General features: G+C 57.4%; 1 protein-coding gene across 2 annotated transcripts; it reads right to left on the bottom strand.

The window, feature by feature from the left end:
- Window positions 1-29,351: 29,351 nt before the first annotated feature.
- On the bottom strand, window positions 29,352-52,728 carry CPZ (carboxypeptidase Z). Of its 2 annotated transcripts, XM_055587535.1 has the most exons (11): window positions 52,644-52,728; window positions 47,857-47,889; window positions 46,344-46,718; window positions 43,971-44,183; window positions 41,769-41,965; window positions 41,080-41,241; window positions 40,615-40,773; window positions 36,193-36,328; window positions 34,034-34,173; window positions 30,404-30,503; window positions 29,352-29,744 (listed from the first exon to the last, which is right to left on the bottom strand). In XM_055587535.1, the coding sequence occupies exons 1-11, from the start codon at window positions 52,726-52,728 to the stop codon at window positions 29,410-29,412; spliced, it is 1,935 nt and encodes a 644-aa protein (XP_055443510.1). In that variant the 3' UTR covers window positions 29,352-29,409. The 2 variants fall into 2 exon arrangements, with proteins under 2 accessions (XP_055443510.1, XP_055443511.1); XM_055587536.1 differs by lacking the exon at window positions 47,857-47,889.
- Window positions 52,729-69,942: the final 17,214 nt, after the last annotated feature.

The following is a 69,942-nucleotide window of genomic DNA, read 5'->3' as shown; positions in this document are numbered from 1 at the left end:
CTTTCACTGCACACTGGGCACCCCGTCCAGCGAGGGGACAGACAGAGCCAAGACAGACTCCCAAGTGTGGCTGAGGGCCACCCAGGCTGCAGCTTCCACTTTAATCGGAGGCTGTGGAAGCAGGGAGGTGTGATCCGTGGTTACGCCCCCTCAGGAAGACTCAGCAAGCGGGTCGCAGTGGGCGGTCCTTATCTGAAGGGCGTGAAGACCTGCCAACCTTGGCCTTGTGTAGCTACTGTGTAGTTAGTCCCTCAGCCGTGTCCGACTGTTTGGGACCCCGTGAACTGTAGCCCACCAGGGTCCTCTGTCCATGAGGATTCTCCAGGCAAGAATACTGGAGTGGGTTGCCATGCCCTCCTCCAGGGGATCTTCCCAACCTTCCCAACCTTCGCCTTAGTTGGTGGCTAAGATGACTCTGGGTCACAACTGTGAAATTTACCGATACATCCTGGAAATGATTCCTACTGCTTGCAGCGAGGTCTCCCTGTAGGAAAGCGGTGAGTTGCCATAGGAGTTGATGGAAGACGGGCTGCCGACGCAGTCCACAGCCGTCTGTGCCATTTCAAATTCCAGTCTGGTTCTCGTTAGCCCTCCGAGTGCTTATGGTGATTTACGGACCCTTGTTAAGTGCGGCCATAACTGGATGGGTCTGAAGTCATTACCAACAATTAAGAAGCCGCCATTGATTTCCGCTAACCAGAAAATGGGCAGTTGAAGGCACTTGAGATGGGTCCTCAAGGGGGGGTCATCTCCCTCGTCCCCAGGGACCCTCACGGACCACTGTAACAGGCCACAGCGGACGGCAGTGTGGCAGCAAGGCGGGCGGGCGGAGACAGGCTCCGGGCCAGAGGGATTCAGAGGAATTCAGGTGCACACCTGGAGTGACCTTGAGCACACCCTCGGCCGCCCCATCCTCCCCTTCCCCACAAAGGCGGGTCCCGGCTCCACTGGCGGTTTTGGGTCACACGCGGTAATGTGTGTGCCTGGAACGTGGCGGTCATCTGATCAGCTGTGGCTCTTGCTATATTTAAACAGGTAATGGCTGGGAACTGGGCACTGGAAAGCAAGCTGCAGACACAGGGCTGCAGCTCGACATTACAGGATGGAAATCACGTTACACTGTTATCAGTACACATCCAACCTGCCGCTGGATGAGGCAGCAGAGAGCCAGAGGAACGGGGCTCCTGCTCCTTGGACAAGGCAGCCTGCTCGGCAGCCTGACAGGGAAGACAAAGCCCCACCGGCCTCCGTGCTGGGCCTTGGGGCCCGGCTCCAGGCTTAGTTAAACTGTTTTTATCTCCCATAAATCCTCGTAAGCTACTTTAAGGCTCATCAGACCCTTCAATTGCCATTTAAGTGTTTTCTCTGCGCTAACTGCTTCTTGTTAAATAGTTTGACATTTATGCGTCTAGACTTTGGCTGTTTTGATATTGATTTGGTCCAGAATCGTAATGGAGCAGAGAGGCGGCACTTGCTTCGCTGTCGTTGGCAGCGGCCATATATCTCGGTTAAGTGGATTACGTTTGTATTTCTCCATGTTGGAACCCAAAGCAAAATGCACGCAGGGTCTGGGAGGGGTCACACCCTCCCAAATGGCTCCCCAACTCTTCGGAACAGGGGAGACGGTTCAGCACGGGGACTGGACATGCAGCTCCGGGGGAGGTTTCCTGGTGGGTCCTGGCCCGTTGTCGCTGAGGTCACAGGTGCCAGAGTCTCAGGTGGGATGATGTGGGTACTTCAAGGGAGGGTGAAATTAGCCCAGCTTGTCTGCAGCTTCCTGGGCTTGCCGAGCCCTGTCCTACCTCCCCACCTTTGTCTATGCTATTCCCTCGGACATGAGCACCTTTCTTTCTTCCAGCTTGTAAACTCCTATTCATCCCTCAAGACCCCAAGCAGATGCTCCCTTCTCAGCAGGTCCTCTTCGACTTTCCAATCATGCCTGTGGTCATCTGGCCACCCTTCAGCCTCAGTATTGTTCTTCGAGGTCAGCCAGACCCTCCGTCACCGTGGGTAAGAAGGGGTGTGACCTGCCCAGGCCACTCAGCAAGTCTGAGGGGCAGCTGGGCTCTCAGGCTCCTGGCCTGACCCCTCTCTCACCATGTTCTCTGCACACCTGCCCCGGCTTACCCCAGGTGTGGCAATTCTCATGATCCAAGGGGCTGCTGCAGACACGACCTGAGGAGCTTGTGGCCAGAGAGTGAATCTCTGATCAATACCCAGGAACCACACGGAGCCACCGGCTGGCGGCCAGGGTGAGTCATGCCTGCAGGAGGTAAGGGAAGCCCCTTCCTCTCTCCCCCCTTCCTCTCTCCCCACTCATGCCCCTCATCCTCTGGCATCTCTTTCAAAACAATTTAAAAACACAGAAAAGTGCCGAGGGGAAAAAAAAAAAACCACCCACATTCCCAGCTCCCAGAATCCACAAATATTCACCTCTCATCATTTTTATTTAGATTTATGGCCGTAAAGGAAATCAAAGCCACAGATGCAGTTTGCCTGTCTCCTGCCCGTTCTGCTCCCCTCCTGCCCCTCCTCTGGCGAAGCCATACAGTTCTGGGCCATGGTTTCTCCTGGGGTTCACCTTCTCTTCTACATAGATGGCCGTGTGGAAACGACGGATGGCACAGCACTGCATGTTTAAAAATGTGTGTAGGCTGTTCCAACTTTGTTCCAACTGTGCTGCAGTATTTCATCATATGAGCATATGCTGCTGTGATGTGCTTAGTGGCTCCGTCATGTCCGACTGTTTGCACCCCTTTGGACGGTAGCCCCTTAGGCTCATCTGTACATGGGGTTCTCCAGGCAAGAGTACAGGAGTGGGTTGCCATGCTCTCCTCCAGTGGATCTTCCCCACCCAGGGATCGAATCCAGGTCTTCTGCATCGCAGGCAGATTCTCTACCACTGAGCCACCAGGGAAGCCCCTCATATGAGTACACCTGCATTTTATTCATCCATTTAACATGATGTGAATGTAGGTTATTTTCAGTTTTTGGTTTTTTTTTTTTTGCCATGACCACCGAAGCTGCCCGCAGCTGCCGTGTGTGCCTGCCAAGGGCATGTGTCTCAGCCTCTGAGGGTGGTTCCCGGAAGGAAAGAGGTGGACAGTGACCCTTCTCCCGCGCTTGGGTGCACCAGCCTGACCGATCCTGAACGTCTGTGTGTTCACGAGCTCATTGGACATTCAGGTTTCCTTCCCGTTTGTTTACAGCTGTTGTCTGTTTCCACGAGGTTGTCTGCCTCACTGGCTGACAGGAGGGGTGAATACATCCCAGGTATCAATCTTCCGTCGGGTGAGTCGGCCTCAGCTCTCCTCCGTTGCTTGATGTTTATCTTTGTTTCCCGGTCTTTCATCCTGCAGACCATTTAAACTTTGATGTAATCAAATCGATCACTCTTTCCTTTGTGAGTTATTATCTTTGTCTCTTGACTCAGAATTTTCCCTGAGATTCTGAGCTCATCTTATGCATTTTCTGCTAATAGCTTTGTTTTCCACGTTAAGCTTTTATTTCTATGTTTAAATTATTTATTTATTGCAATGCTGGATCTTTGCTGCTGCACCCAGCCTTCTCACTGTAGTGGCCTCTCTTGTTGCAGAACTCTGGGGCATGTGATTTCAGCAGTTGTGGCACTCAGACTTATTGCCCTGTGGCACGTGGAATCTTCCTGGACTGGGGATAGAACCCACATCCCCTGAATTGGCAGGCGGATCCTCAGCCACTGGACCACAAGGGAAGTCCCACTTTAAGATTTTAGGCTCATCTAGAGCCTGGTAGGCTGCAGTCCACGGGGTCGCTAAGAGTCGGACATGACTGCGCGACTTTACTTTCACTTTTCACTTTCATGCATTGGAGAAGGAAATGGCAACCCACTCCAGTGTTCTTGCCTGGAGAATCCCAGGGATGGGGGAGCCTGGTGGGCTGCCGTCTATGGGGTCGCACAGAGTCGGACACGACTGAAGTGACTTAGCAGTAGCAGCAGAAGTTTTATGGAAGGTATGGATCTAATTTTTGCCGAAACAACTTTATGTTTGTAGCATAAAGCTTGCTTTCTCATCATAATGGGTTTTTAAAATAATCTGTTGGACTGCACTTGCTAATTCTTCATTAGGTTTTATGTCTGTGTGCACATCCGGCCCACGCTCACCTCTTCTTGTACAAACCGTCGGCAGGTCAGGTGCCGGGGTGTATCCTCTCCTCAAGCGAGGCAGCACCGTTCATTTTTCTTCTCTGGGAGTTTGAATGAGGTAGAAATTGCCAGCTGAAGGTGCGTGAAAACTCACCTTTGAAATAGCTGGATTTAGCTCGGTTATCTTCATGGTTGTAGGTGATCTCGTGGACTTGAGCCTGCCAGTCAGGTCTGACTCTTGGCGACCCCATGCTGCAGCCGCCAGGCTCCTCTGTCCATGGAATTTTGCAGGCAAGCATACTGGAGTGGGTTGCCATGTCCTTCTCCAGGGGATCCTCCCAACCCAGGGGTCGAACCCAGGTCTCCTGCACTGCAGGCAGACGCTTTACTGTCTGAGCCACCAGGGAAGCCCAGGGAAGGTTTTCTATTTCTTCTTAAGTAAAATTTGATAACATGGTTTTCTGGGGGGAAAAAATCTATTCCTTCTAATTTTTCAAAATATTTGCATAAAGTTGTTTATAACCATTTCTGAGCAATTTACAACACTCTGCTTGTGGCCATGTCTTCTGATTTCCATATGATTTACTTTTGCCTTGGGCTTCCCTGGTGGCTCAGATGGTAAAGAATCCGCCTGCAACGTAGGAGACCTGGGTTTAATCCCTGGGTCAGAAAGATCCCCTGGAAAAGGGAAAGGCAACCTGCTTCAATATTCTTGCCTGGAAAATCCCATAGACAGAGGAGCCTGGTGGGCTACAACCCATGGGGACGCAAAGAGTTGGACATGATTGAGAGACTTTCACTTTTTCTCTTAAGCAGTCTTGGTAAAGATTTGTTTGTTTAATATTTCAAAGAACCAAATTGTATATTTTGTTGGTATTTATACTACCCTAGGTTTTTTTTTTTTAATGTGCGTATTTATTTCCATGGCTGTGCAGGGTCTCAGCTGCAGCATGCAGGGTCTTCATTGCTTCAGGTGGGGCTTTGCTTGCGGCAGACAGAATGTCTAGCTGTGGTCGCGGACTCAGGAGTTGCTGCTCAAGGGCTTAGTTGCTCTGAGACATGTGAGACTTTAATTCCCTGACCAGGGATTGAACCTGTGCCCCCTGCATTGCAAGGCAGGTTCTTAACCACTGGACCACCAGGGAAGTCCCTACCTTAGGTTTTTAACTGTTTTATTCTTGCTTGTTGAAGGCAGAGCAGGGCAGTGATGGACATCCTGGGTCCTGGACTGAATCTGGCTACCGAGTCAGCTTTGTGACATCAGGCAAGTTACCCCACCTTGCGGGGCCTCGTCTATCAGGTGAAGAGAACAGCACCCACTCTGTGGGTTGTTGCGGAAAAGTTAACAGGGTAATGCACGTAACGAGTCACAAGGATTCTTTCAGCATCTAAAAGCCAACTTGGCCAACCAAGACTGGAAGGGCATTTCCTTGGCCAGTATTGAACACCCAACAAGTCTATGCAGACAGCCTGCTTGAAGGTGAACAATTCAAAACATTTTATATGTCAGGAACCAGGCAACAGAGCCTACCTCAAGTCAAGACCACTAAGAGCGCCCAGCCGGTGCAGCAAGGCGAGACAAAGAAAGAAAAGAACAAGTTTGGGGAAAGAAGCCAAGTTGTCATTATTTTCATATGACATGATTGTTCTCTGCCAAAACCCAGATAATCTATAGACAAATTATCTGAATTACTAAGAGACTAGCAAGGTTTCTGAAAACCATATCAGTATACTTTAAAAAGATGTTACTTTAGAAGAAAAAGTTTTAAAATAAAATATGTTACTTTAGGGACTTCCCTGGTTTTCTAGTGGTTAAGACTCCACACTTCCACTGCAGCGGGCAGGAGCTTGATCCCTGGTCAAGGAACGGAAATCCCATGGGCAGTATGACCAAAAATAAAAAATAAAAAAAGGTAGAGGAAAGAGAGATGCAAGCCCTTCTCCTTAAAAAAAAAAAAAAGTAAATAAAATAAAATATATTGCTTTAGGCTAGCAACAAACATAAAATCTAATTTTTAAAATAGTCACAGCATTTATAGAACCCCTAGCAATAAATCTTTAAAAAAAGGATAGAAAGGAGCTCTGTGGAGAAAGTCATTAAATATTATTGACAGATATTTTAGGAGACCTAATAAATGGAGAAATACATCATATTCAGAGACACAAAGTCTCGTGAATTGCAAGATGTCAGTCCACCCCAAGCCAACCAGATCTACAGATCCAGTACAATCCCAAACGAGTTTCTGTGTGTGTGTGTGTGTGCGCGAGTGTCTTAATGAGCCAATTCTAAAGTGTTTATGGAACATAAACAGCTGCAAAAGTGAAGACCCTCCAGAATACCACCAAGGAGAAAGCTACCCTCCAGATGTTAGAAAATTTCACGAGGTTACAGTTACTCGAATCTTGGTCCCAGAATTCCACTCCAAGGCACAGACCTCAGAGCACGGAACACACGTTAAGTACAAAATGTTGTACATGAATGATCACAGCAACCTTATTTGTAAGAGCCAAAAAGTGGACCCAGTCCCAAAGCTCTCCCACAGATGAATGAATGAACAATGGATGAGCGGCGTGGTTGGTCTGAACGGTGGAGTATTTGACCATCAAAAGGAGAGAAACACCAACTCAGGCCACAACTGGGCCGAACCTTGAAAACGTGTTGCTCAACAAGAGAGGCCAGTCACAGAAGGCCGCGGACTGTAGGGCTTCGTTTATATGACATGTGCTGAAAAGGCAAACCCAGAGAGACAGGAAGTGGACTGGGGAGGCCGAGGGCGAAACAGGGAAGGCTGGGAGTGACTGCCAGTGGGGGTGGGGTTTCTTGGGGGAGGGTGGTTAAGGTGTCCTAAAATTGACTTCGATCATGGGTAGATTTTTGTTGTCGTTCAGATGCTAAGCTGTGTCCAGCTCTTTGATACCCCATGCACTATAGCACATCAGGCTCCTCTGTCCTCCACTGTCTCCTGGAGTTTGCTCAAACTCACGTCCATTGAGTCGGAGATGCCATCCAGCCATCTCATCCTCTGTCACCCGTTTCTCCTCCCACCTTCAATCTTTCCCAGTATCAGGGTCTTTTCCAGTGAGTTGGCTCTTTGCATCAGGTGGACAAAGTATTGGAGTTTCAGCTTCAGCATCAGTCCTTCCAGTGAATATTTAGGCCTGATTTCCTTTAGGATGGACTGGTTGGATCTCCTTGCAGTCCAAGGGACTCTCAAGAGTCTTCTCCAACACCACAGTTCAAAAGCATCAATTCTTCGGTGCTCAGCCTTCTTTATGGTTCAACCCTCATATCCATGCATGACTACTGGAAAAAACATAGCCTTGACTAGATGGACCTTTGTTGGCAAAGTAATGTCTCTGCTTTTTAATATGCTGTCTAGGTTTGTCATAGCTTTTCTTCCAAGGAGCCAGCATCTTTCAATTTCATGGATTCAGTCACCATCCGCAGCGATTTGGGAGCCCAAGGGAAAAAAAATCTTTCACTGCTTCCACTTTTCCCCCTTCTATTTGCCATGAAGTGATGGGACTGGATGCCATGATCTTCATTTTTTTAAATGTTGAGTTTTAAGCCAGGCTTTTCACTCTCTTCTTTCATCCTCATCAAGCACTTCTTTAGTTCCTCTTTGCTTTCTGCCATAAAGGTAGTGTCATCTGCCTATCTTAAGGTTCTTGATATTTCTCCTGGCAATCTTGATTCCAGCCTGTGCTTCATCCAGCCTGGCATTTTGCATGAGGTACTCTGTCTAGAATTGAAATAAGCAAGGTGACAATAGGCAGCCTTGATGTACTCCTTTCCCGCTTTTGAACCAGTCCATTGTTCCATGTCCATTTCTGCGTTGCTTCTTAACCCGCATCCAGGTTTCCCAGGAGGCAGTTTAAGTGGTCTAATATTCCCATTTCTTGAAGAATTTTCCACAGTATGTCGTGATTCATGCAGTCAAAGGCTTTAGCCTAGTCAATGAAGCAGAGGTAGATGTTTTTTCTGGGATTCTCTTGCTTTCTCCATGATCCAACGGATGCTGGAGATTTGATATCTAGTTCCTCTGATTACTCTGTGAATATCCTAAAAACCGCTGGATTGCACACATTTTTGTAGATGAATTTTATGATACGTGAGTTTGAGCTGTACTTTTGGGGAAAGGGCTGCACCCAGTACAGACCCAGGAAAACGGGCTGGAGCGGGCTCAGGAGGGCAGAGGTGTGCTGGCTTGTCCCCAGGCCCAGGCAGAGCACAGTGTCTGAGGCACGCAGACGCGTAGTGAGGGTTTGTTGACTGACTGTGCGTGTCTGGTGCGTGAACAGGTGATTGAGCAAGGCCCGAGCAGTTCAGCGTCTGCCCGGGTCAGCAGCTGGTGGGTGGTGGAAGGGCTGGGAGCTGAGTTCTGGCCATCCTGCCTTCCCCAGTCTGCCCCTCCTGACCCGTGGGAGGAGGGGAGGGCAGCGTGGGAGCTGGGGGTGCAGGGAAAGTCAGGAAGCAGGCTGCCGGCCCTGGGGCTGGAAAGGCAGCGAGGTGGGGTCTGGGGTTTCCTGAACTCCCCACTCTGTGCCAAGCCTGTTTGGGGTGGGTGGCACTGGCTGGGAGGTGCCTGGGAGGGACCCCGGGGGCAACGAGGCTGGGGAGGGTACCAGCGGTCAGCATGATGACCCCAGCAGTGCCCGAGCAGGGCCAGACTTCAGGCTGGGGTCCGGGGGGGACACTGGGGACTAGAAGCGTGAATGCCACCACGTGGAATGACCTGAGGGAGCACGTGGCTGAACGTTTCCTGAGACGGACGTGGGCCAGGCGGGGTGACCTCCCACATGCGCTGTTGGAGGCAAACCGGGGCCCGGGGTTTACTGAAGCCCCGACTCTGCGTCCCCCGCCAGACACCAGAACACATGCATCCAGGGCTCAGTGGCTTCGGGAACAGGAATTCCGACTCCGCATCTCCACTGAGATGGTGTTGGTAAGGCGAGAGTCTGGAGACCCGCGCTGTTGTAAGTGCTCTCCTGAAACCATGCTTCCCTCACTCCCAACCCACCAGGAGCCCCCTCAGCCACGTCCCCTGATTTAGAAACCCTCAAGGTTGGAGAAGGAAATGGTAACCCTTTCCAGTATTCTTGCCTGGGAAACGTCCAGGGACGGAGGAGCCTGGAGGGCTGCAGTCCATGGGGTTCCAGGACTGAGTACGCGTGCATGAAGGTGGAGGGACATGGGTTGGTAGCAATAAACTGGTAGAACTAAATAAAAGAAAAAAACCTCAGGGTAGAGGTCCAGGGCGGTCTCTGGTTTCCCCTGCAGTGGCTGGGAGGGAGGGGCATTCAGGAAGGCCCGAGGACGCGGGCAGGCGGTTGAGGTCTGTGCAGCACTTACTCTCCCCTGAAGACCGGCTATTTCTGGCAGGTGCCAGGAAAGGCGTGGGGAGCCCTGCAGCGTGGTGGGCAGAGAGATCCCCGGGGGGCAGCCGGCCCGGCCCTGCAGCTGGCCCTTGGGGGGCCCCAGGTGGATCTCGTGGTCCCTGTGTCTGGCTTTCCCCCCGTGTTGGATTCATCCCACCCCGACCCCTGCCCAGGGCTTCCTCCGCCTGCCAGGCTCTGTTTGGGGTGTGGGCAGAGTGTGTTCGCGAGCCATTGCCTGGCCAGGCTGGCTTGCTGAGATCCTGCCATGACTCCCGCGTGCGTGTGCAGGAGGCTCGGGGTGTGGCTGAGGTTGGGTTTGGCCCTGGAGTGTCTAATCAAGTCAGGGGTGGCACCTGCCGAGCTCACCCTAGCCAACGCACCAGGACACCCCGGTTGGAGGAATGGCTGCAGGGCGGCTCTCCCGGCCTCTGCAGGTGGGATTCCTCGCCACATTAGAACCACCCTCAGGACAGCTTCCCTGGTGGCCCCAGTGGTAAAGAATCCGCCTGCAGTGCAGGAGACCTGGGTTTGATCCCTGGGTCGGGAAGATCCCCTGGAGGAGGGCACAACAACCCACTCCAGTATTCTTGCCTGGAGAATCCCATGGACAGAGGAGCCTGGTGGGCTACAGTCCATGGGGTTGCAGAGTCAGACACAACTGCAGCGACGAAGCACGGCACTCACGGAACAGCTCTTGGGACTCTCTGGACAAGCCCCCTTGTGTCGGGGCTGGAACCAGGTCTGGTTCTGAGTGGTGCCAGCCTTGGGCCAGCCTTGGGCCCCGTGGGCCTGCACAGCCCCTGCCAGCCGGCTCCTCCCACCCCCACCTCCCCCAGATCCCGGGCCCCCAATTCCTGCATCAGACCTCCCCCCACCCCACAGAGAACCCTCTGTTTCCCAGGGCTGAGTTGACACAGAGGACTGTGGTCTATGCTGGTCATTGGATCATCAATAAATCTTCCCTGAGCCCCCATAAGTCTCTCCTCCAGAAATATTTATCACCACGAGCAGGTCCACTCAGGGGTATCCCTTTGGAGGGATGCCTTCCTCCGATCAGTCACTTCAGCCAGGGTTCATTCAGCAGTCAGACAGCTCATCAAGCAGAAGGTCTATCCCAGGGAGGCAAGAAAACCCAAGATCAGCGGCTTCCTCTGCCTTCTCCTGTGTGTGGGTGTGTGTGGAGAGGCTGCTTTTTGCTTGCAGAGCTGGCCACAGCACCACGAAACGTGCTCTGTATGACGCGTGCGAGCAGTGAGGAAAGAGCTGTCAACTTCACACCGAGAGCCTAGCCAGAGGTGGTGACGCTTCCGTGGGGCTTTGGAGGATGTGTAGGAGTTCATTAGAGGAAGCATATCCTAGGAACAAGAATGGCAGGGAAGCACACTGCCTCTTGTGTTAATTCTCTCCTATAACAAACAATCTGCTGTAACAAACCACCACAAACTTGGTGGCTTACATTTCTTATGACAGTTCTGGAGGTGAGAAGTCTTCCCGGCCTAAAATCAAAGTATCAGCAGGGCTGGTTCCCTCTAGAGACTCCAGGGGCAGAAGTGGTCCTTGTCTCTTCCAGCCTCTAGAGGCTGCTGACCTTCCCCAGCTCCTGGTCACATCCCTGCAACCTCTGCTTCCACCATCAGGTATCCTACCTGTGCACGATAATCAGGCCTCCTTCTTGCTGCTGTTTTTCAGTCAGTCATCATGTCTGACTCTTTGGGAACCCACGAACGTGTCCTTCAGTATCTCCCGGAGCTTGCTCAAACTCACGTCCACTGAGTCGGTGATGCCACCCAACCATCTCATCCTCTGTGTCCCCTCCTCCTCCCACCTTCAATCTTTCACACCATCAGGATTTTTACTAATGAGTCGACTCCTCCCACGTGGTGGCCAAAGTATTGGAATTTCAGCTTCCAGTGACTATTCAGGGTTGATTTCCTTTAGGAGCGACTGGTTTGATCTTCTTGCTGTTCAAGTGACTCTCAAGAGTCTTCTCTGGCCCCTCTTATAGGGACCCCTGTTACTGTTAGATTTAGGATTCACTCGGATAACTTAGGACAGGGGTCCCCAACACCCAGGCCCCAGATTGCTACCCATCCGTGGCCTGCTAGGAGCCAGGCCGCAGAGCAGGAGGCGAGCACTGGGCCACGGAGCAAAGCTCCATCTGCAGTCACAGCCCCTGCCCGTCACCAGTGTGCCGCCTGAGCTCTGCTTCCTGTCTGATCAGCAGCGGCATTAGACTCTCATAGGAGGCGAACCCTCCTGGGAGCTGCACATGCGAGGGACCTGGGTTGCACGCTCCCTTGAGAATCTAACGTCTGCTGGTCTGATTCTGCATGACGGTGAGCTGTATGATTCATTTTATATCACAAGATAATAATAACAAAGCACGCAGTAAAGGCAATGCACTCGAATCACCTCCCAGCCAGTTATGGAAAAATCGTCTGGTTCCTGGCGCAAGAAAGGCTGGAGACCACCGTGCCAGGATCATCTCCAAATCTCAAGGTCCTCGACTCCACCTGGGAAGCCCCCTTCTCCACACGGGGTAACTCAGGTTTCAGGCACTGAGACCCAGCGTCTTTGATGGTCCTTATTCACCCCCCACGCCAGTTCAGGGGAAAGGGTGGGAGGGGCTGGGGTGGGAGAGAAGCCTGGCCGGGATGGGGCTTGGTCCAGGCTAAGCCTGCCCGAGGCTGGTGCTTCCACACGGCAGGGTCACAGCAGCTGCCTCCCCTCCGAGCTGGTGGGGAGGGGGCCAGTTCTTGCTTTACCAAAGCCCCCCAAGGTGATGAGCATCCTGGGACTCTTACCTCTTGTCACGTCCAGACTCTAGGGCTGGGGATCCTTGCTCTGCCTGGGCCGGTGGCCCCAGACCCAGCAAGAAGCCAAGTCAACTTCCAGATACAGAGGAGTCTCACCTACTGCTCCCAGCAGTTCCAACCTGCAAGAGTGAGCGGAGGAGGCTGGTCCTGCAAAAGGGGGACCATCCTACAGGGGCCTCTGCTCCCCTGCCGCCCGGGAGCTGGAGCCAGGGACGAGTCCACCTCTCTGCACCACACTGCCGGCAGGTCCGCCCCAGGCAGCTCTGTCCCTGTGACGTGTATGTTACTCCCAATCAGGATGATGATCCCAAGGGGGAGAAAAGGTCCCCTGGTGCTCACTCTGCACCACTTCCGGCTTGTGTGAGTCACCTCGTCAGTACTCTCGGCACAGGTAAGGTCAGAAGCACAGAGAGGCCGAGCCCCTCTCCTGAGGTCACACAGGACTAACTCTTCTATTTGCCGCGGTGAGGATAATGAGCGCCCAGATGGGGGCTGCAGCAGCCCCTCCGGGGCTCATCTTTCCACTCCAGATTTTTGAGAGCCACTTGTTAAATTGCCGCAATGGCCGTGTTGAGAGCGTTTACTCCATGAAAATCTGCAAGTATTGCCAATCAGAGTTGGCTTGTTTCGGTTTTCCTTTCTGGGGGGGCAGGCAGGTGTTAGGCGTCCCCATCACACCAGTGCACACATGCAGACTGGCCAGCCAGGCTCCCAGGGCCAGGCGCCCTCTTGGGGGCTGGCTTTGCATGTTGAGAATCATTCGTCCTCAAATCAGCACTTCCCAGCGTGTACCCGCATCACCCAGCCCGCTGCACAGAGCGGCTAAGTGACTCTGCGGGCAGTGGACACAGCGGAACCCAGAGCTGTGCCTGGCGGTCAGACTGCGGAGGGCGTGCTCTCAACCACCACCCACCAGCTCTTCAAGGCAGCCTGCGGACCCCTGAGACAGCGGAGACCACAACTGCTTGCTCCAGGGGGGTCTAGCCCACGTCCCGGCCAGCATGGCCTCAGCTCACGTCACTTGAGGTCCAAAGGCAGAGAGGACAGAAGTGAGAGGGTAGGAGGTCTGGCCTGCCTGCAGACATCCCTCGGCAGACAGCCGGCAAGTGGGGTGGTTCTGGAAGGCTAGCTCAGGGGCCTGGATCTCCAGCCCTGAGTCAGTCCTCCAGGGCTGCAGAGAGCATCAGTTCAGATCAGTCTCTCAACTGTGTCCGATTCTCTGAGACCCCATGGACTGCAGCATGCCAGGATCACCAACTCCCGGAGCTTGCTCAGACTCATGTCCATAGAGGCAGTGATACCATCCAACCATCTCATCCTCTGTCGTCCCCTTCTTCTCCCCTCCTCAATCTTTTCCAGCATCAGCATCTTTCCCAGAGAGCATGGTGGGACACAAAGCCCAGGTCCCATCTCTTCCCCAATGCATGACTGGTGGAAAGTGAACTCAGCTCCCTGGCCTTGCCCTCCCTGTCTGCGGGAGCCATATTATCCACCTGAAGGTCAAGTGGAGCCCTGATGCTGCGTGTCTGGCTCCCAGGAAATGCTGCTCGGCTCTGGATGGGGCTGAGACCTCCCAGCTGAGCCGAAGCTTTGGAGTCTACTGCCCCATGGGTCGTGGGAACCTCAGGTCTCCTTGCAGACCAGCATTCTCCCCGCCTGATGCCCCGGAAAGAATTAGGTGCCTCCATCTTCTCTGGGAGGCTGGGTTTTATTTGTCTCCTCTCACCAAGAACTGCCCTTTCGAGTTTTCATCCTGCGGGTCCAGATGTGCAGAGGAAGTCTGCTTTCTATTCTGGCGGTGCAGGAGCGAGCTGGAGGCTGAGGAGCATTCTGGTCAGTGGTCAGGAGGTGTTCGTGCTTGGCCGCTCACAGCCTGGTGGGCAGATGGCTTTGATGTGTGCTGGGCAGGGCCGGGCAGGACAGAGCATCAAGGTGGAGAAAGCTGTGAGTCAGGCTTCCTGGCCTTGACCGTCCACCTCCCTGGGCCTGGCCCCTCTCCTTCCGGCTCCCGACATCAATAGCAGTTAGCCAAGGCCTCAGCCTTTTCATACTGTTCATGGGGTTCTCAAGGCAAGAATGCTGAAGCGGTTTGCCATTCCTTTCTCCTGATGCTGGGAAAGATTGAAGCGGGAGGAGAAGGGGACGACAGAGGAGGAGATGGTTGGATGGCATCACCAACTTGACGGACATGAGTTTGAGCAAGCTCTAGGAGTTGGTGATGGACAGGGAAGCCTGGCGTGCTGCAGTCCATGGGGTCGAAAAGAGTCGGACACAGCTGAGCGACTGAACTGAACGGAAGGTCTCAGCACTTCCCGGGCACTGAGGTCCGGACTCCAGGCTCTGTCCACCCCCTTTAATTCTCTCCATCCCCTGAGAGTCGGTCAAGGAGTGACGGCTGGATGGCTCAGCTGCTGGGCACCCCTGCCAGTATCCAAACCCCAGAGCCAGGCCCCAGCCTCTCCTGTGAGGGAGGCGGTTAGAGGAGCCGCGACTGTGGTTGAGAGTCATGTGATGACCGAGTCCCTGAGGCCGAGCACCCGTGTGTCTGTGCTCCTCATGGCTGGGGTGGTGATGCAGCCAGCCTCGATTTCCTGCGGCTTCCTGGGGGTCGTGTGCAGAAGGGGGCCCTGCTAGGCGAGAGTGAGCTGGTTTCCTTATGCAGGACTTCTCAGAGCCTTGCACGTGATAATGTGCACCAGGAATCTGCAGGTTAAGCCCAGATTTATTGGACTGAGGGTCCCCCTCCCCAGGCCTGGGCTCCGGCTGACACAGTAGGGCCTGCGCTCCACACCTCGGCAACTCCTCCACTTGCCCCCGGAGGAGCTCTGATTGTACCTCTAAGATCGACTCTGGGCCTCTTCCTCTGGGAAGCCCTCCCGGAATAGCCCACCCACCTCAGACACACCGAGGGGGTGCACGCTGGACACAGAGGGGACAGGGCGGGGCAGAAGGGACCAGAAAGCACACAGCACGGAAGGTCCACCGAGGGAACCAGGAGGGGCCACGGTCAAGGTGTAGCTCACGGGCTTTTTCTTGGCAGGAGACCTGGATGCACATTTCTTTGGGAGGATGCTGGAATGAGTATATGACTTAAAAGCCTTTCTGGGACTTCCCTGGTGACCCAGTGGTTAGGACTCCGTGCTTCCACCGCAGGGACTATGGATTTGATCCCCAGGGAAGGAAACTAAGATCCCACATGCCGCACAGCATGGCCAATAAATAAATTAAACTTAAAAAAGAAAAGCCTTCCTTTGTCTTGCCCATTTCCATTCCAAGTTAGCCCACGTCTCTCAGTTCAGCAGGCAGACCTGGGTGCTGACTTTTGTCTGTGGGGTATTTCAAGGCGGTTTTGAGCAAGATTGAAGATGGTTATAAGCAGCTGTTGTTATACTAGTTATCCCCAAGGCTAAGACGCAAAGGTGAGGAACCAGGCTCATTTAAATTTTTATACAAATTGCAGGTTAAAAGGAGAGAATTCCGACGGGGGGCGCGGTCACCTGGCGAGGGGGCTCCCATTCCGCCCCATCTGTGTTCAAGGGCGAGCAAGCAGCGACCCCCTCCCAGGGTAAGTGGCTTGCCCAAGACCTCAGCTATGACACCCCGAGTCCCACCCACGAGGCTCTGACCCCACATGGGAAACGGCCCCCTCAAAGGGGGAGCAGGAAGAATGCAGGGCTGTCACAGGGTACCACCATTCCCCAAAACTCTCTGTGAGGTAGCAAGCTCCCCGTCACGGGCTGGAACTTCCTTCCCGAAGGGCATCCTTCGGGACTTGGCCCCCCAGGACCCCACCTCCCGGCCCCGCCCCCTCCTTTTGGCCCCTCCCCCTCCTTTTGGCCCCTCCCCCTCTTCCTGGCCCCTCCCCTCCTCCTGGCCCCTCCCCTCCTCCTGGCCCCTCCCCCTTCTCCCTGCCCCTGCCCTCTCCTGCTCCACCTCCTGGCCCCGCCCCCTTTCCTGGCCCCGCCCCCTTTCCTGGCCCCGCCCCCTCCCCTGCCCTACCTCCTGGCCCCTCCCCTTCCGCGAAAAGTCTGGGACAGCAGTCGGAGGGGTGAGGGGCTGTGGGCCCCCCCGGGGGGCCAGGCGAGGAGCTGACACTGATGTGCTCGGGCAGCCGAGAGTCGGCCTCCCGGAGTAATGAGTCCACTCCGGCCGCCCTGCCTCCAGCCGCAGCCTGGGAGCCGCCAGCCCGTGGTCAGCCTGTCTGGCTGCACACGTTTGACCCCGGTCCCCCCACAATCTTTTCTCACACCTAAAGAGCAGACCTCTGACCTGGGCCGGCAGAACTTGATCAGCGCCTCCAGGGTCTGTTTATCTTACGTATTAATTCTGGCAACGTGGGCTTGGCCCGGAGACAGCCTGACCCCTAATTCTGGGGGCAGCAAGGGGCGGGGGTGGGGGAGACGGCAGGCCCTGCTCTTTGACCATCACTCAACCCAGGAGCCTCTCTGGTTAAACCGGATGGGTCGGAACCAGCAGTTCTTTTCCTTCTTTCTACGGTTCACCACGAGTCCGAGGGATGCGGCTCTGGGTCAGCCGGTGCTGGCGGCTTGTGGGAGAAATTCTGCATGAGGATGTCGAGGACTGAAGCCTCCAAAACCCAACCGCTCTGTCTCGCACATTCCATTCTTGAGCCAGATCAGAGCGGAGTGTTGGAATCCAGGTCAGGTCTGAGTCCCCTCCAGGATGACTTTTCCGAACTCTTTAGAGTCAGAAGCATTGGCATCAGAGAGAACCGGGAAGCCTCTCCCCTGGGTGGTGGGGGCTGGCGCCTCGTGCAGAACCACCAGTGGGACGGAACCTTTTCCAGTTCTCCCACCTGCCGTGAGGTTTGGCGCAGGAGACACGTCGCCTGTCAGGTAAGACTGGCGATCTCTGCCAGGTAGGATGCTTGCAAGGGTTAGAACAGCGGATGGACGTGAACAGCACATGGGCCACAGGGTCCCTCCCATCCACACACCGTGTCCTGATAGCTCACAGCTTATCCCCAATGCTGGGCACATCAGAGGTCCTCGGTAAACATTTGCCCAATGCAGTCATTAATTACCCACTTTCTCTTTAGCCAGTTTCTCTCAGACCCTGATATGAGGATGCTCTATCTCTCCCCTGAATAATTGACATTTTAAATCTTGTGGGCCCACACTGGGCGGTCATGTTCCTGGGGGCCCAGCACGCTGACAGCAGGCTGTAGTGGCTTGATTTTGAGGGCCCGCTGTGCGTCCTGCTCTGGGTGACTTCAATTCATTGAGTGGACACTATGCCAATTTGATGGGTCAGGAGCCTGAAGCCCAGAGATCTGAGCATCTTCTCCAGGTTACCCCAAAAGGGAGCGGGGGGGTCAGAATCTGAACCAGACTCTCTCTCCTATGCCTGAATTCTCCTCCAGTGTCATCAATGTCTCTGAGGAAGACTGAAACCAGGGTGAGTCCCTAGCTTTGCAGGGGACAGACTGACCCACCATCCCTCTCACAGCTCCCACTCAGAAACAAGCTATTTTCCACATGAACTCAAGATAAACTAGTCATTCCTCCTGATGTGAACTAGAGTACATGTCTACCATAGAGGAAGGCTGAGCGCTAAACAATTGATGCTTTTGAACTCTGGTGCTGCAGAAGACTCTTGAGAGTCCCTTGGACTGCAAGGAGATCCAACCAGTCCATCCTAAAGGAAATCAGTCCTGAATATTCATTGGAAGGACTGATGCTGAAGCTCCCGTACTTTGGCCACCTGATTCAAAGAGCCTACTCATTGGCAAAGACCCTGATGCTGGGAAAGATTGAAGGCAGAGGAGAAGGGGACGACAGAGGATGGGATGGTTGGATGGCATCACTGACTCAGTGGACATGAGTTTGAGCAAACTGTGGGAGTTGGTGATGGACAGGGAAGCCTGGCGTGCTGTAGTCCACAGAGTTGCAAAGAATCACACTACTTAGCAACTGAACAACTGCCATAGAGAACTGGGGAAGTACTGGGAGCAGAGATGCACACGGTGAGCCTCACGCTTCCCAGCAGCCCTGAGAGAAGTGCCAGGGCCACGCCACCGTGGGCCTTCTGACTTCATCTCTGCATTTCACGTGGCCCCTTCATGCTCTGCTGTCTTCCTGCAGAACAAGTGAAGAGGCTCTGCCTCGCATTTCTTCATGTGTTCCTTCTGGAAAACAGAGGAGCCCGCGTTTGATGGGCTCAGTGGCCAGCACGGAGGTGGGGCTGGATCAGAGCCACAAAGAGCCTGCCCCACGCCCACCCCTCCCAGAAGGAGGAGTGCGCTGCACTGACCCGCTCCCTGCCGCTCACTGTCCTTGTCCTCTCTTGTCGACCGCGGCCTCCGGAGGTTTGCAAACCATTTCTGTTCTTTGAGAGCAGTGCCTGGTCCTGCCCCGCGGCAGCGTCCTCTGTATCACCTCCCGCAATGGTGTCTGTCTGCCTGGAGCCCAGAGCCCAGGTCAGGCCAGTGTGTGTGAATGCTCCCGCTGCTCTGGGGCCTTGTCTGTGGCCTCAGCGTGCACACACACACACGGGCTCAGGCCCGGACCAAGGATGCAGCAGCTCAGGAGAGCCTCCCCCCAGCGGGTGCGGGACCCACGGCTCACACCGCCTGCTGCCCCCCAGAGGGCTTACCTTGCGTGGCCTGCCACCGCCCGCCCAGCCAGAGCCCGCCCGACCCATCCTCTAATGAGGCAGCCTCCCCTCAGTGATGGCCCTTGTCTGCGTACAGATCAATTTGTCTCCACTGAGGGGAGAGAATTGCAAAGCAAACCAATTATGCACATTCCACTGCGCTCAGGGCACGCAGACCCAGGGGTCGGAGGGATTTGCTTCCTCCCATCTCAGCGGGATGACTGCTGACCACTGACCGCCCCGGGGAGAAACGTGATGCTCCAGGTCCTGGGGAAGAGCTGCCCAACTCCTCTTCCCTCGGATGGTCAGGTGGCCCCACTCGCAGATGCCGACAGAGGACCAGCCATGGCTCAGAAAGTGTCTGCATCATTTCCTGGGGTGGCCCTAACAGAGCACCGCAAACTGGACAGCAAAGAGGTCAAACCAGTCCATCCTAAAGGAAATCAACCCTGAATATTCATTGGAAGGACTGGTGCTGACGCTGAAGCTCCAATAATTTGGCCATCTGATGCGAAGAACCAGTTCATTGGAAAAGACCCTGATGCCGGGCAAGACTGAAGGCAGGAGGAGAAGGGGATGACAGAAGACGAGATGGCTGGATGGTATCACCGGCTCGTTGGACATGAGTTTGAGCAAGCTCCAAGAGATGGTGACGGACAGGGAGACCTGACATGCTGAGATCCATGGAGTCTCAAAGAGTCGGACACAACTGAGCGACTGAACAATGAACAAAACCGACAGAAACTCCTCTCCCTCGGGCTGGAAGCCAGGAGCCTGAGACCTGGGTGAAGGCAGGTTGGACTATCTCAGAGGCTGTCGGGAGAGGTCCTCCGAGGCTCCTCCAGCTCTGGGGGCCCCCAGGGTCCCTCGGTTCACAGCTACCTCCCTGCCTCTCTGCCTCTGTCGTCGCATGGCCTCTCCCCGTGTGTCTGCGTCTCTCTTCTTAGAAGGACACCAGTCACTGGATTAGGGCCCAGCCAGTCCTGCACGACCCCACCTTAACCTGACTACACATGCAAGGACCCTTTTTCCAGATAAGTACCTGGGCTCGGATGTCCGCTAACTTCTGTGGGCACGCTCTCCCACCACCCACGAGAGCCAGCACCCTGCACCTGTGGACCCTCCAGGGAGGGAGGCCAGGTGAACACTGGGGCCTCTCAGGCATCACCTCCGCTGGGCTCTCCAGGAGGGCCGTGTGACCAGGGGCACAGCCAGGCGGAGCACTCGGGGCCACAGGGGACCCGCACAGCTGACTCCGAGCTCTCGGACGCCTCCAGGCACCTGACGTTGCCCTGCAGTCCCTGCTGCCACTGCTGCATGGGACGGGGGCCCCTCGGGGCCCGGTAGCTGCCCGCAGCACTCAGCTGGGAGCCCGACACATGGGGCTGCTGACAGTAGACGTCGACACCAGAAGACGCGCTGGACACTGAGCCCAACTGGAGCTCAACTGGACACTGCGACTGGAGCCCAGGCCTGTTTCCCCGCACACACAGCCTGAGGGATGGGAAGGACCAGGTCTGAGGCCTCCTGACATCGCCGGCTCGGGGGGCCCCAGGCCTGGGTGGGAGCTCAACCCACCCCCTCACCCCAGCCCTAGGACTCCCGCTGATGAGGGCTCAGGCTGCCTGGTGGCCAGCTCTGCCCAGGTCCTAGTGAAAAAGACGTGCCCCTGACACTCGTGCACGCAGAGGCCATGAGGCCATAGTGGCTTGGGGTGGGGAGTGGGGCTGTCCATGCTTTTCTCCATTTCGTCCCAGAACAGCTCATAAGGTCGGTGTTACCATCACCCTATTTTCTGGATGAGAAGGCGGAGGTGGAGAGTCACTTGAGTCACTTGGCCCGGGGTGCTCGTCAGGGAGGCCATGGAGCTGGCCCGACCCTGGCATCAGAGTCCAACTGGAAGGCTGCAGACGCAAGACTCAGCAGCCTCTTCTGCTGGTCTCGGAGTGTCTCCGTCAGTGGGAAGCTGGGAGCCCTGCGGGCCGCTCCACTCCAACACTGCACCGTGGCCTCAGCCGTGTCCCTGGAGACCCCCCTCCAGGCGTGCTCATCCTCGGAACCTCTCACGGAGCCTCCTTCTGGGGCTGGAGGCAGCTGACAGGAGGCCTCCCTCTGCTGCAGATGCCCAGCACAGAATCAGGCAGGAAGACACCTCTGCCCCCAGCCCCTCTCGGAATGCACATTATTAGATAGGTAATCAGCGGGGAAGGAGAAAGCTGCTCTGGCTAGGGTGGTGGTGAAGCTCCGGAAGGAGGCAGACTCTGCCCCCGGTCAGGGTTTCACAGGCTGCCCGCCCCCACCACAGCCCCATTTCTGTCGACTGCTCTTCAGAAGTCCTGATTGGGCGCAAACGTAGCCTCAGACATCTCCTGGTCCTTGTCTACATCGCCCTCCTCCCCGAATCCTCCACCTGAGGGAAACCAGAGCGTGTTGTAAGCACCAGCTTTGGAGACTGAGCTTCAGACTCCCAACCTCCCATCCTTCACGCCTGCGGTTCGGTTCATCACCGCCAACCAGGTGGCGGAGCGGGGTCACAGGTCTCGGTGGTGCTCATGGCCCACACCGTCCCGTGGGCTGGACGGAGCCTGGCCATCCCGACACAGGTGCCATCTTGGTAAGACGTCATGGTTCTGGCTCAGCTGGCAGAGATGCAGACTGGCTGAGACAGACTTTGATTCTCTTTATTGAATTGGGCGCTATTGGATTTATAAAACTCAACTTTCCGATGACAAAAAATATTATCTGTGTGTCCCACGGAGCTCAGAGCTTGCTGCAAAGGCAATTTCAGCCACTCATCCAGCTCAGGGGCTGTTATCGCCCCCGGGGATGGTGTCATCTGCAGGGTTGGGATATAAAGTGCCCTTTGGATTTTTCTTAAGCTCGCATTAGAAAATTGTGGATAAATTTAATCTCAGCTAAAAGGTAAAGATAGTCCACAGCCAAAGGGCAAGGCTGGAATCACACGGCAATTGCTGTGCTTTATGTCCAATCAGACGCAAACTAAGAGAGGAAAAGAGGGTTCTCCAGACTAATCAATTACATTTGAGTAATTGATCGTATATTATTATTGATGAAAGCCCGTAATATGTGAGTTAGAAGAAAGTAAGTTCTCGAAAGATTAGATTTGTATACGAAAATGGAAGGGAAAAAAATGACTCTCATAAAACCATTTGAGAGTGGTTTATGGTTTAATACAGAGTGGGGCGTGGAGACTGGCCCCAGATTGCTCTCCCCTCTCCCCGTGGACTGCCCACCTGGGAAGGAGGGAGCTAAACGTTTAGCAGAGGGGAGGGTGGTGGGCCCGCAAGATCAGCTGGGTGGTGGAAGTGTCCTCATGGGAAGATGTGACCCAAGAAATGGGTCCCCTTAGAGGAAGTGCTTTTTTATCATGAAAACATAGAGACAGCGATGGCCTTCCTGTAAGGGGGTGACTGTCCCACCCCTCAAGGTGTTAAAGCAGACATTGTAAGACTGGCCGTCGGAGATGCTGGAGGTGAGGTTCTGCTTGAGCAGAGTTGTCTCTACAAGACCCCCAAGGTCGTTTCCAATTGAGGGTCTAGGACTCTGTTTCTGTGGCAGCCTGGATGGGAGGGGTGGTCTGGGGGAGAATGGATACACGTGTGCGTATGGCTGAGTCCCTCCACTGCTCACCCAAAGCTACCACCACGCTGTTAATAGGCTATATCCCAGGACAAGACTAGAAGTTTTAAAAAGGGGTCTGAGATTTAGAGTGGAGAAGAAATGGCAACCCACTCCAGTCTTCTTGCCTGGAGAATCCCTTGGACAGAGGAGCCTGGTGGGCTGCTGTCCATAGGGTCGCACAGAGTTGGACATGACTGAAGTGACTTAGCATGCATTGGAGAAGGAATTGGCAACCCACTCCAGTATTCTTGCCTGGAGAATCCCAGGGACAGAGGAACCTAGTGGGCTGCCATCTATGGGGTCGCACAGAGTCAGACTTAGCAGCAGCAGCAGCAGGATTTAGAGAGTGCCACCAACCCAAGCTGTGGGTGGGCTGCAAGGGGCCATGAGCAGGTGCGCACCCCTGGCATCAGTGAAGGCCCCCCACCACCCTGAGCCTTGCTCAGCCCCTGCCCCTGTTCCCAGGGCGAGTCCCCCACACCCTCTCCTTCCCAGCGCCCCTCTCCCACTGACCCCACAGCTTCTCCTGCTTCACAAGGAAAATAGAGGCTCTGCCATTCCCTGGGCTTGAGGCCGCCCCCCCAACACAAACACATCCCCAAGCCTGGGCAGGACCAAGAGCCCTCAGCACCCGCTGCCCCGACCCCTTGGCCCTGCCTTGTCCCCTCCTCCTCCCAGTCCCTAAGACAGCAACCGACAGGCCCAGAGGGCTCGGGAGATGCTCGGTGTGGAATCAGGCCATGTCTCCTCCTCCTCCTCCGGGGAGACGAGGCCCCTCCGATGACCCCGCTCCGTCCTCTGGTGAGCGTCAGCATCCACCTAGGCAGCCCGGGAAAGCCTGGCCAGTGCCCCAGGGCACCCCCAGCCCTGCCCCACCCCCGCCACTCCCCAGGCACGTCCGGCTTTCATCCTGTTTCCCATTCACTCATCCCTTGTTCCACGAGCATCACGGATGCACTGGCCTCTCCCAGGGGCCTGGGATGCAGAGCTGACGGTCGGCAGGCACCAGAGGACATGTGACGGGCATCATACAACCAAGGATGGGTGTGCCCCAGACCCCCTCCCACAGACCGTGAATCCCCTCAGCACTCCTCGTCCACCAGTGAGCACTGTCCACTGGCCGTCACTTCATCCCTCAGGGCTCCTTCCCACAGGCCTTCTCTCTGCCCTTTGTGAAAAACAGAGGCAAAATTCAGATACCATCAAATTCACCATTTTAAAGTGTACGGTGGGTTTTACTACGTTCCCAGAGTCGTACGAGCATCACCACTGTCTAATTCCAGGACATTCTCATCAGTCCTAAAAACCATGCTCCTTAGCAGACCCCCACCTCCACCTCCCCCCCAGCCCTTGGTACCCGTGTTTCCATCTGCTGTCTGGTACGTGATCTGTTCAAGTTATCGACGTCTTCTTAGGTTAAGTTTTATAATTTATACTTATTTTATTTTATATGTTCAATTTATATGTTTTCCAGGACATCACCTCTTTTTCTCCAGGTCAGTTTTATGGCCATCAAGTTACATGAAACTTATAGTAAAAAAAAAAAAAAAAAGGAAAAAATATATATATATACACACACATATATATATTTTTAAATCTCTTCCAATTTTTTAGTTATTGTCTTTTTCTCACTTTCAATCATGTCTCTCTTACTCTCTGTATTTCTTAATCAGGTTTGTGAGAAATTTATGTATTTTTGTTGGTCTTTTTAAAGAATCTGCTCTGAAAAAAAAAAAAGCAAGAATCTGCTCTGAGATTTGTGTATACTTTCTACTCTTCTGATTTCTTTTCTTTATCTTTTTTCTCTATCATTTTCCTCTTCTTATATTCTGGGTTTTTTTTTAATACATTCTTCACGTGATAAATTAATCCCTGTATTTTTAGTTTTTCCTATTCAAGGATCAATGTACCGAACGCTTACATTTTTCTCAGCTCTGTGTCCCATTGATACGCTTTCCTTGTCCCCTCTATTAGATGAGTTATTAATTTCAGTTTTCGTTTCCATTTTCCTCTAAGGATGTAGTACAGAGTCTAATAGTCTTCCAAAATCCTTCTTTCTGTGATAACAGAGCTCTCCGTTTTTACTGGACACAGCCCCACCCAGGATAAAAACTACAGCTCCCAGCATTCCCTAGGCTAGGCAACCACGTGACTGGCTTCTGGCCAATGGGATGTGAGCAGAAGTGATGCGGAATGTTGGGGACCAGGCGGAAGAGGGCAGCCCTTGGATGGCCGAGCATCAAGACTGTGGAGCCCGAGACAGCGTGGACTGTCCTGCTGTCTGACCACCACCCAGCCCAGACTTTCAAATGGCTCTTCTGTTGGTTCTCTGCCGTGCAGCTTAATCTGTTCTCTAAGATAAAGCATAATTTGAGTGTGCTTCTTACTTTCCAAGGAGTAAAGGGTTGGGGTTAGTGGGGGTTGTCAAAATTTTATAGATTATTTATAATTTTTCTAGAGTATGGCTAGAGAAAATCTTAACTTTTCTAAAGGTTTACTCTGTGACTAAGTACATTATCAATTTTCATAAATGGTCAGCGGCTCTTGAAAACAAAATATAATCTCTACGTTAAGCATGAAATGTTTTGTATACATCTGTTACATTGAGTTTGCTGATATTTGATTCCATTTCTCTAAAGCTTGGTTCCTTTATTCATCATCTGCTAGCTTGGTCTGATTTTGAAATGGTACACTGCAATTCCTATTGGAATTCATTACATTCTCGTATTTTTAAATACCTTGGTTTTATACAGTTAGCTGCTAAGTTGATGAGTGTAGAATACAGATTTGATTATTTTATCTTACTCGTAACTTGTTCTTTTAATCCTTCAAAATGTCTCTTTCCCATTTAATGCTTTTGATTTTCAGTTCCACCTGCTCTAGACTAAAAATGATGCCCTTGCTCTCCTTTTATCTGCATTTCTTGGAAGCCTTTCAACATCTCTTTATTCTCAAATATTCTTTACCACTTGCTTGAAAGATGCCTCTTTAACAGAATGTAAAAAAAAAAAGTATATATATATGTACACATTCGTATGAGACTGAATCACTCTTCTGTACATCTGAAACTAACACAACATTTTAAATCAACTCTACTTCAATTAAAACAAAAATTTAAAGAATAAGCAAAATAAAATACATGCAGCCTTCTTACAGCCCGATTGGTGGCCTCTGCCCTTTAGCAGGGAGCTCAGCCCGGGCGCAGTGTTGGGGTCTGCATCTCATGCCATTCGCGTCCTCTGTGCTGCTCTTTCCCTCGCTCTGGGATGCTTTGCCTTTCCCTCTCTCTGCTGCTGTCTACCCCACGTCCTCTTCCCACCAGGGGTAACCTTCCTTTTCCTGCCTCCACATTGAACTCCTGGTTCTGCATTAGCACACGGAATCAAGACCTGCCACCAGTGACCCCAAACTGCCTGTTCGGCTGCCTTTGGAGCCTCTGCTGGGGCTCCAACCCCATGCAGGAGAGGCAGGACCAGCTCTCATGGCCAGGAGCTACCGAGTTAGCCCTGAGATGACTTTCTCGGGTCTCCTTTTCCTCACTGAAATCCCAGGTCCCCATGGTGCTGACACAGGCTTCGGCCTCACAGTGACCACGGCAGGAGGACCCCTGCTTTCAGTCTCCGCTATGTCGGGGCTCTGTCTCAAGTGGGTGATGTGTTCCCTTGATCCTCCCCAAATCGGGGAAGCTCTTCCCCTGTGACCCATGACTTCTATCTGCAGAGAATGTAAAAGAGGGGCAAATAACAAAGACTCATCCCAAACCCTGGCAGTGTGACTGTGGGTAAGTTGCTTAACCTCTCTGGGCCTATAAACAGGGATGATTCTAATACTCATCAGTGAGAGGTGACGAATTAAGCTCATACACTTAAAGCAGTTTGAGCATCACAGCACAGGGAAAGCATTCTGTGAGCATCACTATTATGATCGTTGATTACAACCATGTCACGTCATGTCACAAAGAGTGGGACACTACTGAGCACAATTATTCATTGTGGGAGAAATATCAACAACCTCAGACACGCAGCTGATACCATCCTAAGGGCAAAAAGTGAAGAGAAACTAAAGAGCCTCTTGGTGAAGGTGAAAGAGGAGAGCGAAAAAGCTGGCTTAAAACTCAACATTCAAAAAATGAAGATCATGGCATCTGGTCCCATCACTTCATGGCAAATGGATGGGGAAAAAATGGAAACAGTGACAGACTTTATTTTCTTGGGCTCCAAAATCACTGCAGCCATGAAATTTAAAGACGCTTGCTCCTCGGAAGAAAAGCTATGGCAAACCCAGACAGTGTATTAAAAAGCACAGACATCACTTCGCTGACAAAGGTCCATAGAGTCAAAGCTTTGGTTTTTCCAGTAGTCATGTATGGATGTGAGAGTTGGACCATAAAGAAGGCTGAGTGCCCAAGAACTGATGCTTTTGAACTGTGGTGTTGGAGAAGACTCTTGAGAGTCCCCTGGACTGCAAGGAGATCCAACCAGTCCATCCTAAAGGAGATCAGTCCTGGGTGTTCATTGGAAGGACTGATGCTGAAGCTGAAACTCCAATACTTTGGCCACCTGATGTGAAGAATTGACTCATTGGAAAAGACCCTGATGCTGGGAGAGGTTTAGGGCAGGAGGAGAAGGGGATGACAGAGGATGAGATGGTTGGATAGCATCACTGATTCAATGGACATTAGTTTGAGCACACTCTGGGAGATGGGAGGCCTGGCGTGCCGCAGTTCATGGGGTCGCAAAGAGTCTGACACGACTGAGTGACTGAACAACAACCCGGGTGCGGGTGCCAAGCGGAGAGCTCAGCGGCGAGGAGACTTGAAACGATGGGAGGGAACTGGGCTCAGGGTGAGGCCGAGGACTCCTGGGCTCTCTGAAAGGACAGAGGAGCCACTGTGGGGTCTCTGCTGTCCGTAGACGAGGTGGGCACCAGTTGGGGGCTGGGGTATCTCTCAGAGGTGAGTCTCCCTGCCCTTGCCCTTACCTCCAGTGCCTGAAGCATGAGCTGGGCTCCAGACAGAGCTCTCTCCGCCTCTCAGACCGACCCGGGAGGCGGCCGTGACCAGCGGAGCCGGTGAGAGATGTGAGGAGAGCAGGAACCCCACACAGGGTCCTGCAGGAGGGACTCAGCTGACACCACCCATACACCACAAGGTCCTGAAGTCATCTCAAAAGCTCTCTGGGTGGCAACCATATCTGTGCAGCAAGGATGGGGTGCCCGGTACACAGTGGGACCAAATAAACGCTGCTCTTCGGGACTGCTGGCACAGGGGTGAATGTGGGGCAGAGGGACTCAAAGAGTGGTGGTGTTTGACCAGAGCTCCGGATCACCCCCCAGGACACACACACGTGCCTTGGTTGCAAACCATGAAGTGCTGCATGGGGCCCAGACTGTGTGACGGGAGGAGGCCCGCGCCCCCTCCTGCACCCCCACACACACCACACTGCACCAGAAGCATGCCTGCTCCTGTCGGCTTTGGTCCAGTCTAGCAGGACGCGATCCCACAGTGCTGATGGGCAAGGGCGGGGGGTGGGGGGCAGGCTGATATTCAGCTGAAGTGAAGCCACTGCTCTGGCAAGATACACCCCCACTTCTGTATGGGGTCAACCCTGCCCAGGCCTGGACTAGGGATGCAAGGGACCTCTAAGAACACAGCCAGGAGCCAGCAAGGAAACCACCGAGCTGTGGCCGGTCCTCCTCTTAGGGGTTGAATTGTGTCCCCCCCACCCGGCCACCCCCAACTCCCCAGAATTTATATGCTGGAGTCCTAAGCTCCAGTACCCGCGAACGCAACTGTATTTGGAGACTGCGGTGATCAAATCAAATGGGGCCCTCAGGGTGGGCCCCCATCCAATAAGACTTATATAAACAGAGGACATTGGGATAGAGAGACAGGCGTGGAGGGAGCAGGATGGGAAGACATGGGGTCAGGACGGCCGTCTAGACACCAAGGACACAGGCCTGGAGCAGAAGGAGCCTGCTGACACTCTGACTTGGCCTCCCAGCCTCCAAGACCAGGAGATGAGTGCGCGTGGTCTGTGGGGCTTTGCTATGCAGCCCTAGCTGACTAGCACACCCTCTCTAGGGGCCTCCTCTGTTAGGCTTCCTCACTCCCCATCCGACAGATCCCAGGACAGACAGACGCACCAAACTTCAGAGGTGGACCAAGAGGGGGCCCCGAGGGCCCCTGAGATGCTTTCATCGCAGGATGAGGAGGGGGCTGAGGAGGGAGACCCTTCCTCCTGGAGTCAGGCGCTTCTGAGGGTAACTGCTGGGCCATGCTTCTTGCCAGCTCACCTGCCCTGGAGACTATGATGACCTTGTCACCTGCTGGGGGCTCAGCCAATTCCCACTCCCCAACCAGGCTCCCCCCAGCTTCCCCCCACCTCCCACCTGCATCCACATCCTCCCAGACTGCCATCAACCGCAGGACCCACAGCCTCAGCTCCCAGCCCGGCATCACCCTCTCCGTGTGGCCTCGGGGCATCACGCCCCCTGCCGAACCTCGGCTTTCCATCTATAACGTCGAGGCCCCTCTGGATTCAAGGCTTCCCTTTCCAGGAATGGGCTGTGCACAGAAGGGTTGGCAGGGCCACCCTGGGATGGCTGCCTGGGGGACAGAGGAGCCTGTGCCCGGGACCCCGGAGGCAGGCAGGACAGGCGGGCCTCTCTCCTCCAGCGGCCACGCCTGGCCGCGCACACAGAGCCTCTCAGCGAGGTGGGAGGAGAATAGAAACACTTTAATGAGACGGAGACGGCTTCGTGGGACGCCTCTGGAAGACGGATCAAGAGCAGGAGACGACGTGGCCTGCGCGTCCGGCAGGGCCGGGGCACCTAGTACTTGAGCAGCCAGCGTGGCTGGTGCTGCCCCAGCGACGTGAAGTAGGACCACCACCAGGGCTTGCTGCCGCCGGTCGTAGGCTGTCTCCGGGCCCCCAGGGGCTCCTCGTCGGGCTCCTGGGGCTCCCCTCCGAGCCCACCCCTCCGGGACCCGGGAAGGAACTTCTGGGGTCCAGTCCTCAGTGGCTGGAGAATGAAGTCCACGCGGCCGGCCCTCTTCATCCGGGCAGGGATGATGACTTTCTTGATGACCTTGGAATAGCCGGGGGCTTGAGCGATGACGATGTGGACCCCCGGGGGCAGCAGTCTCCAGTAGTCACCATCTGGGGCTGCAGACACATGGAAGGGGAATGGCTCTCGGAGCTGGGCCCACACAGCCTTGAGACAGTGGGCACTGGGGGTCAGGGGGCGTTCGCCTGCAGGGCAGCAGACTCCAAGGGTGCACTCGCCTCTGTGTGGGCCTGGAACGTCCTTCCCACCGCCTCCCTCTGTCAAACTCCTATTCATCCCGCAAAGCCCTGCCTAGCCACACCTCCTCTCTGAAGCCTTCACAGTCCATCCCACCCCACCCCACCCCACCGCCCTACACACACAGTTAACAAGCCCTCCTTTCTCTGGACTGTTTTCTCCAAGAGCACACGTCACAGGGTACAGTATTTTTCAAACCAGCTGTGAAATCCCTGAGGGCACCCAGAGCCCACAAGGACACACAGCTGGTCAGTGGGATAGAAGCTCTGGGACTGAACCCACAGGCTCCCTCTGTAATGGTGGTGTTCCTTCTTGAGGAACTCAGGATCCACATTGATAGTCATCAGCAGTCAGGACCTGCATGTGTCCCCACCCGCTGGGCTCAATGCTGCAGGAGATACAGCTCGAGGTGCACATAGACTCCTGGGGCTCCCCAGCCTCACCCTCCCCCCAGGCCAGCAGTGGACGGATGGAGCAGGGTCCCACTCTGAGCACTGCAGGAGCCCCAGGAATCGCTCACCAGTGGTGATGTCATGGCGGATGCCCTTGACTAAGATCCGGGCGTTCTTGACCGGCTTGCCAAACTTGTCCATCACCATGCCTTTGATGCCCCGGTGCACCTGAGGGGGCCAAGGACCGGGTGGGGATACGGTTTGTGCCCGCTTGAGGGCCCAGCTATTTGTAAGGCCTCCCCAGGCAGCCATTTTGCTTTTTTGCATTTCTTTTCCATGGGGATGATCTTGATCCCTGTCTCCTGTACAATGTCACGAATCTCCATCCATAGTTCATCAGGCACTCTGTCTATCAAATCTAGTCCCTTGAGAGTCCCTTGGACTGCAAGGAGATCCAACCAGTCCATTCTGAAGGAGATCAGCCCTGGGTGTTCTTTGGAAGGAATGATGCTAAAGCTGAAACTCCAGTACTTTGGCCACCTCATGCAAAGACTTGACTCATTGGAAAAGACTCTGACGCTGGGAGGGATTGGGGGCAGGAGGAAAAGGGGACAACAGAGGATGAGATGGCTGGATGGCATCACCGACTCGATGGATGTGAGTTTAAGTGAACTCCGGGAGTTGGTGATGGACAGGGAGGCCTGGCGTGCTGGGATTCATGCAGTCGAAAAGAGTCGGACATGACTGAGCGACTGAACTGAACTGAACTGAGGGCCCAGCAGCCCACCCAGGCTGTCTCCAGGGAAACCCTCATCTGTGAGGTGAGGGTGAGCAATGAGGAGCCCACCGCCGGGGTCCTCCCCCAGCAACAATCAACCCCATTCCGGGTTTCCAAATGGCCCACAGTGCCAGCTCAGGGGGTCAGGCCGACAATATCTCCTGAGCCCTGAGCGGCAGACCCCTCGTGCCCACCTGTGAACACATCTGAGCCCCTGCCTGGGTACCTAGGGCCAGAGGGGCCGGGGTCCCGAAGGCAGAGGGGAGGCAGCAGGGGGACACGGGCCTGAAGGTTGGGACCCTGGTGTCAGTCCAGCCGGGCACCAGCCGGCTCTGACCTCAGGCAAGCCGCCTGGGCATCTCTGCCCCTCTCCCCATCTGTAACAGAGGGTCGCTGTGCCCGCCTCGGGGAGTAAGAATCAGTACAGCCGAGCTGGAGGCAGGGGGGCCCCACCCTCTCCCTGGGCTGGTCCTAAGCACGGGCGGTGTCCGAGCAGATGCCCCGCAGCTCACGCACGTCACCATCAGGCCAGGAAGCCTTACACTTGGCAAAGAAAGCACCTCCCAGAGCCTCTGCACAGTTCTCCTAAAATTACGTGCAAGGCACAAGCTGAGCACCCTAGCTCCATCAGCAGGAAACAACCAGAGGTCAATCCTCCTCACGTCAGAGGAGGCTGGGACTCCGGGTGGGAAGGGCAACTCAGCTTGCGGGCTGCTCTGTCTCTGAAGGCTGCCCCTCCCTCCTCCAGGGTCGCCCAGGACTGCCGACCTCCACCCCGCCCTTCCTCTGCTCACAAGGCCTGACCTATCCCTCTCCCCTTCCCAGACACAGCTCACAATCCTCTTCCTCCAGGAAGCCCTCCCTGATGACTGGTCACACCAGGGGCCTCCTTGGGGAACCCACAGTCCTGGTTCCCTTCTTCCAGCTCTGACCTCACTGTGATGTCACCGTCTGCCTTTTCCCTGCCCCCTAACCCGAGAGCAGAGGCCAGACACACAGAAGGACCTCCAGCAAGCGCTTGGTCCGTCCCTGCTCTCAGGCGAACGGTCATCATCCTGCAGAAGCAGGCATGTGGAGCTCTCAGGCAGAGGAGGAGAGATGCCCCCCGCCGCCACCTCAACCAGAGGGAGGTGGATGCCACCCCCCCAGGCCTGGTCAGGATCACTTAGGGAAAGGTCTCAGTGTACATGACAGACAGATCCTTATCAGGAGGCCTGGGCAGCTGTCCTGGGGACTGTCCTGGGGGGCAGCCAGGCTCGGCCACAGGCTGCCCGGTCGTTTGCAGTATCGCGCTTGCTATTAAATCTTTATGCCCCGAGCCTTCACATGCAATATCCACAGAGCGATCCCAGCCCCGTTTAAGGCTCCTTAAAGTCATTTCCCCCAGACGGCCGTAAAGCGGGACGCGCGAGGAGGCCTGGCCATGAGCCGTTATTGATGCTGCCCGGCCCCGAGCAGCGAGGTGGCTGGCACAGCCTCCAAGAAGGACCCCACGCTGACAATGTCCAGTTGTCAGCCGGGGCCTTGCTCCCTCCCTACTGCTGCAGCTGCTGGCCCAGAGGCTCTGCTCGCTCCCCACTGGGAGGAAGTTCCTGGTCTTTCTAGAAGGGAGGGGCCTCGACAATGGAACTGGGGCTTGGGGCAAGCAGATCTGAGTTCGAGAGGCCGATGACATGGGAACAGCGCGGTCACTCTCTGACCCTCTCTGTCTCCTCCTCTGGCTATATCAGAGCCCCCGTGATGCCGGATGGGAGCCCAGGGTCCCCCGACTGGCACGATCCTTCCCCAGCACCCTCATTCTTCCAACTGAAAAACGCGGCAGCCCTGTCTCCCAGCCAGGCCTGGTGGCAGGATTCGAGGCGGTGTGACTGGGGCTGGGGGCAGGGGGAACCAACTGTAACGTTCTGCACGCTCACAGCCCCTTGCTGTCTCCCTCGGGCAATCCTGCTCCTCTCTTTGGACCTGCTCCTCACTGGCAGCAACATGCGATTTTTATGATTCTTAAAGATGCTCGGGAAAAAGGAAAAAGCAGAGGCTTCTCACAAAACCCCCGTTATCACGCTCCGTTTTGAGTTTCTGTGTCCCTCACATGAGTGTTACCCTATTCAGAACAGCATCCCCTGGGAGGGGTGGGGGGCACGCTGCAGAGCCTGAGGGCTGGGGCAGGGCTGGGAGGGGTGGCGGGACCTCGGCATTGGGTCCCCACATGGTCACTGGACCACCGGGAGTCTCGGTTCTCTGGGTCCGGTGAGGGGTGACTTTAGACACGCTCTCTGAGGCCCCCCACTCATGGCACGCTTATTTCTGGAGGCTCTCAGCCCACGATGAGGGGGTCACCCCTCAATCCTGTTGCCCTACTCAAGCCCCAGCAGCCCGTGTCCTCCCCTCCGAGCCTAAGGGGAGGACAGGCCCTGCCTGACGACCCCGCACCCTGCTGCCAGCCATGCCCTGCAGGTGTGCTCCCAGCCAGGACTCACCCGTTCCCAGGGCCATGCCCCTCATTCTGGCCACGGGACCCTCGGTGGTCTAAACACCCCCACACCACCCCCTCTGCCAGAGGGTCCCTGTCCCGTGGCACGACCTCCCCTACTTCCACTTCAAAACACATCCCGGGTGCCTCCTTCCTCCAAGAAGACACCTGGCCTCCAAGGCTGGGTCAGGGGCTGCCCTGGGCTGCAATGGCCCCTGCACTCCCCTCACAGAGACCCCTGCTGCACTGGGGACCCTGATGTGTGCCCCCCTGGCATCCCCAGCCACCCCGAGGCTGGGCCTAAGGGAGGAGAGACGTGTGGTGAGCCTTCACTCATGAACACAGATGGTTAACGAAGAAGCAAGTGCAGAATGACTACGTGACCACGTGGACGCCGAGCCCCGCCGTCCGGTGTCCCGGTCTGGGGGTCGCCCGCCGTGGGGCCCGGGTCTGGGCGCCCCTCCCCACGCCAGGTCCCGGGCGGGGTCGGGCACAGCACGCAGAGCTCACCATCTCCATGAAGTTCAGCAGTGGCTCCTTGTTGTGCTGCCAGATTGTGTAGAGCGCCTCCTCCGGGGGGAACTTCATGCAGCCCAGCTCCACCGTGATCTCAAAGCAGTTGCTGTGCAGGTAGTTGAAGTCGGACATGCCTGCAATGCGGTGGGGGTGGGGGCAGCTGAGCGAGCGGTCCTCAACATCGGCCCCCGCGGGCCCAGGCTGGAGAGCTGCGAGAGGCCGGTCCTATCCCGGCCTCCCAGCCAGACAGACGGAGGCAGACAGCTCCCACCCAAGGTCCCAGGGGAAGGGGAACTGGGCTGGGGAACAAGTGGTCTGGCGCCCCTGTCCACAGACTCCCCTACCATCTGTGCGGCCTTCGGGGGAGTAAGAGCAAGTCCACCTCCAGCAGAGAAGCTGGGCTCACGCTGGGGGTCACACGTGCCCCTGCCCCAGCGCGATCACTGATAACAGTGTCCATCTACAGGACAGTCCTGAGAACAATTCAGAGAGGAAGGTCCTACAAACTCCATCTCTGGGGGAGCCCAGCTTGGGGGGCTGACAGCCGGCCTGGGAGGCCACAGAGCCTTTGGAGCAGGTCGGGCTGACCACCGCCCCCTGAGCCTGCCCTCCACCCCAACTGCTTGGGAGGTCTTGTCCAGCAGAAGCTTCTAGGCGGCTCTGGGGCCTGGACCTTCAGAGCTTCAGGGCTTCCTCCAAGCCCTGGCAGCCAGCAGCCACCCTTCATGAGTTACCGTTCAAGTCCGCAGTGAGGCCACACCCCCCCACACACAGATGGCCCCTTTGTTCCTGGTCATGGCCCCTAACCCTCCTGAACTCATGCCCGGTGGGTGGGGAGCCCGGCTCACCTCTCCCAGGCTCAGCACCCCAGTGGGCTCTTTACAGACCCCACTGAAGGGTCATGATTGAGACTCGAAGCCCTCCCCCCGAGGGTCAGGGGACCCATGTGTCTGGGTCCTGGCGAGAGAGAAGCTGCACTGCCCCCTCCGGGGAAGGACCACATGTGCCACCATGGGCAGCAGGGGCGCTGAGCAGAGGAGAACACGTCTTTGGAACAGGAGCTGAGGGGCCACCCTGTCCACCTCCCAGGAGAAGTCGGGGGACAGGCAGGGTGAGTCTCAGCTCTGCCACGGGCTGAGGCCCTCGAGCTGGCCCTTTCCTTGTCTGAGTCCAATTTCCTTATCTGTCAAGGGACATGAATACTCAGCGTCATGCCAGCATGGAGGGGTAGCCAGCAGCACGTAGAGGCCTGTGGGCTCAGCCTCGAGGCCCCCATGACACAGGGAGTCACCTGCTCCCTCAATTCAGAGAAACATTGAATATAGTTTTAGTGTAAGAACATCCCACATGTTTGGACCTTAGTATTTATATAGTACTCAACACCCTTCCTCCTGGGCTTCCCTGGTGGCTCAGACTGTAAAGTATCTGCCTGCAATGCGGGAGACCTGGGTTTGATCTCTGGGTCAGGAAGATCCCCTGGAGAAGGAAATGGCAACCCACTCCAGTACTCTTGCCTGGAAAATTCCCTGGACAGAGGAGCCTTGTAGGCTACAGTCCACGGGGTCGCAGAGAGTCGGACACGACTGAGCGACTTCACTTCACTTCTTCTACAGCTTTCCTCACTTCTCTCAAACTCCAGGTTCACTGACAATCCTGTACTCCATCAGGCAACCCTACAAATCCCCCAAAAAGCGAACTGGTCATGGGTGGGATCATGAGATGGTAAGTGACTATTAAATAAACCGCAGAAAAGGCAACAGGAAGTCTAGCCCTTCCCGGATATAGGAACTTTCCCTCCCTCCAGGCGCGGTTCAGCTCCGACCCAACCCGAGCCTAGCCCTTCCCCAGCCCAACTGCGCCCCCGCCCCCGCCCGGTCCCAGACCCCGCCCCCGCCCCGCCCCCGCCCGGTCCCAGACCCCGCCCTGCCCAAAGCCCCGCCCCCGCCCGGTCCCAGACCCCGCCCCCGCCCCGCCCCCGCCCGGTCCCAGACCCCGCCCTGCCCAAAGCCCCGCCCCCGCCCGGTCCCAGACCCCGCCCTGCCCAAAGCCCCGCCCCCGCCCCGCCCCCGCCCGGTCCCAGACCCCGCCCTGCCCAAAGCCCCGCCCCCACGCGAGGCCCCGCCCCCAACCCCCCACTGCCGGCCCCCGCACACCTCCGGTGAAGCTGTACCAGTCCGCCCCATTGATGATGCTGCCACTCTTCAGGAAGTTGCCCCCACACCTGTTCTCCGACCTGTCCATCATCATAGGGTGCATGTCGGCGTAGGCTCGGGCCAGCAACTTGAACATCTGGAAGGGAGACGGAGAGGTCCCCGCGAGGGCTGTGGTGGGTGCCCTGCTGGACGCCCTCTGAGCTGGGGGCAGAGGGTGAGGCGGGAGGTGCCTCCTGTGGGCGGGGCTGCCGCAGGGAAGGCCTGCAGCTCAGGTGGGAGGGGGGCAGTGTCCTTACAGCGGGCCCAGCATGTGCAGAGGACCGGAGGTGGGTACACGGGCACGTCACGGAGCCCTGCACACCTGGCTAGGGGGCGTGGGCTTCCCCTCGAGAAGGGGGCGTTCCGGAGGTTGGTCGGCATGAAGCATTTCTTGCTACTGTGCAGAGGGCAGGCCTTGGGGGGAAACGGGGGGGGGGGCTGGGGGCTGGGATGGTCCCATGTTTACTGCCTTCATCTCTCACGTGAAGGTCTACATTATTCAGCACTTTATGTGCCCAGGGACACCAGCCGCTGCAGGAGCCCACCCGCCTGCTGCCATAACCCGTCCCCGGTTTCCACTGCGTCTGGTGGTCCCACACAGGACGCAGCTCAGGATCTGCCACCCCCTGGGAGAGGGAGAGCCTGGGGCAGGGCCTGGAGGGTGGCCCCAATTCCTAGGTGGTGCAGAGCCCCTCCCCCACTGGCCTCCCCAGCCCAGAGCTCCCCTCATGACACCCCACACCCCTGCAGGCCCCAGGTCCTCCTCCTCCCAGACTGGACTCAGCCACCTGTGCATCCCAGGACCAGACACAGGTCTGACCCAGGGTGGAGGCTCCAAGCAAGGGCCAGATGGATGAGGGGTGCGCCTGCCCTGGGCCTCTTCAGGGCCCCGGGGCCCCAGGAGAGGGGTGTCCCTGCATGAGGACCCTTCTTTAAGAAAAGGGGAGGTGGACAGGTGGGGTCCGCAATGAGCAGCTGCTCCAGGCCAGAGTGAGGTCTCTCCTGACAACTCAGACCCAGGGCCTGGGGTTTGGAGAAGGATGTGTCCAGTTTCTCGGGGTAAGGCTGCAGTTTCAACTTGGTCCCACAGACACAGCCCAAGTCCCCAGATACAAGCCCATGGGTGTCCTGCAGTCACCAAGGTCAGCAGTCAAGGACCACTATCCTGCCAGCCGCTGCCACCTGTGGTCAGCATCAGCCCTTTCAGGCAGGCATCCAGGTGCTGACGGGGTTGTTTGTGGAACTCTGCCTGGGTCCCCACTTCTCTGGTACCCATCACCCATCTGAAGAGTGGGACCTAGGCTGGTTGGGCCTAGAAGGTTAGGCCAGCCCCTCTCCAAGGTCTGCCCCCCCAAATCCTCCCTCCTGGTCTCTCTCCATCCTGCCCTGGGGCCACCTCCTGTCACCTGTCAGTCAGCCCCCCAGGAGAGCAGAGTAAGTCCGAACCACCCCAGGGTGCTCGAGCCCCAGGCTGGCTGGAATCAGGCCTGCCCTGCGGGTAGGAGCTCTGCCCAGGTCCAGGTGTGGGTGGGTGGGGAAGACACAGGGATCATGAGCACTCCCAGAGAAACAAGGTGGGGTGTGGTGGGCTGCTAGGAGGGGCAGATGTGGACTGGCTGGAGCCCAGGAGCACGGGCCAGGGTCAGAGAGAAGGGCCAGCTGGCCAGGGACCTGCATAAACTAGCTCCTTCCCACGGGGGGATGGGCTGGGCCAGGGAGGGCCTGGACGGCAGGACGGAGCTGGAGCCGAGCTGGGAGCAGGATTTTGGCAGAAGGGGCAGGTGTGTAGGGGGACAGAGGGCTGAGGCAGGCAGCCCTGGCTGGCCTTGGAGCCTTGAATGCTGTCCTGAGGCACTGGCCCTCATCCACCGGGCACCATGGAAGACTGGGGGTGTGGCTTGGACACCGTGCTCAAGCCCTCCTCCTGCTGCCCCACTCCCCAAGCCTCTCCTGGGACCCTGGTTTCCACAGAGACCACCGCTGGCTGCAGGTCTGAAGGATGATCGATCGGTGATTGATGGCTGGTGGGGAAGGCGCTCGGTGTTCTGACTCTGTGGGGACTCATTGAGGTGAACTCCCCCCCTCGAGGCATCTTCACGCATCTGCCCCTGAGAGGCAGAGAGTCTGAGCCTGGTGCCCAGGGGCTCCTGCTGCCTGGAGGACACGGCTTCACCCAGATGCTGACCCTGCCCTCTGATGGCACAGCCACACTGGGCGCAGGCCAGGCACAGGGGAGACACCCAGCCACTCCAGAAGCACTTGCAGAGCCCCAAGCATAGAAGCCAGCACCTCTCCGGGTCCCAGGCATGTGCTGGTTGTAGGAGTCAGTGAGTGAGTGAGTGAGTGAGTGAGTGAGTGAATGACTGAGTAAGGGAGTGAGGGAAGAAATGAATGAGTGGATGGGTGAATAAATGAGTGAGTGGGTGAATTAATGAATGAGTGAGTGATGAGTGAACGGCTGAGTGAGTGGGTGACTGGGTGGGTGGCTGAGTGACTGGGTGGGTGGCTGAGTGGGGATGTGATGAGTGAGTGGGGATGTGCTGAGTGAGGGAGGCAGTGGGCACTAGAATGAACAAGGGCAGGGCCAGTCACCGGGGACACACAGGTGACGTACAGATGGTGCAGCCCCCTGGCGCTGCAGGAGGCGGGCTCAGCCCGTGCCCGCTGGGCACCCCCAGCTCCCACTGCCCACAGCCCTGAGCCTCACTCCTGGGAGCCTGGGGAAGTCCCCACCTGATCCTCCAGCTCCACACGGGTGGCTGGCCCTGGAGGACGCCCTTCTCAAAGTCCACCCTCAGGCTGCAGTCCACACACACACACAGACACACACACACACACACCCCATCCCCGCTCGTCCCCGGCCTCCTGGGCAGCCACCTGTCCTGGTCGAGGCCGCACCTCCTCGTCCTTGCTCGAGTCTGGCTCCGTCTCCCCCGTAGACGAGGGCCCACAGCTCAGGGCCCCGTCCTCTTCACGGTGGTGGGGGGAGACCTGCCGCACACTTGGGGGGCTGGGTGAGGCAGGGGGACCCCTGAGGGACCACAGAACAAGACGGGGGCCGGCCCGGGCACTTGTCCATCCGGGACCCACCCCACACTCCCTGCCCTGCCCCAGTACCAGGGGAAGGTCTGAGAAGGCGGCAGCGGCCAGGCCTGGCCCTCTGCCCGAGTCTGGGCCTCCAGGGGGCCCACTTAGTGACCAGGCCTTAGTGACCCGGTCAGACCCTCCGGAGCCTCCCTGCGCTGCTCAGGGGAAGTCCTGCAAGCTGCGGCCTCCTGCGAGGGTGGGAAACTCCTGCTCCTGGCGGGGCACAAACGGCCCTGGGGGCTGGGGGTCATTAGGGCAGTTTGCGCAGCTCAGCTCCATCGGGTGACCCAGCAAAGCTCACCCCCACTCCCTGGCCTCGGTCTCCTCAGCTCCCATGCCCTTCCAGAAGGCCAGCTCTGGTGTCCGTCAGGGCAGGGGGCGCCCCCAGAGAAGGGAAGAATGTGGCCAGAGAGGGATCCGGCCAGCATCCCGGGTCTTAGCCCCTGCTGCTCTGACCAGTGGGGGAAACAGGCCTCCTCTGGGCCCAGGTGACCAGAACTCCTAGTTGGACCCCACTGCTTCCCAGGGCACCTGAGAAGTGAAAGAAGTCGCTCAGTTGTGTCCGACTCTCTGCCACCCTGTGGACTGTCCATGGGATTCTCCAGGCCAGAATACTGGAGTGGGGAGCCGTTCCCTTCTCCAGGGGATCTTCCCAACCCAGGGATGGAACCCAGCTCTCCCGCACTGCGGGCAGATTCTTTACCAGCTGAGCCACCAGGGAAGCCCAAGAAGACTGGAGGAGTGGGTACCCTTTCCCTTCTCCAGTAATTCTCTGGGATTCTCCAGGCCAGAATATTGGAGTGGGGAGCCTTTCCCTTCTCCAGGGGATGTTCCCAACCCAGGGATGGAACCCAGGTCTCCCACATTGCAGGCAGATTCTTTACCAGCTCAGCCATCAGGGAAGGACCTGACCTTTAGCAAGCCCGCCCTGCCCACAACGGGGGAGGCGCTAGGAGCCGCCGGGCGCCATGCGCCATGCACAACGCAGCACTGCCCTCTGCTGGCACCGCCCGGGGCCGCGCCCTCCCCTGGGACATACACGGGGTGGCCTGTGTGGGGAGGGCACTCAGCCAGGGTCCCCACCCCAGGAGCTCCCAGAGGAGACACTGATGGAAGGTGGGGCGGCCAGAGAAGGGAGGGGGGAGCTGGCTGGAAGGCTTCCTGGAGGAAGGGGTTTGGAGCTGGGTCTGGAAGGCTCCGAATGGTTCAGAAGGCTGGAAGACACTCGCCTCAGGACCTGAAGGACTTCAGGCCCCCCGAGGGCACCACCCACAGCAAACCCGCCCAGCCTCTCACCTTCTCGTCGGGCGTGGGAGAAAACATCTTCTCCTCCTGGGGATGCTTGGAGAAGTCAAAGGGATAGGACACCACCAGGTCGCCCCCGTGGAGGCTGGCCGAGAGCACGAAGGGAATGGTTCGCATCCACTTCATTATTGCCTTTGTCTCGGGGGCCACCTGCCCAGGGTGGGTCGGGGGGAGGAGGAGACGGTCCTCAGGGCCAGGCGCGTCCCCGCCGATCACTCAGCCCCACACCCAAGCTTTAGGATTCGGCCCCGGCCCCACCCCACCGGGTGCCCCCAAGTGCCCATCCTGGGCCTGGAACTCTCCTCCCCCACCTCCTGTGGGTGCCAGCTCCTCCAGGCAGCCCTCCCACGCACCGTCACCAGGCACCTGCCAGGCTCTGGGTGCTTTCAGTAGGGGCAGGACCCCCCAAGGGTCCCGGAGTAACCGGAGCCCCCGGGCGCGGCAGCGGGCTCCTACCTTACTCCACCAGTAGTGCTGGGGGATGGCGATGTGGTCGCCGCGCGCGCCGCGGACCGAGGCCAGGCGGTAGTACTCGGACGTCAGGTCGGGGAAGTTTCGGTTCAGGTCCAGGTTTTGCGCGTTCTGCCTGCCGCTGGTCCACCCGTTGTAGCCGGCGCCCTGAACCACAGGACGGCCCCCAGCCAGGGGTCAGCACGCCCACCCTGATCCCCCTGGTGGGAGGCGCAAGGCTGGGCTGAGAGTCACGGCGGGCGGGGTTCCCTCTGGTTTCATGAGATGAACTCTGGAGCTCATCCGCCACCTCCCAGACCTCCAGGCTGACCCTCCAACCTCAGGCCCCACGTCAGCCGGCTGTGCCCTGCCTGGGGTGCCCCACGTCAAGGATGCACAGCTCACTGCCCACCCCCTGAAGGCCCTGCTCAGTCACCTCCTCCAAAAGGCCCTCCGCTCCTGGCTCCTCCCACCCACCCCTGTTTCATCCTGTTTCCACGGGGCATGTCACCTTTTAAGCCACCACAGAATTACCAGCGTTGGTCCCCACGCCAAGCAGGGCTTTGCCCGTACGGATGCCTGCTGAGTCCCCATTACCCAGGACGGCAGGGGCACAGACCCTCCATAACTGCTGGTGGCCGAGCGGACGCGGCGTGTGGAAGGCAGCAGCCACGGGGCGGCGTGGGGGCCCTCACCTCTGCGGCCGCCACCTCGTAGCCGTCGGGGTTCATGGAGGGCAGCAGGTGGATGCGGGTGGTGTTGAGCAGACGCTGGATTCGGGGGTTGCCCAGCAGGTACTCGGAGCACAGGTACTGCGCCAGGTAGATGAGCATCTCGCGGCCCGCCACCTCATTGCCATGGATGTTGCCGATGAGCTTCACCTCCGGCTCCACTGTGGGGGAGGGGGATACAGTGACCTGGGGGAAGTCTCCGGGGTCCCCGGAAACTTGAGGGCCCACATGGCAAGGGCAGCCTGTTGTTATGGAACCTATTCACGCTTGTTCTGGCCCAAGTGTCTCTGTGATTAACGAGGTCTCATCAAGGCCACCCCTTTCGCTGAGCTCGTCGGGGATGTAGAGCCTTAAATACCAGCGTGATGGATCAATGATAACTGATTAATAATCCTAGGCACTATCGTTGGTCTGTGTGAATTTCATTCACGGCCACTCCCCGTGCTTGTGCGGTGGAGGAGAGTGGACACTGGTGCTTAGACGGGAAGACAGGTGGCCCTGGAGTGAAAGGATGGATAGATGGAGCGATGGGTAGGTGGAAGGAAGGAAGACGGATGGAAGGATGCATGGGTGGCTGAGGGCCTGGATGGAGGGAAGGTGGGTGGTGGAAGGATCGCTAGGTGGAAGGAGGGACGCAACGAAGGAAGAGAGAAGGACGGAAGAAAGGAAAGAAAGAAGGAATGAAGGTGGCTGGAAGGGTACACGGGTGGAAGAATGGGTGGCTACACAGACGGGTGGATGCGTGCAAGAGTGGACCAGGAGCCCCAGCGGTCTCACTAACGTGGACCCTGGACGAGTCGCCTCTCCTCTCTGAGCCCCGCACTGCTCACATGGAAAACGGCACCTCCGTCCCGGGCTGTGTGCAGCCCCGGCCCCTCAGCCCCAGCGCAGAGATGCCCCGAGGTTGTCATAGCCCGCGGCCCCCACAAAGGCCACCGCCCGCCCCCGTGTTCCCCAGCTGCGCCCCCTCAACCTGAAAGTGGGAGTCCCGCCTTCAGCCCAGAGCTGGAGGGGGAGCCGGGCAAGGTGCGCCCTGGAGGCAGGGGCGAGGCTTGATGACCTCCGACCCCCAATGGGAGACGGGGCTCTGGGCACATGAAGTCCATGCTGCAGAAGCCACCCGGATGGAAACCAGGCTGAGCGCAGCTAGACCAGCAAAGGGGGCTGGAGCCGCTTCGCCAAGACGAGGGCCACGTTTGAGTACTTGGTAAGGACCAAGGCCAAATGGGATCCAGACGGATCCTGTCCGACTCACAGGGTCTCAGGCACAGACGAGCTGAGGGGCCGGGGAGAAGGCCTGGGACCCTGTGCCCAGCTGCTCTCAGTGCCCCAGAGCCAGGCTGGTGCTCATCTTCGCCTCGCTACCCAGGAAACAGGCCATCCAGCCAGGGAGCCGAGTCTTTGTCAGAACATCGGGGTTCTGGGGCCAGACCCCCACGCCCCACCCCCGGAGCCCAGCGCTTTTTCCTTGACCTGCCCCTGACATTGCTTCACAGTCATTTTTTCCAGCATCTGCGCTCCAGGCCGGAAGGGCCTTCCCCGTCACGGCAGGTGAACCAGGACTGGGGCAGGGCCTGACTGCCGCTGAGCCCTGCAAGAGCACGGCTGCAGGCACAGTGAGATCCAGCGCTTCCCACGTGGGGCCCCAGCTCCAAACAGGACGTAGCCTCCTAGGAGCTGAAATGGACTTGGGTTTCAAATAAATGGGAAGACGCTCTGTGAATGACACTCAAGGAGGAGCTGTCAGGGTCCAGGACCCAGCGCCCACATACCTGCCTGGCGTCCAGGTGCACCAGGGCAAGGCTGCAGAAACAACAACACAGTTAAGTTTTTCACTAGAGACGCACAAGGTCTGACGGGCCTGCGGTCACCGTACACCCCTCACCTCAAGGCCCACGACGTCTGCAGCCTCCGGGGCCGTGACCCTCCTGGCCGCCTCCTCCCCAACTCGCAGCGTGGCTGCGACAGTGGGCACACGGCTGGTGGGATGCGGCCGGCACCCCAGTGCCCCCAGCACGCCCCAAATCCCCGCCCACCCCGGCCCCCAAACATGAGGCTTTGATTAGGACCGAGGACCTGCTCGTGTACCCCAAGGCCAAGCGGGCCGGTGCCTTTTCCCAGCCCAGGCCGCTCACCCCGCCTCCCCCGATGGCGGCAGCGGCTTACTCAGCTCGTGCTGGCCAGGCCGGCTCGAGAACTCGATGACCAGCAGGTCCCGGCCGTCGAAGCTGCGCCCGATGCTGTAGGTCTTGGAGATGTGGGCACAGCGGGCCGCCGTCCGCCTCAGCACACGCACCATCTGGGCGTAGGAGTGATGGGTGAACTGAATGAAGGTGGGCGGGTGGCCCGAGGGCAGTGCCTCCTCGATGTCCAGGCCTCCTGGGGGCGGGGGGTGGGCGGACACGGGCACCAGGGGTCAGCTCGGGGCTGCCGCTGCCCTCAGCCCAACCCCTGGCACCCCCTGGGGAGCCCGGGATGTCGGGACCCACACGGGCCCCTCGGATGGCTCCCCAGACATGACTGCGTTTGTAAGTAAAGTTCCCTTTGTGAAACTGGACGTGGACAGCTAATCACAGCCCCCGACAGGTGTACACAGCAACGCAGCTCCTAGCGTCAGTGAAGAACAAGCGTATGGGGTTTGTTTGGAAATTTTGTAACATCCGGAGCAGCAGAATACAAAACAGACGCACGCGGACAGGATCCTCAAAGAAAACCGTGGTCTGGCTGCCTTCTGACTTCGGGTGACTGTGTCCCCGGGCGTCAGCGGTGACAGGGTAGGGAGGGGGGAGGGACGGGGGAGCAGAAGGTATGCTTTTCCCCCAAATTTGCAAAGCTTCCTCAGGAGACAGTCTGGGCTTCCAGGCGTAGGTAGGCTGTCTATCACGGCCATCCCCAGACCAGCTGGCGGGCCCCTCCCGCTCACAGCAGCACCCCAAGGCCAGCCCAGGGGCTCCCAGACACCCTCCCATGGGATCTCTGCACGGGAAGACGCAGGTCCCAGCGGGCTGGTCTTGGAAGCAGAGGCACTAACAGTGCACGCTTTTCCCAAGCATCTCACTCGCCTTGTGGTTTCGTTTCTGCTCAAAATGGTTTCTGAGGGAGAAGAAAGCAGATGGAACCAGCAATTTGGTGGCAGACTGGCCCAAAATAAACTCCCTCCAGCCCACTCTGCAGGCTTCCCCGGGGCCGGCGGGCCTGGCCCCACAGAGATGTCGGGTTCCTTTCCTCTGTCTCTCGGCCCCCACCCAGCCACGCTTCCTGCCTCTTCCCCGGCGGACGGCTCCCGTCTGCCTGCAAAGTGCAGCCCATGGGCTGCTGAGTCACAGAGAAGCTGCAGGTAGACGGCACCCTCATCTCCCTCCCAGATTCAGCTCCAGGATCAGCCCTGAGCTCTGCACAGCCAGTGACTGGCGGAGCGGGAAGCCAGGGCTCACTGGGGGCCAACCCGAGGCACCCCTGGTTGCTACCTACCACCTCCTTGGTTCCCAGCTGGGAGCCGTGGACACAGCGGGCACCTGAGGGCCATCAGGCATGTGGACTGATCGACCCATCCGTCAGTGGCCGGCCTGGCTCACACCAGCCCCCACCCTGCTGCTGGTGGCCTTCCCAGAGCCTCCACTCAGTCACCTGTGAAAAGGCTGCACCCCTATTCAGGGTCACTGTGGGGTCTTAATGAGACAACACGTGTGTGACACTTGACCCCAGATCACATGGACCTTTCTGTGAGCTTCAAGACGTCAGCACGTGAGACGCCAGAAGCCACCATCCCCCACCGACCGGTGTCACACACACTGGCCACGGGTGGTTATTTGCATTTAGGCTCAAATTCATTACAATCAAGGAAAATCAAAACTTAAGTACCCAGTCACCTGAGCCACGCTCCCAGCTCTCAGGAGCCGCGTGTGACGCGGGGGCTGTGGTCTGGACCAGATTAGAGGGCTCTCCTCACAGGCCACCAAGGGTCCCAGTGTCACTGGGGCCACCCGTCTCACTCACTCTGGAAGCCCAGCTGGGGGGCAGGGAGGCCTGCAGAGGCGCTTGTCACCCATCGCCCCACCTCACAGCCATGTGGCCCCCAGAAGCACCTTGCACACCCCCTGAGACGGGGGGCTCACTACCACCCAGGGCTGCCCATTCCAGCTCTACTCATTTGTCTGTATGAGAAACCAAAGCCCATCTCCACAGCCCCTCTGGGTGGCTTCCCTGAGCCCATGGGGTTCCACAGACCCCACTCTGAGGCATCTGGCTGCCGCTCCAGTCAATATCCCACGTGTGATCTTTCAGGAGCGGCCACAGGCGATCACAGGCTTTGCCAGGGAGGCCTCAAGAGAGACAGGTTCCCCCACAGCAGTGCCATGCAGCTCTCTGATGGGCGAGGGGAGTGCCATCCAGGACTCAGGCCCCCACACCTCTGCCCTCCCAGCCTGGGCCCTGCACCCGGGGCCTCTGACTTAGCTGAGGCACTGTCTTCCCGATGTGTCCTGTTGGCCCGCCCGGTCATCCAGCCACTCACCACAGCGGGGCCCCCCCGGAGCCTACCTCGCAGCTTCTCCAGGGGGTCGTAGCAGCCTTCCTCCGGGCCCGAGAAGTAGCGGCCGCAATCGAGGAAGTAGGGCCAGGCCATGTCGATGGCGTCGAAGGCGGGCAGGCAGGCCTCGCGCAGCGCCCCGCAGACGTGGCGGCAGGGTCTCCGCATGCGGCCGCCGTCGCAGCGCGGGGCCAGCACGGCGCAGCCCAGCAGGCGCAGGTCGGGGTTGCATTGGCCCTCCAGCAGCTGGTGCAGCACGCTCAGGAGGATGTACTCGGAGCTGGACTCCACGGCCGCCCGGGACTGGTGCCGCAGCAGTGTGGGGAAGGCCGTCCGGTTGTAGGTGACGTCGCTGCAGGTCTGCAGCTGCAGGTCCACGCACGTGGCTGGAGGGGGACGGTGGGGTCACCAGGGCACTCCCTCCCACGATGACCCCCCAGGACGTGCTCAGACGCCTGCCTACTAAGTGCCGCTCTGCCCAAGCTGACCCCACTCAGGACCAGAGCCAGCAGGGATGGGCGGCACGGAGAGGCCCGGACAAGGCCCACAGCAGAGGGAGCCAGGGCCTTTGGGAGGACCAGAGACGGCCCCCGGGCTGACCCGTGAGAGGGCCCAGCAGGCCGCTCTGTGTCTCAGCTTCCACATCGGCAGACTGGGCCCAGGAAAGCCAGCCCAGCCAAGGGGTTGCCTCGTTAAGGCATATGGTTGACTTCTGTTCGGCAAAAATATTGTCCTACTTAAAAAAAAATAACAATTCTTTACCAGCTTCCCTTGTGGCTCAGCTGGTAAAGAATCTGCCTGCAATGCTGGAGACCTGGGTTCTATTTCTGGGTTGGGAAGATCCCCCTGGAGAAGGGAAAGGCTACCCACTCCAGTATTCTGGCCTGGAGAATTCCACAGACTGTATAGTCCATGGGGTCGCAGAGAGTCGGACACAACTGAGCGACTTTCACTTAAAAAAAAAAAAAATCCAGTGCTTCTGCTCAGAATACCCCAATGCCCAAATCTGGCAGGAGGAGCCTTGAAGAAATGCCTGTTCTGAGCGCCTCCGATACACCAGATCCACGTCCTCTCCAGCATCACCCCCGTTCAGTGCTCCCTTCCTCACTTTAGAGACAGGAACTTGGGGCCAGGCGGAGAGGGGCTTGTCCCAGCCCCAGACTCAGCAGGTGCCGAGAACACACGGGGTGCAGAGCCAGCCAGCGCGGTACACGCGCATGTCAAGTCAGACCCCAGACCTCCTTGAGCCTGCCTGGGGGGCCGCGGGGAGGGAGGGATGGAAGAGACCCCCGCAGAAGCCCAGGGCAGAGCCAGGGGTGGGAGCCCAGCTGCACAGAGGGAAGGGCCTCCCTCTCTTGTTTTGCCTGATTTCTAGCTCTTTTAATTAGGTCCGGATTTGATCGATGGGCCCTCTTACTCATCACCCACTGCAGAACCCCGGGTTCCTCCCCCTAAAAGGCTTTGAGAGCGTGGAGGGCCTGCGTTCACTCCCACAAAACAAAACCGGGCGGTCCAGGTACGTACCGCTGTCTGCAGCTGCAGACCCGGGGCATCCACCTGCAGAGAGAGAGGGCGACACCGTCAGGGGCGGGGACCCCTGCCCATCCCCAAATCCCGCTGCTCCTCACAGGGCTGGTCCCCCAGCCCCTCCCACCCTCCCCGCCACAGCCGCCCTCTGACGTCCACGTGGCCGAGACCCCCATTCCCCGGGCGGGAAGACTGAGTCTCAGGTCACACGGCTTCCCTAACAGAAGGCAGAGCACTGACTCGGAGTGCTGGCCAATAGCCATGGTGTGAATACATCCACTGGCCGATTCCAGCTTCGGCTGAGGGATGGAAGTGCAGGAAACAAGGAATCAGGAAGTGGGTGCTGGGCGGGGGCTGGCGAGAGACAGGCAGAGCTGGACGAGCTGGGACCAGAGGGGAAGTGTCCTAACCCCAGATCTTCATCTGGAACCCAGGCCTGGACCACAGTCCGACAAGGATGGAGGCTGCTTCTAGGGATTCACCTTACAGCCTGGGGTCACGGAAGCCTACTTGAGCACACGCAAGCCCCCCAGAGGGGGGATACGGGTTGGGGGTCCTGTTAGGCTAGCTGAGCAGCCCCCTGTACATACAGTACCCCTGACACGGACCACGGTTCCCCCACTGAAAACGGGGCAGTCACAGCCCCTGACCCCCATGGGCCAGCTCCCTAAGCTGTCATGGGAAGGAGACATTCAAGGCGCACTCTTGCCAAGGACTCCAGGCTTCCCAGCCGGCTGGAACCACTCGGGCAACGTAAGGGGCAGGAGGATAATTTTCCTGAAGCATCCAGGCAACAGGGCTGCCCCTCAACACAACAGAGAGGGCTGCAGCTGCCCGCCGCCACGCCCTGCGCTCTGGGACAGGCTGGCAGTGGATGAGAACTCCAGGTGCCCTGAACCACCTGCTCTCAGCCTGGCAATTTCCAAGCACGTGCCCGGCTCCCACCGCCTGACCCCATCACCCGACTCCAAGCCTTTCCGGTCTGAGCTGTTCGCAGGTTGTGCCGACTGCCCTCTGCCGCACGAGGAGGTGTGAGGACAAACCAAAACATGGAACTAAGGGAAGGGCGGGAAACCGCCCCAGGCTCTGCTCGGGTGCTGCGCTATCTGCCCATCTGCGTTCGGAGAACAGACAAACGGATTCAGTTGGAGCAGGACCCCTCCCAGGAGCATCCGTGCCCAGCGCTCACACTCAGAATTCACACTCACCGACCCGTGAGACGCCACACCTGTCAGCTCAGGAGCCCCAGGCCTCCCCGTCCCAATGGCTCCCGCCAAGGCCCCTTCCTCCCCACACCTGTGTCCCAATGCCAAGCCTGTGCCTGCCACGTGCCAGCCCAGAGCCGAGCAGGGCAGAGCTGAAGATGCACTCAGACTTGGTGAGCAGAGCTCCCACTGACCCTGGGGCCTCTGCTGGCCTCAGGAAAATATGGGCCGAGGAGGCCGGAACACAGCAGTTACCCCCATTCCAGCTCCTTCTAAGCATCAGACCCACTCAGCTGCCTGGACTTGAATGGATTTGACAAGCGGATCCCTCCTGGTTGCACGTGGCTCCAAGCCTCCCCAAGTCACAGATGAGAAAGCTGAAGCCTCTCTGGGCCTCGGTTTTCCTGTCTGTAAAATGGGGGTGATAACAGTAGTGCCCACTGTTGCCCCCAGGGGGCGCTAGCGGTAAAGAATCCGCCCGCCAGTGCGGGAGCCGAGAGAGGCGCGGTCCCGTCCCTGGGTCGGGCAGATCCCCAGGAGGAGGACATGGCCACCAACTCCAGGATTCTTGCCTGGAGAATGCCATGGACAGAGGAGCCTGGAGGGCTACAGTCCATGGGGTCACAGAGAGCTGGGCGTGACGGGGTGACTGGCACCATTGCTGCTAGAGGGCCCCACGAGCTGGTCCTGACACAGTGGCTCGGGTGGCACAGGAAGGAGGGGCCTGGCCCCTTGTGACCCGCCCACAAGATGGCAGTGCCCATCGCGACGGACAGGAGGGCGGCATCTACTGACGTGGACCGGTGCTTCCGGCGTGGCTACTGGGAGCGAGAGAGAGACGGTGGCCTCACCTCCCGGGACGGCTGTTAACGAAGACCCACAGGTTGGTGTAACAGGCCTTGATCCTCTCCCGGTTCTGAAGGCCAGACGCCCAAAATCAAGCAGCTGGCAGGCCACACCCCTCCTCAGGATCAGGGAAGAGTCCTCCTGGGCCCCCAGCAACCCTCAGCTGTGGCCACATCACCCCAATCCCTGCCTCCGTCACCCCGTGTTCCTTCCTGTGTGCTGCGCCCAAATTCCCACCTTCTTCCAAGGACACCAGTCACAGGATTCAGGGCCCAGCCTGAGCCAGTGTGCCTTCCTCCTAACGCGGCCAAACCCGCAAAGGCCCCGGGTCCCGGTCAAGCCACAGTCAGAGGCATGGGGGACGGCGCCTAGGACTTCAGCGTATCTTTGGGGGACACAAAACAACAAGCCAGCCCCAGTGGGGGCCTGCGGGGAGCTCGGGCTGGGGTGGGGTTGAGAGGACACACCATCCAGGGTGGTGCCCACCAGCCATGCGCGGGCACCGAGCACCTGAAATGCTGCGACTTGAAACGGATGTGTGTTTCGGGTAAAAAGGACCAACTTGCAGCTAAGCTGAGAAGTCACGTAAGTCGTGTCTGACTCTGTGCGACCCCATAGACGGCAGCCCACCAGGCTCCACCATCCCTGGGATTCTCCAGGCGAGAACACTGGAGTGGGTTGCCGTGCCCTCCTCCAGGGGACCTTCCGGACCCAGGGACTGAACCCATGTCTCTTGCATCTCCTGCCTTGGCAGGCAGGTTCTTTACCACTAGCACCAACTGGGAAGTCTCAATATTGTGTATATATCAGGTTAAATAAGATTTGCCCTTAAGTTTAATTTCACCTGTTTCTATCTCTTTCGAGTAGCTTCTGGGAAATGTTAGGCGATGTTTTGGGGGTTGGCATTCGCGTGTTGGACAGCGCTGGTCCAAAGGCTGCTCTCGAGCAGTCCACACGTGACCGTTACACCTCTTGACCACAAGGTGTCAGCGTGTCTTCAACCAAGGGAGCAAGACTGCGGGGGTCGGGTGTCTTAGATGGGGAACAATAACAGAATGAGGTCAGAGAGGTCGGCCCATCTACCCAAGGACACACAGTGGTCCAGGGAATTCAGGATTTGAACCCACACCTGCCCCTCAAAGCAAGGCTGCTGCTGCTAAGTCACTTCAGTTGTGTCCGACTCTGTGAGACTGCCTCAAATTCCAGGCTGCTGATAAGAAGGCAAGGGACAGGCAGGGGGGAGGGTCTAGGCCTGCTTGCTCTGAGCCCCAGGACAGTAAGACAGGAAGGACAAGGACAGTCCTGGACAAAGCAGCCCAGAGTCAAGCTGCCTGGCCCTGCCCTCGTCACTGTGTGGTCTGGAAAAGGCACTGGGCTTTCATGGACCACACATGCTCATAAGGAGATCCTACTGGAAAAAGGAATTATTCTAGAAAGAGGCACTGATGCTGCACAGAGGGGTAGACAGAGACCCTCCCTGCCCAAGCCTCCAGGTGAGAAAGGGGCAGCCTGGGTCCGGAGGAGGGTCTGCACTTCTCCCTGGGAAAAGGGCAGGTCAGGGAGAGCTTCCTGGAGGAGGGGGTCTGTGCTCCCTGACAAGCCTATAATAGTGGACACTTCCTGGGGTCTTGGGGGAGGCTCCATCCGTGACACCCTCTGCATGACCTTCTGCATCCCACGTGTGCACACAAGTGTAGGCACACACCCAGACACATCCAGACACACTACCCGGCCCCAGGCCTTTCTGTAGAAAGTGGGGGAGGAAAGAGGTGAAGGTGGGGCAAAGGTGGAGAGAAAATTCAACTTGAGCTGAGAGAGGAGGAAAGGGAGAGATGGGCTTGGCAAACTGCAGGGGCACTTTGCTCCTGGCACAACCTACTTGGCTGATGCCAGCAAGTTCTCAGGTGTCCGCAAACCTCCGGCGCTTGGGAGACTCAGAATCCAACACGCCCAGACCCCAGTGTGGGAGGGAACCCCCCCCCCACCTTCCGCTGTCCGGGTCACAGGTGTCTGCTGCTAAGGACCCTGAGGGCGGCGGACCAGACACACCCTCACCTTTCACTGCGAAGGGAAACTGAGGCCCACCCAGAAGGCAAAGTGTGGGGAGGACCACAGCCCGGGCCCCAGCTGGCCCCCATCCTCAGGTACCTCCCATCACCCTCCCAGGCGCGAAGCCCCTGGACGCTCCCTGAGTCCTGCCATCCCCTGCCCCCAGAATCCTCCAGGAGCACCCCCTTTCCCCGGCACGGGCCGCACCCCCTCCCTGGCCCTCTGCACCCACTTCCGGAGACGCTGTTGTCCACATCACGGAATTGGGAGGGAGGGCTCAAGAGTCTGCAACAGGGTCCAGAGGCCACCCCCTTCCTGGAAGGACTGGGGACCTCAAATGCCCTCTCTTCCTGCAAAATCCTGGCACCTGCTCCCTAAGACCCCACCTGCAGGGCACCCCCCGCCCCAACCTCACTGGCCGTGCCCAGACCAAGAAGAAGCCCCTGCTGGAGCCCTCGGTGCTGAGAGCTGGGCACCTCTAACCTGCCTGTGCACTCCACCCCAGGGTCCCAGCCTGGATGCGCTCAGCGAGTCAGGCCCTGCCTCTGGTGCAGACCCCCAGGTCCAGGGTTCACAGGGTGCCCATTTGGGGGACGTTCTCTGGAGCCCCGGGTCACGCGGGGGAAAGTTGGCGGTTCCGGGGTTGCCGAGTTCCACCCCCGGGGCCGGGCGGTCCCGCCTTACCCTCGGGGTCCCAGGCGGGCTCGCACCCGGGCCGGGCGGCGGCGAGGACCAGCATGGTGAGGAGCAGCGGCGGCGGGGGCCGCATGGTGGGCGGCGGGCAGGGCGGCCGGGCGAGTGATGTGGCACTCGGGCCGGGGCGCAGCGCCGCTCGGCTCCCGCCCCCCGCGGGCGGGGAGTCGGGTTACAGCGGCCTCGCCAGGAACCGCGCCGAGCCGTGAGCGCGCCCGCTTCCGGAGGCCGCCGCTCCGCCCCCAGGGGTTAGAGCCCCCCTTGGGGCTGGGTGCCGCCTCCCACCTGACCTCCGGGTCCCCCGCTGATGCTGCCTACTAGCCCCGATTCCTGGACCGAGAGGGAGCCGGGGAGGCGGGGGCCCGGCCCGCCCTGAACCCGACTGGCAGGGGGGCCAGGCCGGCTACCCCCAGCTCCGGGCCTGGGTCCCAGCAGAGGAGCGATGGAGTGTGCACTCCTATCACCCTGTCGCAGGCTGGAGGATGCACCTGAAGGGTCTCTTCCATGACCTTGGGCATCTCCTGCCCCACCTCTGAGCCTGCACCCTGCAGAGAAGTCCTCTCCCCGCAGGACCTTGGCGGGGGGTCTGACACCCCGTTTTCAGGGTGTCAAACGGCCCGCAGTGAAACTTGGCAGTCCTCAACTGGGTGCCTTAAAGGAGCCAGTGGACTTCCAGGTGGTAGCATACAGGTTCTCCGGGGTGTCTCCACCCGCCACACACACCCCAGATGCGGGGAGCCCAGCACAGACACCCCAACTCCAGGGTGTTGGAGTGCACACGCCTGTCTGCACCTGGGGCTGTGAGACAGCCCCTTCCCACTCCCCTCCCCTCCCGCAGCCTTCTGCCTGCATCACCCAGAGCCATCCGGGCAGGAGGCCTGAGGGGCCTGGGAGGAGGGAGGCCCAGGACCTCAGCCCTCAGGTGAGAAAAAAAGGTGATCGCTAGAACCCCTCTCTGCTCCCAGGGTCGGGACGGCTCTGGGGTTCAGCCAATGCCTTTAAGACCGCGCCCTCCACGGAGCTGGACAGGTGCTCACTCTGCTTTCCAGATGTGCACACATCTGCCCGCCAGCCACTTCACACAGCCCCACCGCTGTGGCCCAGCCAGCATGCGCATCGTGTGCTGGAGCCTGAGCGCTGGGGCCAGACACGGAGGTCCTCAGCCCAGCACCGTCCCCGGGCCAGGTTCCTCCCGAACCATGCCACTGGCTCAGGCCCCTTTGGAGCCAGAGCCTCTATGGGTCTCCTTTCCCAACTGTCCTGGTCGGCGGGGAGGCCGGACCCTGGAATCCCATGACACTCAGTCCCGAGGCTTGGGACGAGCAGCTTAGCCCAGAAGCTAGGGTGGCAGCGTGGTGCATGTGGGCAGAAGGCGTCAATCCTTCTCAGCTCAGAGAAGGAGCCGCTCACTCCAAGCATGCCAGCACCTCTGGAGTCTGGGAGTCTCCACGCTGCCCTGGTCCACCAGGACTGCAGCCTCATCCTTCCAGAAACCCCTGGCCTTGCCCTGCCAGCCTCTGGACATTTTCCTTTGACTTCTCCTCTGAGGTTTCTGGTGAATGCTAGACCCCAGGCTTCCTGAGTGCCAGCTGGTGGTGCCTGTTCCCAAGGAGGTGTGTGCCCTCCCCCCCATTCCCCTCTCCCACCCCCATGTGCCAACGTGGGCACAGATGAGTCTCCTGGCTGTCCCCTCCTGCAGGTGGGTTCACTTCTAATCCTGAGCCCTTAGCTTCACACCTCCGATTACAGCCTTCTCTTCAGGTTGGTTCTTCTGTCTGAGTGGTGCATAAAAATAACAATACAGCTTTAAACCAGAAGCATTTCAGATTGGATGAGAAAGATCAGTGTTAGCTGTTGTTTTTAAAGACCCAGGGAGAAGAATTTGGTAATCCCCTCTAGGATCACCCTCTTTCCTCCCCAGTGAAGTTGGAAGGAACAACCTCTTGCAAAATCTTTTTAGCCAAGAGAGTCTGACCCACCAGATGGAGCATCAGGGACAAGTCAGAGGCAAGGTTAACCCTTTCCAGGGGCCAAATCCTCCCCACCCCACTGAATCCCAGCCAGCCAAGCCAGCCCACTGGACAGTGGGCCGGAGGCGGGAGACCCGCAGTTCAGAATGGGGCAGGTGAACCAGCGGAGGCAACGGGGCCTGAGTCTGCAAGGACCCGGCTGCCCGAGCCAGGGGACCAGCTGAAGTGGCTGCCTGTGGAATAAGACACCGTGTGGTGAGAAGCTGCATGGGGCCTCGGGAAAGAACAGGGCCTCTGTTCTCGATGGCGGCGAGCCGTCGCTCACCTGCCACTTCACCGACTGTCCACCGACCCCAGCAAGGGGCTCTGGGTGAGCAGGCGGGGTTGACCCAGCAGCCAGGAGCCTATGGGTGATTGGGGGCCACTCCCTGGTCAGTCTGGAGATGCCTTCCTGAGCACCCCCTCTTTCAGTGCCTGGCTGAAGCATTAAGGTCTGGGGGAACCACCATGACCCCACTCCACCAGCAGCCCCTCCCACTGTGTCACTGTGTCTGAGACAGTAGTGAAACTTACCATGTTTAATTCAAGCAAGAGGGCTCTCCAAATACAGGCTCGGGGCCACCCCTGCGGGTCCCAGAGAGACAACCCCACTCCCACGCAGCCCTCTGCCTGGGGTTGCTGGCGGGGAAGCCGGCAGCCTCCCCCTGTGCAGGGGCGCGTGGTTCCTGCCCTGTGGGTCTCAGGTCCTCCGGACATCGGAGAACTGAGTGCCCCTCCCCGCACACGAGGCGCGGGGTCCGCTCAGGGTCGTCCCAGAGGCCCAGCCAGGGACCTGCACTCTAGCTCATGGACAGCTGGCTTCAATCTACGGCAAAGGCAGCATCTTCTCCTTCCCAGAGAAGTGAGAGACCCTTTGAATCAAGTGTTTATTGGTTCACAAAGTTCTTGGGACAGGACACCGTTTTGCAATACATTTAAGCGCACGTGGAAGGGATCTTTAAAAAAAAAAGACCACAAGCCCGGGATGAAAGACAGCACAGTGAGTAAGCCACATCAGCTGACAGAGAGAACATTCTAGAGTGCCAGGCACAGACGTGACTAACAGCGCTCCTCCGGCAGGGGCCTGTGCCTGAGCGGCCTTCTAGACAGTTCCGCGGGGACTCCGGGGAAGGCAGAAGACGGAGAGGAAGACCCGCCCCCTCCAGTAAATGCTGTCTCTTTCCAGCTGTGGCATTTTCCACGGGACACGATACACACGTGTCCTCAAATGGATTTAAGGCTGTAAGAGCAGATTGTAACCTGGCAGGACTGTGCCCAAGTGGCACTGGGTCCAAGCCGCACTAGCTGGCATGTTTCTCCCACCCCAGAGAAGTTCCCAGGAAGAAGAGAGGGTTTAACCTGTAGGGTCACAGCCTGGCCGTGAAGCCACAGACAAGGGACCGCGCTCTCCTTTGCAAACATTGGGGGTTCCCCAGGGGCCCCCAAGGGACTCTAGGTCAGTGTGCCTGCTGTGAACCAGGGCAGTGAGCCGGTCACCACCTCTCACACCTGCAGCCGCCCCCACCCCTAACCCAGCCCAGGGCTGGAATTATTATGGCTTTCATTGAAGCTCCTGGGTGGTTTATTTTTTAACTGCTCCCTGACCCTCCCTATCTATAGTTATTATACCCTCAAATAATTTGCTTTATTTGAATTGCATCTTATAATTTACAAAGCACTTAAATATATCCTGCTGTGGGGAGGTGCTGGAGAAGCCAGCCGCCAAGGACACCCAGCGAGTTGGAAACAAACTGCAACTAACTAAGAGCCTGGCCCCACCAGGCTCTCAACTGTTACTAACGCCTGAAGCGGCCAAGTGTGCTGACTGTCGTGTGTGCGTGAGGAAGGGATGAACGCCCCTCCCTGGCCAGCACTGCAGGCTCTGCAGGGCCCGTGGATGAGGCAAACCGCTGCCCTCAGTCACACCGCCCACCCCTGCTTCTGCAGGGGAAGCCTGGGGCCGGGAGGAAGGAAACCGCGGTGAACAGGATTGAGGGGGAATCCAGCCCATCGTCTCACTCATTTGCTCACTCGCCTGGTAGAACCCCGTCCTCCGAGGACATACTTCCTCTGAGCACCCTTCTTTCCTGGCACCACGAGCCGTGACAGATGGGCACTCAGCTCCTGGACACCGTGCCTTGGGTCCAGCTGGAAACGATGACGCAGCAGGTGGCTCCACCAGGGATGGCCCCCTGGACCACTGGGCCGAGGACGAGGCCGCCACTCAAACGAGAGCCACCCTCTCTGGGCTTTGGGGCTGAGCCGAGGGGCTGCGGTCGGGGAGGGAGGCCTCAGCTGCCCCCAGCTCCCCCAGTAGATGCCTGCGCTCTACCCACTGCTGTAACTCTCCTGACCACCTCGCGACCATCACCAAAACAGGGGCCTTGAGAGGTGGGGACGGGGCCCGCATGCTCTTATATCCTCATCAGAAAAGACTGGGACCCAGAATTTTTTTTTACGTCCTTCCCCAGTCAAGACTGCAGAAGGAAATGGCAACCCACTCCAGGATTCTTGCTTGGAGAATCCCATGGACAGAGGAGCCTAGGGGGGCTATAGTCCATGGGGTCACAAAGAGTCAGACACGACTGAAATGATCACCAGTCAAGATGCTGATCCTTTGTAGGAAATAGACCCCAAAGGAGGCAGACAGGATGCAGGTGTGACCAGTGAGTCCAGCCCCCATGCGTCTTGAGGAACAGAATAGGAGCACAGGGAGCTGATGGCAAGACTTCCCAGGAGACCCCACCCCTGCCCTCTCTGGAGCCTCCCACCTTGATGTGAGGCCTGGGAGCCCCAAACTAGACTCCATGGAATTAGCTCCTGCCCCTGGGTGATGTTAATAACTAGGCTGGAAACAGCAGGCGGCTCGCCTGGACCGCCCAGCAGACCCGGGGCAGGGGTGTCACCTTACCCGTAACGGCAGCTCTAACTTTACAGGAGGCCCAGTGCGCGCTGGGCACCACACAGGCTGCCTGCTGACCCACCACCTTGGAAGCATCACGACAGCCTCTGAAAGGAGGTGGGGAAACCGAGGCTCAGAGAGGGCAAGTCACTGCAGCTGTGAGCCCAGCCCGCGTCGTCGCCTCCACTCCGCAGCTGCCGCCCCCCACGACCTCCGCCCCAAGCCGAGCGGCCGTGTCGGGCCCCGAGCAGTGTTCCTGCGGCAGGACCCGGGTCCGTCTGCTGGGCTCCACGGAGGCCTGCCGGGCCCTCAGTCTGTATCCAGAGAGCTGTGGTGGGTGGACGCTGGGCACGGGGGTCTCCTCCGCAGCAGCCCATTGGGTGTGCAGCCAGGACCTAGGGGGACTGCGGGCAGAGCGGGAGGTCCACAGAGGGGGTCGGCCACCTCGGAACTCAGGCCCTTGCCCAGAATGTCACAGTGGGCACCAACGATGGCAAAGTTTAAGAACTGACGGTGACAAAGAGCACGTGCTCTGCTGGCCTGCTGGGCCGCTGAGTGGGTGGTCTGGCAGTGGTGACCACCTTCAGACACGCACATCCAGAGGTTTGGAAGCTTCTAGAACCACGGACGAGTACAAACGGCAGACCGGACAGTTGCTGGGTGAGTAGCTCTGGGCTCCGGCACGGGTGTCCAGGGAGTGGCCCCGAGGGACTGAGTCTGCGAGCAGCACAGCTTAGTGTCTGGAAAGAGCTGCCACCTCCGGCTGCTGAAACTCAAGCACCTGTGTTTAGTTGCTCAGTCCTGTCTGACTCTTTGTGACCCCACGGGCTGTAGCCAATCTCCTTTTATCCGTGGGGATTCTCCAGGCAAGAAGACTGGAGTGGGTTGCCATGCCCTTCTCCAGGGGATCTTCCCAACCCAGGGATCGAACCCAGGTTTCCCACATTGCAGGCAGATTCTTCATTGCCCGAGCCACCAGGGAAGCCCGAGAACACTGGGGTGGATTGCCACGCCCTCCTCCAGGGGATCTTCCTGACCTAGGAATCTAATAGGGTCTCCTACCTTGCAGGCAGATTCTTTACCAAATGATTTACCAGTGAAGCCCACACACACACACACGCACACACATACACACAGAGAGACACACACGCGTGCACCCATGCACCTGCACACATGTGCTTACACACACGCATGCACACACACGCATGCACACACATGCACATGTGTACACGCACAGAGATGATCCCGGGTCAGATAAACTGCTAACACCCAGAGAAGTCTTCCTTCACCCACAAAGACTCCCATGCAGTCTCCTCAGACTAGACTCCTCTCCAGGTTTCCTGTGAGGAAGCACAGCGCCGGGGTCCAAGAGAAACCCACGCCACATCCCTGAGCCAAGAGCCCCAAGACTCAGCCCTGAGCACGGACTCTCACCGGGAGTTTGACAGGGAGGAGAGAGCCCACTGCCTGCCACAGCAGCTCCACAGCCCCCCGGCTTGTGGAGAACGTCTACCTCCTCCGACAACGCCTCGCAAACAGAACGGCCTGAGGACACGGTCAGCCTGGACAGATGGACTGACCTTGCAGGAGATCCCAGGAGAACTGCGTGTGAACAAAGCCCAGAGCTGGGACCCACACCCTGACCTGCTGTCTCCCCTGGGGCAGCAGCCTGGGCCATGGGGGACCCAGCCCCGTGAGGCTGAGGACCATCATCTCCTCCCGGGGGGCCGTGAGGACCACCTGGGGAGTCTGACCACAGCAGGGGCCTGGCCTCAGAGTAAGAAGCCCAAGAACACAGAGCCACACAGCCCTCACCACGAGACTGAGACTGTGGTCCCCAGCTGGCCCCAAACACGTGTCTTCCCCAGTCTCCTACAAACTTCAGGCCAGTCTCCAGGGAATGGTCTGGGAGGAGGAGCAAAGAGACCACTCACCCAACCGGAAGACTCTTGAGGTCCCAGCCCAGCCATCCACCCTTGTTCCCTGAAACCTATGACCAAGGCATGCTGAGTCTCAGGCTGGGGTTGCTCCCAGTTTGCCTAACTGAGTTTGAAAACTTCTTAGGATGAGAAAGAGCCAGGTGCCTGCTCAGACAGACCCCGTACCTGCCTGTACCTGGGTCAGTCTCCCTGGATGGAGACTGGTGACATCCCAGCCCCAGGGCCTGTGTCAAGAGCTGAGAGGAAGCTGGTGCCTCAGGTGTGGAGGAGGGGGCTGTGGATTTTGGCTTCCCTTCGGGCCCCATCTGGAAGACCTCAGAGGCTGGTGAGCCACAGGGCCCCCTCCCCCTCCCCCCAGGAACTCCCAGGTCAGGGGCTTGATAGCCAGGGCCCAACCTGTCCTAGACCCACAACATAGGGGGCAAAGCGGGTGATGCTCATCTTCCTAGCACCTAGGAAGCACCTTCCCCTGGAGGCCCCACTTCTGCTCATGGAGGCAGCTCACACACACACACACACACACACACATACCCTGCAGGGCAAAGAGAGGACATGGTCGGAGACAGGACTAGAGAGAAAAGCCTGACAGAGAGCTGGGCTTCTTTTGTAATGGTGGAGTAATGGAGGCTTGGGGTGGTGGGCAGAAAGGAGGGGCCAATCGTTGTTTCCCCCTCAAAGCCCCTCCCCGCCTCCCTCCCACCCTACTCTTCCTTCTGCCCAGAGGAAACCAAGGTCAAGATCCCTGAGGGAGGAGCCTCCTGGACTGTCGGGGGGTGTGGGGAGGGGTGGCGTGCGGCAGGAGCTGTTGGAGCTCTGTACGGGGGCAGGTGGAGGCGGCCCCTAGCAGTGACCCCAGCTGGAGAGTCAGTGGGCGCGGACATGCCAAGCAGTGGGCAGACAGACAGAACCTGGCAAGACCCTCCCCCCCACCAAGACTCGAGTCCCCGGTCAGGAAAGGCACCAGCTCAGCAGAGCAGAAATGGGGCCTGTTCAGATCCACACCCAGGAGGAGAGTCCTGATGGCCCCACATCCAGACAGAAGGAAGGCACCCCCTCCCCACTGCCCTCTCCACCGGCTCCCTACAGACCTCACAGCTTGGCACAAAAGCTCCTCTCCATCTCAGATACGTATTTCACAGGCTCAGTGCTGAGAAGACTTTAGGTGTATGGGTGTACGGACAAGCCAGTGTGGAAACTGTGAACAGCGTGCAGGGGAGGCCCGGTTCTTCAACGCCTGCGCCGATGAGGGCGCCCGCGGGCTCCTCTGGGCCACCTGCCAAGGGAGTAACAGCAGTTCAGATGCCACCATCCAGACCAGGAGGGGAGCAGGGCTCTCTGTACCTAACCCGCGCGGCGAGGATGTCTCTGCGGGGGAAGTGGCCACACACCACCCGCAGCATCGTGGTGGAGGCAAGACTGAGCACCGGGAGCAAGCGGCGGGTGAAGTCGGTAGCATGGAGGCCAAGGAAGCCGAGCGCCGCAGGCGTTGGGACACAGACGGTAGGCGCAGCAAGCAGGACGCGAAGGTTCCAGCAGCCCCGCCACGAGCAGGGGGAGCGCGCGAGGGGCGCAAAGGCCAGCGGCAGTCCCCACGCGTGGACCAGCAGCCGGAGCCGGGCGCAGGGCGCCACGCAGCTGGAAACCCACCGACGGCCCCTGGTCCGCGCTCAGTGCCACCACGGTCAGCGCCGCCTTGAAGGCCAAGAAAGTGTCCAGGAGGCCGACAACCTGGCACGCGCCAGCCTCCACCGGGGACAGCCCGCGCAGCCCGCCGAGCAGCAGGAAGGGCAAGTCCAGCGCCGCCGGCAGCCGGTGGCCCAAGAACGGGCTCACCAGGAAGACGCCTGAGGCGCGCGCGCGCCCGCAGTTTGGTTCTGTAGGCGCAGAGCAGCACCAGCGCGCTGGACAGCGGCGGTGCCGCCCACACCGGAGCCAGCAGCCCGGCCGACAGGGCCTCTCCCCGGCCCTTGGTGCTAGCAGGTCTCCGGGCATCCCGCAGGCGCCAAGGGCGGCAGGGGATCGACACGGTGCGAGCCGGAGAAAGCGCGGCGAGGGAGCCGGAGTTCCGCCCAGGGAGTCCCAAGATACTGGAGGCGCGCTCGGAGCGGCCGCAAGCGGCGTAGTCATGATGTGACCACCAAAACCCAGCCCAAAGGACACTCGCTTCTCTGGAACACACAAAGCCAATGTAACTAATGATATTGCATCATGTGGATGGAGTGTCCAAGCAGAGTGGCACCCTGCCAGAGATGAAATTTGTGAGGTTTTGTTCTGTTTTTCTTTTCTGTAGAGAGAGAATTTATCTGCTTCTTCCAGATATGGAGCATGATGTCAGGTTTAAAAAAAAAAAGCCTAGAAAAATTTTATGTAAAAAAAACATAAGATTTAGCAGCGCTGCGGAGCTGGGCGCCTCCCGGGAGGCGGAGAGCACACGCCGCCGCCCTGGCCACCGCCCGCGGCGCTGTCCGTGGTGCTGAACTCTCTCGCCATCCCCGCGCCTGGCACCATCCGGGGGCGCTGAAGCTAGGCGGGAGGGCGCGGGGTGCAAGGGGGCACAGAGGTCTCATGGTTGTTGCTTTGTCTTTCCTTTTCCCCTCGTGGAGTTGGTGGGAGGGGGCTCTGCGCCTGTCTGCTCTGGACCAGGTGAGTCCCTGCCGTGGTCACACCTTCACAGGAGGCTCCACGGTGACAAACGCACAGCTGAAACGCTAGCCAGCCGGTCAGCCCCTCCTCCAATGCCCGTCACCATGCGCCTCACCCTCCTCTGAGCTGGCACCAAACTGGAGGCGTTTGTGGGGTGCTCTGAGCTAGGGAGAATGAGGGGACAGGGATCTGTGCAGGGCAGGCAGAGGGTGCTGCATGGAGGGAGTTAAAGAAAGCACTCGCTGACCAGGTCATGTTCCCCTTCCCCAACTCCCACCCAGCTCAGGGTCAGAGATTGCACCCTTGCTTGTCGAATCGAGTAGCGTGGCAAAATGTGGAAACAGGATTGGAGGAGCAGTGAGGGAAGGAAGGAGATGAGGAAGGGAAGGTAAAGAGGAGGACCTTAGGAGACAGAGAGGGGAGGGAGAGAAAGGCAGGGGGGGTGCGGTGACAACTTGGGAGGGGCGGTGCCCACATCCTGCGATCTGGAAACACTTTTGGAGCTGCTTCTGTGGCTCTTGGAGCCCCTGGGAGGGGGATCCTTCTCTCCCCCATCTCCTCTGACCCCTGTCGGCTTCTGAACCTAGTCACCCTGTGGGAATCTTCCAATCACTTCAATGGCCAGTTAGCAGGGCAAGGATGAGGGAAGGTGTGTGGAGGCCACTGGCTCCAGGAACGTTCTTGGCAGCTTCTCTGCAGTGGCAGCTCCAACTGAGGAGCCAGAAGCCAGACCTTGATCTCAGCTTTCCCCACCCCCTCTTACCCATCTTCACCCCGAGGCTCTGCCAGCCTAGCCTTTTCTGAAGAACAAAGCATGGCTAGTGGGGCGGGGGCTCACCCTCCTGGGGGAGACGCTGGTGCCAGCCTGGGGAGAAAGCAGGGGGCTGAAGGAAGCAGCAGGGCAGGCTGGTCCCATCGCCCCACCTCCTAACCTCGGCAGGTCACTTGACCTCCTGGCCTTCCTTTTCTCAGGTGTATAATGAGTGTTGACAGCTAGTAATTGCATCTGCTTTGTTGCTTTTGAACGGTGGTGTTGGAGAAGACTCTTGAGAGTCCCTTGGACTGCAAGGAGATCCAACCAGCCCATCCTAAAGGACATCAGTCCTGAATTTTCATTGGAAAGACGGATGCTGAAGCTGAAACTCCAGTACTTTGGCCACCTGATGCAAAGAACTGACTCATTTGAAAAGACCCTGATGCTAGGAAAGATTGAAGGCAGGAGAAGAAGGGGATGACAGAGGATGAGATGGTTGGATGGTATCACCGACTCGATGGACATGAGTTTGAGTAAACTCCAGGAGTTGGTGATGGACAAGGAAGCCTGGTGTGCTGCAGTCCATGGGGTCGCAAAGAGTTGGACACAACTTAGCGACTGAACTGAATGGAACTGTGTGGCTGCTATCATGAGCAAATTAACAAATTGGCATAAAGTGCTTAGAATAGTGCCCGGCACACCGCAGTGAGCAGTCAGAAAAGTGCCAGCCTCTGTTAGGATCCCCACCTTTCCACTGGGCAAGGAAGACTCAGGTAAGTTCCATGTCTTTTTCAAGGACACATAACTGGAAACCGGGGGTGCCAGGAGTCAGCATCTGGCTCCAATCCCAACGCCCTTGTCATCCCTCTGCCCAGAGAGGCCATCAAACCAGCTCCAAGTCCAGCCTCCACCCCTTAAAAGGAGCAGCCTCCTCTCATCCCTTCCCTCCTGCCAACCTGCCTTCAAACCCAAGAGGAGTTTTCACCAGACGAGAACTTGCACAACCCAGAATGGCAATGTAAAAGCCTTGATGACTTCCTGGGAAGAGTAGGCAGCTCTGCCACCCCTGGCATCAGTCAAGGGCACAGGGAAGGAGCTGCAACAGGCTCCTCCAGACTCGAGTGACCAGCTGAGGCTCCGTGGATGAGCAGAGGCATTGGTACATTCACAGGGAGGTTCAGTCCAGCCACTTACAGCAATTGCTGTCCCCTTGGTGTCTCCAGGGAGAGTCAGATTCCAGGGAGGTCAGTCCGGGGAGATGTGACGTGAGGAAGGAGAGCTCTGCCCATCAGGATAATGTAAAGAGAAGCCATTCACTCCTCCACAAGGACTTATTGGGCTCCCAGCAGGTATGCTTTTGTGGTGCTGGAGAAGACTCCTGAGAATCCTTTGGACTGCACGGAGATCCAACGAGTCCATCCTAAAGGAAATCAGTCTTGAATATTCATTGGAAGGACTGATGCTGAAGCTGAAACTCCAATACTTTGATCACCTGATGCGAAGAACTGACTCATTGGAAAAGACTGTGATGCTGGGTAAGATGGAAGGCAGGAGGACAAGGGGATGACAGAGGATGAGATGGTTGGATGGCGTCACCAACTCAATGGACGTGAGTTTGAGTAAACTCCGGGACTTGGTGATGGACAGGGAAGCGTGGCATGCTGCAGTCCATGGGGTCGCAAAGAGTCAGACACAACTGAGTGACTGAACTGAACTGAACTGACCGTGGACTTTAACCACATCTGCAAATACGTTGTTCATAGCAAAATCTAGATTTGCATTTGACTGAACAGCTAGACCTTTTCATTATAGGGGACTGGAATGCAAAAGTAGGAAGTCAAGAAACACCTGGAGTAACAGGCAAATTTGGCCTTGGAATACGGAATGAAGCAGGGCAAAGGCTAATAGAGTTTTGCCAAGAGAATGCACTGGTCATAGCAAACATCCTCTTCCAACAACACAATAGAAGACTCTACACATGGGCATCACCAGATGGACAACACCAAAATCAGATTGATTATATTCTTTGCAGCCAAAGATGGAGAAGCTCTATACAGTCAGCAAAAACAAGACCAGGAGCTGACTGTGACTCAGATCATGAACTCCTTATTGCCAAATTCAGACTGAAATTGAAGAGAGTAGGGAAAACCACTAGACCATTCAGGTATGACCTAAATCAAATTCCTTATGATTATACAGTGGAAGTAAGAAATAGATTTAAGGGACTAGATCTGATAGATAGAGTGCCTGGTGAACTATGGAATGAGGTTCGTGACATTGTACAGGAGACAGGGATCAAAACCATCCCCATGGAAAAGAAATGCAAAAAAGCAAAATGGCTGTCTGGGGAGGCCTTACAAATAGCTGTGAAAAGAATAGAAGAGAAAAGAAAAGCGAAGGAAGAAAGGAAAGATATAAGCATCTGAATGCAGAGTTCCAAAGAATAGCAAGAAAAGATAAGAAAGCCTTCTTCAGTGATCAATGCAAAGAAATAGAGGAAAACAATAGAATGGGAAAGACTAGAGATCTCTTCAAGAAAATTAGACTTACCAAGGGAACATTTCATGTAAAGATGGGCTCAATAAAGGACAGAAATGGTATGGACCTAACAGAAGCAGAAGATATTAAGAAGAGGTGGCAAGAATACACAGAAGAACTGTACAAAAAAGATCTTCATGACCCAGATAATCACAATGGTGTGATCACTCACCTAGAGCCAGACATCCTGGAATGTGAAGTCAAGTGGGCCTTAGGAAACATCACTACGAACAAAGCTAGTGGAGGTGATGGAATTTCAGTTGAGCTATTTCAAATCCTGAAAGATGATGCTGTGAAAGTGCTGCACTCAATATGTCAGCAAATTTGGAAAGCTCAGCAGTGGCCACAGGACTGGAAAAGGTCAGTTTTCATTCCAATCCCAAAGAAAGGCAATGCCAAAGAATGCTCAAACTACTGCACAATTGTACTCATCTCACACGCTAGTAAAGTAATGCTCAAAATTCTCCAAGCCAGGCTTCAGCAATATGTGAACCGTGAACTTCCTGATGTTCAAGCTGGTTTTAGAAAAGGCAGAGGAACCAGAGATCAAATTGCCAACATCTGCTGGATCATCGAAAAAGCAAGAGAGTTCCAGAAAAACATCTATTTCTGCTTTATTGGCTATGCCAAAACCTTTGACTGTGTGGATCACAATAAACTGTGGAAAATTCTTCAAGAGATGGGAATACCAGACCACCTGACCTGCCTCTTGAGAAATTTGTATGCAGGTCAGGAAGCAACAGTTAGAACTGGACATGGAACAACAGACTGGTTCCAAATAGGAAAAGGAGTCCGTCAAGGCTGTATATTGTCACCCTGCTTATTTAACTTCTATGCAGAGTACATCATGAGAAATGCTGGACTGGAAGAAACACAAGCTGGAATCAAGATTGCCGGGAGAGATATCAATAACCTCAGATATGCAGGTGACATCACCCTTATGGCAGAAAGTGAAGAGGAACTAAAAAGCCTCTTGATGAAAGTGAAAGAGGACAGTGAAAAAGTTGTCTTAAAGCTCAACATTTAGAAAACTAAGATCATGGCACCCGGTCCCATCACTTCATAGCAAATATTTGTGGAAACAGTGTCAGACTTTATTTTGGGGGGCTCCAAAATGACTGCAGATGGTGACTGCAGCCATGAAATTAAGACGCTTACTCCTTGGAAGGAAAGTTATGACCAACCTAGATAGCATATTGAAAAGCAGAGACACTACTTTGCCAACAAAGGTCTGTCTAATCAAGGCTATGGTTTTTCCTGTGGTCATGTATGGATGTAAGAGTTGGACTGTGAAGAAAGCTGAGTGCCAAAGAATTGATGCTTTTGAACTGTGGTGTTGGAGAAGAGTCTTGAGAGTCCCTTGGATTGCAAGGAGATCCAACCAGTCCATTCTGAAGGAGATCAGTCCTGGGTGTTCTTTGGAAGGAATGATGCTAAAGCTGAAACTCCAGTACTTTGGCCACGTCATGCGAAGAGCTGACTCATTGGAGAAGACCCTGATTCTGGGAGGGATTGGGGGCAGGAGGAGAAGGGGACGACAGAGGATGAGATGGCTGGATGGCATCACTGACTCGATGCACATGAGTTTGAGTGAACTCCGGGAGTTGGTGATGGACAGGGAGGCCTGGCATGCTGCGATCCATGGGGTCGCAAAGAGTTGGACATGACTGAGCGACTGATCTGAATTGAACTGAACAGCTAGAATCCATATCCTTGCCAAGACAACACATAACACTGACCATCACGACAGACACCAAGTTTAGCCAATGATGAGAGGTTACACGCACCTCATCCGAGTCATAACAGTCAAGGCACTGTCTTTGTTGGCCCAGCTGTCTCCCTGACCAGCCCCTCGAGGCTGAGGTTTGCACCTAGGTCTTCCCTCCATTCTAGGAGGTGAGGGGCTCCCTGCTGCCCTCAAATGTGCGTGTGGCACCTGCCAGGCCCAGAGCTCTGGGTGGGGTCCCAGTACCCACAGCAAACTGGGAGAAGTTCAGGTCTCTTAATTTGCCTTAATTGCCCCGTTAAGGGGTGGGGCATATTCCCAGGTGCCCTGTGGCATCACTCCATCCATCTCTGAGCTCCAGTGATATCGTTTCCCTCCCATCCCCCCATCAAAATGTGCTTGCCTCAGTGGCGGCTGATGCAGAGCACCCGTGAGCCCTCCCCGCCCACTTTCTAACGTGGGGTCCCAGTGCAGTGTCTGCCTTCTCAGGGAGCTTCAGGGTCCCGACCTGCAGGGCAGCCCGAGGTGTGGAGTGGGTGCTGGGCTCGGAGCTGAAGCCGAGCAGGACCCCAGGATGCCTTCTCAAGAACAGAGCCTCCGCCTCCTCTCCTGTTTGTAGAAAACCTTTAGCCACCGCGGCCTTCCTCAAGGTCCAAACAGCAAACTCAACCAAATGGTGAGAAAACAGCACAGCAAAGGGGCAGAGTCAAGCAAGACAAAGAAAAAAAAGCTTAGCTGTGAAAGCAAAGGACCTTTCGTTCCTCCGTAAGGGCCACAGATGTTGCATCCTTGAGCTGTTCTGCAGATGCTGAAACCCCTCCAGGGGAAAGAAGTGAACTGCAGGCTGCCCACCAGCCGGCAGACCCCAGACTGTTTGGAACCAGAAGGTGATGGCTGAGATTCCCGAGTTACCTCTTCATCAATCAGTCAGAGAATTGTGCACAAGCTGATCACATACCCCAGGACACTCTTCCCCAGGTTACCTTTAAAAGCCCTTTGCTGAAACCCACTGGGGAGTCCAGCCAGGTCTTTTGAACATGAGCTGCCTGTTCGCCTCTTGGTCAAAAAAAAAAAAAAAAAAAGGCCAAACTCTGTGTTGAGCTAGTAATCCCAGGAAGGAGTAGGGTGAGCTGACCCCCAGCTCTCGTTCATCCACGCTCACACTGAATAACCACCCACTGAGCCCGCTCTGGGCCAGGCACCCTCAGGGCCCCAGCGTCTACACAGCAGTGTTGACCTCGGGGTCTACACCAACACATCACCAAACCATGGCTGCAGACTTCCCTCCAGGAGGGGCAGAGACAGATCCCAACCATGCAGTGAGGCGCCGGCTGGAGAGGAGCGGACTGGGCATCAGGGCAAGTTCTTAGAGGGAGGGGCATCTGGGTCAGGGCTTAGCCAGGTGAAGAAGTGGGAGTGTTCTCAGCGAAGGGCAGAGCGTGCCCACCAGAAACTGTCCGAGAGGCACCATAAAGTGAAGGAAAGTCGCTCAGTCGTGTCCGACTCTTTGCGACCCCGTGGACTGTAGCCCACCAGGCTCCTCTGTCCATGGGATTCTCCAGGCAAGAGTACTGGACTGGACTGCCATTTCTTTCTCCAGGGGATCTTCCCGACCCAGGGATAGAACCTGTGTCTCCCTCATTGCAGGCAGACACTTTACCCTCTGAGCCACCAGGGAAGCCCATAGCTTGTCAGAAATTGGGCTTGATATCCAAAGTTGGGAGGGGTCTTGCTTTAAAGGGTTCCTTCAGCTGTGGTGCCGAAGGTGGGTTGGAGGGGCACAGGGGAGCCCCCAAGCTGGTGAGAAGTGACCCTACCTGGCTGGTAAGAAGAAAGGGCCTGAGAGCTGGTGGAGAAAGAAAGTCATGAGTCCCATTTCACAGATGAGGGAACTGGGGCCAGCAGGACCCCCTCCCACACACACCCTCCTGACTTCCTTTCCATCGTACGGGCTCTGGGACACGTCATTTCTCTCTATATACACCAAGAAGGCCTGGCTCTCTGAAAACCTTCTGGAGACTTGAAGTTCTTTTCTGGAACCTGCTTTCTGCCTCTTCACAGAACGCAGTGGCCACCCCCACCCCGCGGTGAGGAGAAGGGATGCACGGACTCCACCCAGCAGCAAAGTGCTCCCATCGCTCCTGCCCTCTGACCCTGACACCCAGCCTAGCGGGGAGGCACGCTCGGAAAGCTTCAAAGGGATAAAAGATACTCAGAAAATCTGGCAGTAAACAAAGTGGAGTGAGAGAGGAGATGCAAACACAAATGCCAGTAAAGTAACCCTAGGCAACATTGTCCCAACTTCCTCCTGAACAAACTTACACAAGGAAAAAGGAAAGACTGCTTCCTCATCACTGGTTGGGAAAATTGCTTCCCAGAGGGCTGGGGAAACCGTGCCGCCAAAGGTTATAAAGAGGCTTTGTCCTTGGCACAGAAATCCAGGCTTAACGCCAGGAGATGGTGGTGTGGCTTCGGAGGTGCGGACACACAGAGGTCCAGGGCCCTTCACCACACGGACCTGGAGCTGCTCCTTCCCACATAAGCAGAGGCCGGAAGCCGGAAAACCACCGTGCGGGCTGACACTTAGGGCTCTGGGAGTCTGTCCAGGCTTCTCACTGCGTTCGCAGGAACAGAAGATGCGGGGTCGCGTATCCTGGTAGGATCTCACTGTGACCCGAGGCCTGTGTGCGTGGCTGCAGGCAGAGGTGCGTGGGGGGGCGGTGATTAGTCTAAACCCAGAAAACACTGACGTGAGGTTCACCGAATGTTTTCACATTG

The sequence above is a fragment of the Bubalus kerabau genome, chromosome 7 (assembly GCF_029407905.1).
Source record: "Bubalus kerabau isolate K-KA32 ecotype Philippines breed swamp buffalo chromosome 7, PCC_UOA_SB_1v2, whole genome shotgun sequence".
In the NCBI taxonomy this organism is placed as follows: Eukaryota; Metazoa; Chordata; class Mammalia; order Artiodactyla; family Bovidae; genus Bubalus; species Bubalus kerabau.
This window is presented reverse-complemented; position numbering and strand designations above follow the sequence as displayed.

Bases quoted from the DNA above. Each gene is read 5' to 3' on its own strand.
- CPZ (XM_055587535.1), bottom strand. From the start codon at position 52,728: ATGCGGCCCCCGCCGCCGCTGCTCCTCACCATGCTGGTCCTCGCCGCC. The intron at 36,329-40,614 runs GTGAGAGGCTGG...TCTCCCTTCCAG, and splicing joins CTCCCACGCCCGACGAGAAG to ATGTTCAAGTTGCTGGCCCG. The intron at 30,504-34,033 runs GTGAGCTCTGCG...TGGCCCCCTCAG, and splicing joins TGCTGAACTTCATGGAGATG to GTGCACCGGGGCATCAAAGG.